Source organism: Amphiura filiformis, chromosome 12 (genome assembly GCF_039555335.1).
Source record: "Amphiura filiformis chromosome 12, Afil_fr2py, whole genome shotgun sequence".
In the NCBI taxonomy this organism is placed as follows: Eukaryota; Metazoa; Echinodermata; class Ophiuroidea; order Amphilepidida; family Amphiuridae; genus Amphiura; species Amphiura filiformis.
The window spans coordinates 5,231,906-5,295,054 of NC_092639.1; the positions used below are offsets into that span (position 1 = coordinate 5,231,906).

General features: G+C 37.1%; 3 protein-coding genes and 1 long non-coding RNA gene across 5 annotated transcripts; 2 read left to right on the forward strand and 2 right to left on the reverse strand.

Moving 5' to 3' along the window:
- Window positions 1–15,343: 15,343 nt before the first annotated feature.
- LOC140165695 (N-acetylglucosamine-6-phosphate deacetylase-like) lies at window positions 15,344–37,289 on the reverse strand. Its single transcript, XM_072189003.1, has 10 exons — window positions 37,005–37,289; window positions 26,742–26,843; window positions 25,468–25,506; window positions 23,270–23,436; window positions 22,803–22,969; window positions 21,110–21,238; window positions 19,417–19,524; window positions 18,515–18,633; window positions 17,461–17,617; window positions 15,344–15,653 (listed from the first exon to the last, which is right to left on the reverse strand). The coding sequence occupies exons 1-10, from the start codon at window positions 37,111–37,113 to the stop codon at window positions 15,524–15,526; spliced, it is 1,227 nt and encodes a 408-aa protein (XP_072045104.1). The 5' UTR covers window positions 37,114–37,289; the 3' UTR covers window positions 15,344–15,523.
- A 179-nt stretch (window positions 37,290–37,468) lies between these two features.
- LOC140165697 (NADH dehydrogenase [ubiquinone] iron-sulfur protein 5-like) lies at window positions 37,469–56,901 on the forward strand. The gene is made up of 4 exons (XM_072189006.1): window positions 37,469–37,584; window positions 53,263–53,449; window positions 54,722–54,795; window positions 56,525–56,901. The coding sequence occupies exons 2-4, from the start codon at window positions 53,275–53,277 to the stop codon at window positions 56,609–56,611; spliced, it is 336 nt and encodes a 111-aa protein (XP_072045107.1). The 5' UTR covers window positions 37,469–37,584; window positions 53,263–53,274; the 3' UTR covers window positions 56,612–56,901.
- Window positions 37,732–42,183, forward strand: LOC140165693 (uncharacterized). 2 transcript variants are annotated; one of them, XR_011860756.1, is made up of 3 exons: window positions 37,732–38,018; window positions 40,718–40,776; window positions 41,522–42,183. It is a non-coding gene; the product is annotated as an uncharacterized lncRNA (long non-coding RNA). The 2 variants fall into 2 exon arrangements; XR_011860757.1 differs by lacking the exon at window positions 37,732–38,018 and adding an exon at window positions 38,234–38,310.
- LOC140165578 (uncharacterized) lies at window positions 47,997–50,704 on the reverse strand. The gene is made up of 4 exons (XM_072188863.1): window positions 49,888–50,704; window positions 49,029–49,303; window positions 48,662–48,788; window positions 47,997–48,079 (listed from the first exon to the last, which is right to left on the reverse strand). The coding sequence occupies exons 1-4, from the start codon at window positions 50,702–50,704 to the stop codon at window positions 47,997–47,999; spliced, it is 1,302 nt and encodes a 433-aa protein (XP_072044964.1).
- Window positions 56,902–63,149: the final 6,248 nt, after the last annotated feature.

Below are 63,149 nucleotides of genomic sequence, written 5' to 3' on the forward strand. Positions count from 1 at the left end.
ATTTCTCTCAATTTCCCTTAATTCCCCCAAAATTGCCCTTAATTTCCCCCCAATTTCCCCACTTTTCCCAAATTTCCCTTAATTGCCCTGTAGGCCCTCTCCCTCACCAAGTAGTACCATAGCCATGCGACAAACGATGTTGACGTAACAGCATTTTTTAGAAATTGTTGAAAATCGTGTAATGCCCCTTTAATGACCTAATTAGCATATTTCGGGACGAAGCTCTTTTCCAGTATGGGGCCGGTATAGGCCCTCCCCCTCACCAAGTACCATAGCCATGCGACAAACGATGTTGACGTAACAGCATCTTATAGCGTTTGTTACTAACGGACTAACGGACGGACTAAAAAATATATTAATGTGCCACTGCGTGCACCATGAGAAAGTCACCAGAAAACAAAGTCGAAAACCATCTTGTAGGCTTATTCTTTTGCACAAATAGACCTAAATAGTTAACTAAATACCTTCAGAAGACAAAGCATGTGTAGCAGTTAGATAGTTAATAAAAAAATATCAATGTGCATGAAAAATCCGCAACTTGGAAGAAAATCATTTCGGAAACCATCTTGTAGGCCTATATAGTTTTTTTTAATGTGCATGCATCATGCGAAAGTCGGGAGAAAAACAGTCGGGAGAAAAACAAAGTCCGAAACCATCTTGTAGGCTTATTCTTTTGCATCGATAGAACTAAATAGTTAACTAAATACCTTCAGAAGACATAGCAGTAGATGGTTAAGAAAAATATTAATGTGCATGAAAAATCTGCAAGTCGGAAGAAAATTATTTCGGAAACCATTTTGTAGGCATATAATTTTTTTTTAATGTGCATGCATCATGCGAAAGTCGGGAGAATGACGCAGTCGGAAACCATCTTGTATAGGCTTATTCTTTTGCACAAATAGACCTAAATAGTTAACTAAATACCAGACTAAATATCTTCTGAAGACAATGCATGTGTAGCAGTTAGATATATAGTTAATAAAATATATTAATGTGCATGAAAAATCCGCAAGTTGGAAGAAAATCATTTCGGAAAGTCGGAAATCATCTTGTAGGCCTATATGGGTTTTTTTAATGTGCATTCATCATGCGAAAGTCGGGAGAAAAACAAAGTCCGAAACCATCTCGTAGGCTTATTCTTTTGCACCGATAGAACTAAATACCTTCAGAAGGCATAGCAGTAGATGGTTAACAAAAATATTAATGTGCATGAAAAATCTGCAAGTCGGAAGAAAATTATTTCGGAAACCATTTTGTAGGCATATATTTTTTTAATGTGCATGCATCATGCGAAAGTCGGGAGAATGACGCAGTCGGAAACCATCTTGTAGGCTTATTCTTTTGCACTAATAGAGCTAAATAGTTAACTGAATACCTTCAGAAGACATAGTATTAGGTTATTAAAAATATTAATGTGAATGAAAAATCCGCAAGCCAGGGGAAAATTATTTCTGAAATCATCTTGTTGTAGGCCTATTAAATAATATTTTAATGTGCATGCATCAACGAAAGTCGGGAGAAAAAACGATGTATATTTTTGCCAGTTTGGTATATGGGATATGAGTGCCTCAGCATCGAAAGAATTTAGTCCAGTTGGCAAAACTACCATAACTACCATAAGTACGTAAGAGCTCCAAAAACATACCCTTTTACACCAATTTTACATGAATTTGATACCCTATTCACGCTACGCAAGTAACGTGCCCTAGTCTGAAAAAATACCCGTTTTACGTGAATTTACGGGCACGCCTGATACCCATTAGAGTGGCACCCCTGGGGCATACAAGATCCTTATACAGGTGATTATTTCCAAAGAGTAATAAGTGGAATAGTGTGGAACGGGCTGCTTCTGCTTTTCACACACTTTCTTGTTCCACACTATTCCACTTACTCACCTATTTCTTGTGTTGGGTACCAATTATTGGGCTGTGAATGTGGTCCAGGAAGCTGTTCCAAGTCAGTGCATTTTGCTGTTGTGTCGGTTGGACAACTGTTTGGTTACTGACCAGTGTTTAGAGTAAAGTATTGAAGTAATCCTGTGTGCAATTTTGGTTCATTTTTATGGACAGTATTTTAAGATATGACCTTGTGAAAAATTATAAGTTTCTTTTTTAGGTCAGTTTACATTTTACAGAACTAAAATGCCACAATGATGATGTTCACATAAGTCTTTTTTATTCACTAGTTTACAGTACAATACTAAAATAAAATACATTTTCCAGGGCCATTTCTTATAATTTCTAACTATTACATTGCCCTTAAAACCAGACAATTACCAACATTTCCTACACAAAATGTTGTGTAAATGTTGAACAAAAATTATAAAATTCATGAAACTTTTCCAGCAACATTAATTTTCAGGGTTGGCGATTTTTTTGATTAAAAAAAAAAATCAAAAAAATCGATTTATTTGATTTAAATCGGATTTTTTTGATTTAAATCGATTTTTTGATTTTTTTTTTATCCCAATAACTGCTATACCCCATGATAAAGTCTAAAGAGACCAGTGGAATGCTAGACATATGCACAATCCTATCAGGTATTTACAAAAAAATCAAAATATGTTTTCAGATGTGAAAATTTCAAAGAAAAAATTTGGTAAAATCATGGGAAAAAACCTGTTGAATTCTGCACCTTGAAAATGATTTTTTAACAATAGATAAAATGACACCATAGAGGTATTTAATTGTATCCAAACAAATGAAGTAAAGCAGGCAATTCAAGATAGAAATTAACTTAAATTTATATAAAAAAACCGGTAAAACTGAAAAAGTTGATTTAAATCACTGATTTAAAAAAAAAAATCATTTGATTTAAATCAATTGATTTAAATCGCGCCAACCCTGTTAATTTTCATTGGTTCCAGTGGTAAAACCCTACTGGCGTGATCTATGAAAATACAGGTATAAAATCACTGGCCCCTGTAGTAAATACAAATGCCCAAGAGAAAAAAGTAAACTTTATTGCCGTGCACAGTAGCAAAAAACTAATCATTTTTGCCATTTATAAGTTGACCATCATTGAATTAATTGCAGGTATGTGAGCTACACACCACTCTTCTGAGGAAATTTACAAGAGTTATTAGAAGAGTGATCCTTCCTGCTTGCCTCTTGAACACTTAAAAGGAGGATTTCGTGATCCTAGCATCCTCTTTTTATGACATTTATCAATCATCATCATCAGTCGGCTGCGGAGCAGGCGACTACAAGCTTTCTCCAACTAATGCGATCTTGGGCAAGCGAAACAATTTTGTTTGGCTGCAGCATCCCTTCAGTATCTCCCAGGAGGTGCTGGACATACTGTAAGTACAGTGTGCGCGGCCGTCCCGGTTTCCTCTTCCCATGTGGTGGAATATAAAGCGCATATTCTTTCACAGGCTCGCCATCTTCAAGACGCAGTATATGGCCGAAAAATTTGAGTTGATGAATCTTGACTCTGGCAACCAGTGGAGTGGTGTTGGTCAGGTTGTAGATGGTTTCGTTTGGAATCCGATCCACACGCTTGATGTTTAACATGACTCTGTAGCAAGATGTTGCAAATGCATTGATCTTGTTTTCCATGTCCTTGGTAATTACCCATGACTCGCACCCGTACAGAAAGACAGTAACACACGTTGTCTGAAACAGCTTGATTTTTGTTTCGATTGGCAGGGACGGGCTTCTCCAAAGGCGTTCCAGTTTCCAGAAAGCTGCCCAGGCTAGTGCTTTTCTTCTTTTTAGGTCTCCAACACTAGAGCCCATCTTGGAACCCAAATACCTGAAGTCTGTGACATGGTTGATGGTACTACCATAGACTTCAAGTGCTGGTTGGGCGTTACAGTTTGCAGTCATATATTCTGTCTTAGGTGCGCTGATTACAAGGCCTAGATCTGCTGCTGCAGTTGCGGTCCTAGTAAGCTGTGACTGGGCCCGGTCTATGGAAGATTCCAGCAGGGCAATATCATCAGCAAAATCCAGGTCATTCAGCATCTTGGCAGGATACCTGCTTGACCGACGTGGGTAGGTAACAATTCCAGCGTCAATTCCAGAAGTTGATTTCATCAGAAGGTAGTCTACCAGGATAATAAACAGGAATGGTGCCAACACATCACCCTGAAGCACTCCAGTTGTTACTTGGAATGGCTCTGAGATACTGCCATCTACCATAACGGCACTATTGGAGTCTTTGTAGAGCACCTGGATGGCATTGACCACAACCTTTGGTATTCCATAATGCCGCAGCACTGAAAACATGACGGACCTGTTGATGGAGTCGAAGGCTTTTTTGAAGTCCACAAAAGTGACTGTTAAGGGAAGTTGGTACTCCTTGAAGCCTTCCATGATCCTCCTCAAAATGTGTATTTGCTGAGCACAGCTGCGACCAGATCTAAAGCCAGCCTGGTTGCTTCTCAGTAAAGGATCAATGTGGGGTCGGATCCTGTTCAGAAGGATCTTGTTGTACACTTTTGCGGCAATGGACATAAGCGAAATACCACGGTAGTTTGTCATGAGAGAGGTCACCTTTCTTTGGTAGAGGAATGATTACATTCGTAACCCATTGACGTGGTGGTGTCAGCGTTGAGAATACTTCCATACAGAATTCGAGAATCATATCAATCATGCTACCCCCTCCTCCCTGAAGTGCTTCTGCAGTTATAGCACAGTCCAATCCTGCTGCCTTGTTGGTCTTCATGGCTGCTATTGCTTTGACTACTTCTTCACGAGTTGGGGGCTCAGTGATAATAGGAAGATCTTCAACAGCTGGTGCAGGAAGTTCTGAAGCTGCTGTGCCACTGTCGTTGTTAAGGAGTGAGCTAAAATATTCCTTCCATTCCTCAAGCAGTTCATGGTCACTGGTTGGAGCTGATCCATCTCTCTTTTGACTTTCACCCCTTTCCTTGAGTTCTTCCCAGAAAGCGAGTGTATAATTTTCCAGGTGGTGGTATAATTCCCCATCTCGTCGGCCAGCTTCAGGTCTTCCATCTGCTTATTGAGGGTAGCAAGCTCATCAGATTTATAGGAGTTGTTAAGGCTGGTGTTCAAGTTCCTCCATCTTTCTCTAGATTGACGAGACTTTGAAATGGAGTACCGCTTTTTGGCCTCATCCCTTTCAAATTTAAGTCTGATGGTTGCATCTGATACCCAACTTGGTAGTCCGCATGGCTCTTGCTTTCCAATAACTTTCTCGGCAACTTCACGGACCGCTGTTTCGAAGGTCTCATACCTGTCAGAGATGGGTGTGGTGTCATCCATGCTCAAGACCTGGAATCTGTTTGATAGCTCCAGCTGAAATTCCTCCTTTGTATCAGGATCTTGCAACTTCTTCCAGTTGAATTTTGGTCTCTTGCAAGGTTTTCCTTTGCTAGTTCGCAGACTGGCAGCTAGACGGATGCTCACAATACGATGATCGGAGTCCACTTCTACTGAGTTGTATGCTCGACAGTTGCGGAGAGAATTTACCCACTTGCTGTTTATTAGTATGTGATCTAGCTGTGCATGGGTTGATCCAGCTGGATGGGTCCAAGTCCAGAGACGGTTCCTGGGTTGCGGGAATCTCATCTGGGCCGGTCTGAGATTGTACTCCTGGCAGGTGTTGACCAGACGCTCACCATTGTCATTTGTTGAATCATGGTAGCCATGTGGACCAATGACCCAAGGATGGGAAAGATGACTGTCTGTTCCTATTCTGGCATTAAAATCGCCGATGAGATGGATGTTGTGTCTTTTCATACCATCCAGGTGGTCAGATAGAGATGAATAGAATTCCTCCTTGTCAGAAGATGTTGCGCACTCAGTGGGTGCATATACAACAGTGATGCTGAGCTGAGGGTTGCCATGGAATGTTACAAATAGTATCCTCTCGGAAACAGCTTCAACACTCTTAAGACATCTGTGTATGTGCTTGGACATGACCAGACCAACTCCTCCGTGCCTTTGCTTGGTGGCAGAACTGAATGATATCGATAAAACCCAGTTCCTATCATCTGACCAAAGTTCATCGGTTGGGCTTGGTGTAATGAGACGATGTTCTTGAATTCCGGCAATGTCAATACCTGCATCAGCACAGCCCATGAAAAGCTGATGCATTTTCGCTTGTTGATTTACAGTACGGACATTATAAGTAGATATTACAAGAGGTTTGAAGGTAGACAGGCGACAATAATCAGGGCCAACAGTTCGTGATGGTGTGCCGAGTTCCCGCTGGTCCGTCATGAAGTCAACAGTAGACTGCCGCTCATCTACCCTCGGTATTTTCGAAGATTTGCTTGTAGTTTTCGTAATCATGAATTTTGCTGGGAATTATTTTGGTCCAGTCCCAGCAGCTTTACGGGTGATCAGCCCTGTTTCAGCTTATTTCTGGACACACAGCAGCCGAGATCTACCAATATGTAGTAGTTCGCCCCTGATCTGGAACATGTTGGCCAGTGTTGGAAGGTTGACCAATGATGACATGTTCAACACCAGCCTAATGACCGTTGAGAAGTAAATCTTCCTCTTCCGCTCTTTGGCCCATGATGAAGGTTTAGAGCCATTGGGATAGGCTACTCCAATATGGGCAAATTTATCAATAGATATCCACGAAAAAAGCTTATTCCCAAAATTTCAGTTGATTCGGATTTTGCGTTAGCGAGTTATGCATAATTACGTGTATTATACTCCTCCATAGGCCACTGTTGTAATTTCGGTCTGGTATACCAGAACGAAATTCAAATTTGACAATATTTTTGCTAAACGAATTAATCTGCAAGAAATTTTTGGTACATAAACATTATGTAGCCAGAGGTTTCGAGTGGTATAAAAATCTCAACTTTTTTGCAGAAAAGTGGGGGGATGAGGCTGTGGATCACGAAATGCCCTTTTAATAGTATGTTGCCATACATTACAATGAGCTAATTCTGTTTGAAATCCACACTCCCCCTGTGGAAGATTTAATTAAAGTCTTTCACAGAGGGAGTATGGGCTTCAAATAGAATAGACAATTGGATAACTTCCGTTTGAAATACTCACTCTAGTTGTGAAAGATATATATGTAAAGCCATATACAAGGGGAGTATGGGTTTCAAAATAATTAACCATAGCCAATTCCAATTGAAAAACATACTCCCTCTGTGAAAAACTGTCCTTCAATCTTCCACAAGGGAATGCAGATTTCAAATTGAATAGTCCAATACTTATTTATATAATGTTGTACTGTTAAGAATGAGAGTATAAATCAGTTTTAACTATGGGCAAAGAAAGTTCAATCAAATATTTTACAAATACTTATACGAATTACCCCAAGGACATGGAAAACTGCAACATCTTGCTACAGAGTCATGTTAAACATCAAGCGTGTGGATCGGATTCCAAATGAAACCATCTACAATCTGACCAACACCACTCCACTGGTTGCCAGAGTCAAGATTCATCAACTCAAATTTCTCGGCCATATACTGTGTCTTGTACTTACAGTATGTCCAGCACCTCCTGGAAGATACTGAAGGGATGCTGCAGCCAAACAAAATTGTTTCCCTTGCCCAAGATCGCAATAGTTGGAGAAAGCTTGTAATCGCCTGCTCCGCAGCCGACTGATGATGATGATGATGACAAAAAGCAGACAACTAGTCAGTATGCTTTCCTCGAGGCAGTAATTTAGATATTATTTTTTATTGTATCTCGAAACATAATGACCATAAGTATATAAAACAAAGGAAATGCAGCAAGGAATCCAACCAGCATTACCATGACCAATTCCTGCGAAAATGAGCAGTTTTGAGAAAACACAAAATTTGGTTTTACTTTAATTAATGCCTCAAGAAAGTCATAATGGACTATACAAACCATGCACATCATTTTGTATTCTATTAAATACAGAGGGTGACATCAAACATGTTAATTCACTCATTGCATTGTAAATTGCATTAGGCACTACAGGTTAGGCACTACACTTTTTAGAAGAGCCCTTAAACTTGAACAATATCAAGGACATTTCATTTTGATATTCAATCATTTGATTTATTTTACATATTTGAATAAAAACAAGAAGTATTTCCATTTAAATTCAGTCCAAAAAATCACAATTTTTGTGTCAGTTCCTGCAGAACTGACACCTTTAGTACAGGTTTGACGATCACGTGACAAATCGAATCTGTGACGTCAATATTAATATCGATATCAATTTAAGGCTGTTCTAGTTAAATTACATACCCATTGGCATTTTGGCTGTTCCATTTAATTTACATACTCAACATTTCCCTGTGCACTAGAATTGATCCCGATTTGCATTGTCGTATAGAGTTATATTTTTGTACACAACAGGGATGTTACTATTGTTTTAACTAAATGAAGCATACTTTTGCTTTTATCTTTCTTTGTCCTTTATTTAATTAATATAATTCTTTGTTTCAGCGACCCAGGGGTAAACAGACAAACAAAAACATAGGTCAAAATCCTTCAATTTCTGTGAAAATTGAACAAAAAGTACCCAAATTCCTACATTTTATATCTCCCTGTGTTATCATGGTTATAGACACATTGTATACGTCACATTTAAAATGACTTATAAATTGCCTTTTGGGATCTTATACATTTGCATTGTGCGAACTTTGTTTTTAAATGCCTTTGGCTTCCAGGTTAGTTTCTCGGATCGTGTGAGGTGTATCTGGGTGTAACTTGGTAGGGTGGTGATAAGTGGCTGCCCTAAAACTTGATGCATTTTTTGGCGCAAAATATGCAAATTAAGTAGCTAATTTGCATATTTAACTTAAAAATTGTTTTTGGGTTTATTTTTTTTGCCATTTCAAGAACTGGTGAGGCGTATAGGGATAAAACTTGATGAGGTTGTGGTAAGCGGCAGTTTCACGGAGCTGGTGAGGTGTATTGAGGTCCAACTTTGTAGGGTGATGGTAAATGGCTGCCCTAAGACTTGATGCAATTTTTGGCGCAAATTAGGTAGCTAATTTGCATATTTATAGGGATTTTGAAGAACTGGTGAGGCGTATAGGGATGTAACTTGATGAGGTTGTGGTAAGCGGCAGTCGTAAGATCCGATGCTATTTTTGTTGCAAGATATGCAAATTAGTCACCACATTTGCCTATTTTTTTATTTGTCGAATTGCTTTTGGCCATTTTTCGGAACTGGTGAGGCATATAGAAATGTAATTTGGTGGGGTGATGGTTAAGAGCAGTCTTAAGATCAGATGCTATTTTTGTCACATAATATGCAAATCAGCCACCTCATTTCCCTTTTTTTTTTCTATTTTTAAAAACACTTTTGCCATTTTTCGGAACTGGTCGGGGGTATATAGATGTAACTTGGTATGGTGGTGGTAAAGGGCAGTCTTAAGATCCCACGTGATTTTTATGTCGCAAAATATTCAAATTAGCCACCTCATTTGCATATTTGTTTATTTTCAAAAGGCTTTTTGCCATTTTTTTTATCTGTTGAGGCGTATAGAGATTTTACTTAGTGGGATGGTGTTAAGGGGCAGTCTTAAGATCCCATGTGATTTTTGTCATAAAATATGCAAATTAGCTACCTCATTTGCATATTTTTTTATTTTAAAAACGTTTTTAGCTAGAATAGAAGGCTGACGCTGCGCCAAAACACTTGCCGTATGTAAGTGTATAGTTATTTAATGATGCTGCAGTGCAAAACTTCTCATGCAATTCCATCTTTAACATTACATTCAAATAATAATTACATTGTAAATTGGAACTGACACCAATTTTTTATTCTTATAGTTTCTATTCATCAACACTTTATCCAAACCCAAATTGAATCAAATCAAACCAGTAATACTTGCACAATTAAAAAAAGCTGTTTTTCTCAAAAAGTCAAAAATGGATGTAAGGGGTTAAGGTTATGCAACAAAGCTCTTCATTTGCAAAGCTACATTTTGCAGAAAACCTCATTGAACTTGGACAACCAGTTCAAAAGATGTGAGCAGTTAAAGAATTTCCAAAACAATAGGAAACATTTCCTTTGTTTGATTATATCTCAAAATCAATATTTCCGATTGATTTTGCTTGATCACATCATATGGGTGTATTATAGGATACATTTGGGTGCATTTATATAGGGATAGGTTGCACTTATCAAAAACAAAAATTCCTACTAGAATATAGTCAAAAACTTCAACCCAGTGTTGGAGGTCTCTGATTGGTCAATTACACAATATTTTCAATTTAAGCACCAATCACAATGGAGCTTTGCAAATAATTCACCCCAAATGTTTTTGCATGGTGAAATTATTCTAACAATGTTGCTGATTGGGCCAATTGATAATGAAAATTTCCTTTTGGCCAATCAGCAGGTATAGCCAAGTTATATATGACAATACTTCAATACAACCTAACACCCACCCCCCCCCAAATATTTTTTGAGACTTTGTTTATTATCTTAGCATTTCTCCTATAAATGTACACAAAATATTATGGCATGTACAGATGACCTCTACAACAATGCAAAAACATTGGGGTGAATTATTTGCAAAGTTCTATTCTGATTGGTGATTAAAGTGAAAATTTCATGTAATTGACCAATCAGAGGCAATGTTAGATTGGCAGGTAGTGCTCATGGGGTTAAATCAATCCATCATTGCATGAAAGGCGTTCAAGTTTATAAAGTTGAATTTGATTAAAGGTTAATGAGTAGCTATGATTTTGTTGTAGTTCAAAAATATACAAAATTCAAATATTCATAAATGTCATAAAAGGATGTTTTCATTGCCTAAAAGCATAAAATACCCAAATCAACAGAAAAGAAAATATAATTTAATAGTGGCCAGAATATCTTCACCTGTATACAAATGCACATACAGTAAGCAAAAGAATTAAGGTACCAGTTATGTCACCCCCTGTATATCCTAAACAAAGACAGAAATGTCATAATTGGAACAGGCGGCCAATAGCTTTATCTTACGACCTTGTCTGTTGAAATTGTTCAAGAAATAAAGACACAGCGATCCCGAAACCCAAGGCAGATGCAAATGAAAAAGTTGCTGTTTGCTCCATTGCATGTCCTATTGATTTGTATACCTTCTCAAACAAGAGAGCTAGCACCATACTTCCATTGATTAGCATGTTAAGAGCACAAAATTAATGTGCAACTTTTGATTTTGTTTCTTCATTAGGTTTTAGATCACTGTTTCTTTAATTGTAAACTAATTTCAACAAATAAGGTCTTAAATAAGAGCTAAAGAGTACAGGTATTGGTTGCTTGTTTTAATTTTGACATATATGTCTTTGTTTAGGACATACAGGGGTGAAGATAACTGGTACCTTAATTCTTTGGCTTACTGTATCAATGCATGATACATGCCAAAGTTTGTTCTGCTTATAAATGGCGAAAATTATTCGGTGCGTATCAATTAAGTACTAACTTATGCTCCCATAAATACACATAAGTGCAAGCCAGTCATGCATTACGCAGCTACCGTTGGTGCTGCGCCCAAATGCCCGGGTGTTGTCACTGCCTATTCAAAGGTATAACACATGATCGTTCCCAAAGTCAAAAATACCCCCCTATTTTGCATGGTTTCAAGAACATTTTCAGCACCTATTTTACACAAATTAGCCTTAAAAATTACCCCTATTTTTTTGCATTTCAAGTACACTCTTACAAAAGCATGCCTTTTTTAACATTTCAACAAAATACACACCAAAGAACACAGCGGCTAAGCTGGGTAAGTCACTACTGTCTGTTCAATTAGCTTAGATTCTTGAATTTTTAAGATATTTGAAAAAATAAAAACTTTCGCCAAAGTCATCAAAGAAAAGTGTTAGCACAGCTTTAGACCTAACGTGATTTATAATTGTCAAATTCCAAGTTCAATTTAAAACCCCATTTCTTTTCAATTTTGCCTCATTTTGGGCAGTTACTTGGGTCCACCGAAAGGGTTCGCGACCTTTTACAAATCGAGTGGGACGGTCCATTCTCAACTTAGGGCATAGACCCTATCCAATTTAGCAAAACAATCTGTCCACCAATCTGTCCTGCCATTTCAATTGTTATACCGTTCGGTTATTGGATAGGTTCTATAGGTGATGATGGTCCACGGTTTTTGTTACACGAAATTATATATAAGTACGTTTTATGCATAATATTATTCTGAGCATTATTTTTTCCTAAACAAGGACATTAAAATTATGGATTTCGTTCTCATTTCAACTGGTTTACAATGTAAATTGAGTTTTGTTTAATACCACCATTCCTTCCCAAGCATATCAGCATTCGCTTGAAATTTTTGGATACATTAACTTTACAAGAAATGTTTTCTGTAACCTAATTGTTTTAAATAATATTTTCTTGTATAAAAGTTCTTTTGTTTCACAGTTTGTTTTTTTAGTTTGTAGGCCTATTCAACAAACAAAACGAAATAACAAATTGAAAATAAATGTTTAGTTTTATAATAATAGGCATAGCCCCACACCTTCTCAGACCCATCCGCACCGTAAAGAAATAAAGGGAAAAAAATAATTAAATAAATAAATAAATAAATAAATAAATAAATAAATAAATAAATAAATAAATAAATAAATAAATAAATAAATAAAAAAAAATACACAAGGAATGTATTTATATAAGCTGGGCCTATTTTAGAAAACCTTAGTTCCGTAAATAATAACGTAATGTTTTAGACAGTAGGGCGACAGCTGGACAATACTTCCTGATGCGGATGGTCGAATAAATACCATCTCTGCGCATTGTGACATTCGTCCCCATTGCTCTAAATGGATTGATTCCAAAAAGTTTATGGTACCCGGCGTTCTCGGCTTTTTATAAAAATATCGCGAGAAAAGACCAAAATTGAAAAGAAATGGGGTTTTAAATTGAACTTTAGAATTTGAAAAGTATAAATCACGTTAGGTCTAAGGCTGTGCTAACACTTTTCTTTGATGACTTTGACCACAATTTTTTATTTTTTCAAATATCTTAAAAATTCAAGAATCTAAGCTAATTGAACAGACAGTAGTGACGCAATGGTGTAAAATTTTCACTGAGTCAATAAGAAAACTATGTATTTTCTAATAATAAAAAAATTCCATTTTGAAGAAGGAAAATTGGAAATGGGCTATTCCAGTTGAAATCCATACACCCCCTATGGAACACATGACCTTTATCTCCCACATATGAAGAGCTTATTTCCAAACCGTGTTAAGTCCACAAGATTCACTTTGAAGAAAATCAGGAATTTTCTTTATGGCAATGAAAAAAAGTTCGATTTCTATAAAATTACAGTGAAGTGAAGGTGACATATATAGGACCATAAAAACATGTTAAGTTAAAATCTAGAGACTTTTGATTTTTTTTAATGAATTAATTTGTTTTAAAAATAGCATGGACGAACCCCCTCCTGCCCATTTTTTACCAAAAATTTGACGTTTAAAATAGTTCAAAATTCAAAACTTAGTTGAATTGCATTTCTCAGAATTGAATAAACATCATTTCACTGACAATAAGTGATGACCTGAAATATCCACTTGTTTTATCACATTATCACAAATATTTCCCCCTCCCCCATACTGCCACCCTAATCTCATATTTTGACAGTCGTAAGTTTTTAAGTCCTATGTTTTTTATACCTTTAACTTTAAAATTATACCTTGAATTTAGTTGCACATTTTGATAATCATACAAAATAATAATATCAAAAACTAACTCTACCACCATCCTCTAACATTAATTCTACCATCACAGCCTCTCCCTCTCCCCCTTCCCACCCTATTCATGTCTTTCTGGAGGTATCTATCAAATATTTCAGAAATCCCATACAAACTAAGCCTACTAATATAAAACAAACACAACAACAACAACTTTTTATGCAGACCAAATTCATGTATACTAGTCTCAGGACCAAACAAGAACTTTGGCGATTAACTATTGGAAGCCCTATGTCGTGCTACTTGCCTACAAGCTGCCCACAAGGGCAGTGTTCGTGGACTTAACACAGTTTGCTACAAAACTGGATTGGACTTAACACGTTTTGAAAAAAATCGATACTTTGTGTGTCAATATTTCGGAACTTGACTAATTTTGGGAAAAAACAAACACATTGCTGGATGGCCCTACTGTCTGTTCAATTAGCTTAGATTCTTGTATTTTATAGATATTTGAAAAAATGCAAAAATTTGGTCAAAGTCATCAAAGAAAAGTGTTAGCACAGCCTTAGACCCAATGTGATTTTAACTTTTCAAATTCCAAAGTTCAATTTAAAACCCCATTTCTTTTCAATTTTGCCTCATTTTCGGCAGTTACTTGGGTCCACCAAAAGGGTTCGCGACCTTTTCACAAATCGAGTGGGACGGTCCATTCTCAACTTAGGGCACAGACCCTATCCAATTTAGCAAAACAAGCTGTCCACCAATCTGTCCTGCCATTTCAATTGTAATTCCGTTCCGGTTATTGGTTAGGATCTATATAGTTGATGATGGTCCACGGTTTTTGTTGCACCTAACTTATATGCGCGATTACGTTTTATGCATAACATTATGCTGAGCATTTTTTTCCTAAACAATGACATTAAAATTATGGATTTCGTTCTTATTTCAACTGGTTTACAATGTGAATTGAGTTTTGTTTAACATGTTTAATACCATCATTCCTTTCCTAGAATATCAGCATTCGCTGGACATTTTCAGATACAGTGCCTTTACAAGAATTGTTTTCTGTAACCTCATTGTTTTAAATTAGATTTTCTTGTACAGAAATTCTTTTGTTTCCAAAATGTCCTTCACATAGTTTGTACTCAACAAACAAAACGGAATAACAAATTGAAAATAAATGTGTAGTTTTATAATAGGCCTACACTTTCACAGACCCATTCACAAAGTAAATAAATAAATAAATAAATAAACATATATGTAAATACGCAAGGAATGTATTTATATAAGCTGGGCCTATTCTGGAAATCCTTAGTTCATCTTCACATTTTTATAATAACGTAATGTTTCAACAGTAGGGTTTCAACACAAATTAGGCCTTCTGGCAAATATAGCTATTTTGCGGACAATATTTCCTGATGCGGATGGTCGAATAAATACTATCTCAAGCGCATGTAATTATTATGACATTCGTCCCCATTGCACTAAATGGATTGATTCAAAAAAGTTTATGGTACCCGAAGTTATTCGGCTTTTTATAAAAATATCGGGAAAAGACAAAAATTGAAAAGAAATGGGGTTTCAAATTGAACTTTGGAATTTGAAAAGTATAAATCACGTTGGGTCTAAGGCTGTGCTAACACTTTTCTTTGATGACTTTGACCACAATGTTTTATTTTTTCAAATATCTTAAAAATACAAGAATCTAAGCTAATTGAACAGACAGTAGTTACTCACTACCCATTTTCATCAAAATCTCAATTTTGAAGGTGGGTGGACTTAACACGGTTTGGAAATAAGCTCTTCATATAGGGGTGTAGATTTCAAATGGAATCACCAAAATTCTTCCAAAGGTGTACGGATTTCAATTAGAATAGCCAACAAGGTAATTGAGGTTGTTGATTGGTCCATCCTCAAATTAACATACACTCAATTATTAATCACAGTGTTGCCTTCTTGTTCTACTCAGCAGTGTAGACTGGGTTGCCAAATACAAAAGTTTGCTGTAGATTTAGAGAATCATCAAACAACAGCAAGTCAGCTCTCCTTCCAACTTGTAGTTTACCTATGCTATCATCTAGCTTTGCAATCCTGTAAAAGATGAGAGGAAAATGACTTCATAATTTGCCTGGGTAGCTTCATTAGGGGTGGAACAATAATTATGTGTACCCCTGGGCTGGTGAATTATAGGGGGGCAAAGATTTGTTGGCATAGGCAAAGGGGGGAAGCATTTTTTGGCAGGTCAAAAGGAGGGGTCAAGCAATTTTGGCAGGTCGAAAGGGGGAGCAATTTTGGGCACAGATATTTTGGGCACCATTTCTATTAAATAACGCCCTAAAAAGATGTAGGAAAACGTTAGAACACATTCAAATATGCGAAATTTCCTGCTCGCTGCGCTCACATTATATGATAAAACAATTTAAGGTTTTAAATTTGGGTTTCAAAAATCTTGCATTATTTATGTGTAAAGGGGGGGCCTAAGATTTTTGGCACGTCAAATGGGGGGCAAAGGTTTTGGCACATCAAAGGGGGGCAAAGATGTTTTGACATTGGCAAAGGGAAGGCAAGCGATTTTTGTAAGACCATTTTAAGAATTCACCACCCGGGGGTACACATAATTATTGCACAGCCCCTTAGTAGGGCTTCCTAATTCTTTTGGTTTATGTATTTGCATTACTTTAGTAATATTATTACTTAGCACTCTTGGTCTGTTTAGGACACATATTACACAGTCCTTTGTTTCTTAACCATTTGAGGTTTAGCCTTGCAGGACGTTAGCTAGCCACCCGTCCAGCTGTCATTTTGGACGGGCAGTTTGCTCCTGGGACAGGCAAAATTATTGCTTGGGACATAAATGCTTGAGTAAGTTCTGTGGACTCAGAACAAGATCAGGCTAATAAATCAAGATCACAGCAATAGCTATGTGACTGGCTGAACCTCCAGAAGGTGTAGAGGTTTATGTTTTCAGAGTCAAAATTAGAGACAGGCAGTTTGGTCAAAATGATGGGTAGTTGTCAAATCCTAGCTTTACAAAAATATGCAATTATCGTCTTTACCACCTGTAACATCTTACACAGGGATTCAAATCGGTTCGAACCGGTTCTTCTGAAGGTTCTCCCTGGATTACAACTAGGAGAACCAAAATTGGTTCTCGTAAGCTTCCAAGTCTGAGATCGCATGTTGTTTTACTTTACTTGCAACGGAAATATGATTTAATAATCTTACTAATCCAAAAAAATAATTCCAATATGTTGAGGGAAAAAGGCAAAATTTTCTTAATTTTAGCTGTCAATTTATTGTACGGTCACAAATGCAAATTTGAACCCCTGTTACAAGTCATGGAGTAAGGCTGTACACTATCGTAACAATAGACACATAACCTGTATGATTGCAAACTGATCATTGGGATTTATTAAGAGAAACTTACGCTCATTAAGAAACTTAAGATCTGGCATACCGCTCGCTAGTTCCACCATTATAGGAATATTGTGAAAAATATAAAATGATTTTTGTATGTACTATCTAGAAGCCTAGAATTTATCGAAAACTGAGGTTACAGTGCCCTCAATGGTCACTATCTCATAAACTTACAGATGACACAAATGTTTTTTTAAAAGGTCACAACTGAAAATCGCACATACATTATTTCATGGTCAGAAAGGATTAACCCCATGAAAACTACCTGCCGATTGGCCAAAAAGAAGTTGTCATTATCAATTGGAACAATCAGCAACATTGTTAGAATAATTTACCACACAAAAACATTGGAATGAATTATTTGCAAAGCTATATTCTGATTGGTGATCAAAGTGAAGATATCATGTAATTGAACAATCAGAGGCAATGTTAGATCGGCAAGTAGTGCTCAGGGGGTTAATATGTGATCATAACATCTTACCTTGCTGGGTTTTCTGCAACCATGGCAACAGCTTTGCCTATTCCAACATGGAACACTTTGACGAGTGATCGGAATGCATCTAAACTGGAACAACAACTGCCTGCAATAGTTGTAGTACCGCTCATTACAAGGCATTTACCATCAGCTGATACTTGCACTGTAAAAACAAAAGAAAATAACAACAAAGGGATAAGTTATAGATTAAGCATTCCAATATAAAATTCTTTGATGAGTGCAAAATACACCTAATTATATATTAATATATGCATATTACTTGTTGAGGGAGCAATTGGAATCAATAATGCATGCATGCCAAGTTGTTAATTCATCCCATGCAGGAACTTTGATCAAGTTATTGCACTTACCCATTTCTGGCACACTGAGCAGGCGATGTTGCTTCATATCAAATTTCACATTTTGTCTACATTACATGTTTGCCAATTACACATTTTTATAAGCATGTCCATTCCAATGCACTAATTTGGAAAATTTGCCAAATATATTCAGTATTTGCACAAAATAGTGGAATTTCAATGATTTTTTTTTTCACAGGGGGAAAGTGCAGTGAGGATAAAGACCAAGTTGGGGGAAGAGGCAAATGCTCCTCCCCAACACAGCCATAGGTTCAGCAGTACTAGGCGCCGATGGTGGTCCTGTGTATGGAGGAGTCAACCCTGAACCCTGTGCATGTTCAAGTGTCAGAGCTATTCGAAAATAGAATGGTGACCATCCCGGTTTTGATATCTGTACAATCACTTCCTCTAAGTTCCAGAGAACCTTGCCCTCAACATCCTAACTGATGGATTCATGTAGAAGAAGACAAAGTAGGGTGAAAAACCCCCCTGGACACTGCTGGTCATCTAACAGCATTTCTGATTGGTTGATAACTTGACATGCTCATTTCAATTGCCAATTATGACTAGGCTTTAAACTATTTATGGTCAAACATGCATTTGCAGATGATCTTATTAATACCCTCCTTGATTGGTTCAAAATTGGGCACAATATTCATTTTGGCCAATCGGCAGGTAGTTCTCATGGGGTTAAAACTTACTGTCTCTATCACAGTATCTCATCTTATGATTAGGTATGGGTTCAGCAGTAGCGTCCGATACAAAGGCAATTTGGCTGTAGTGACGGGCACTCAGTAAGTTGGATATGGCAAGAGGATGACTGTAAACAAACAAACAAACAAACAAACATAATCACACCAAAAATAGTTTTATATCAAAATGCTTAACTGTTACTCATATAACAAAGTAATCGGTGGTATTCTCTCGGGAAATTTACTGTTCATCATGTTAAAGCATTGGTCATAGGTCAGGTTTTATATAAAATTGGATTGAAATGGGATACTCTTGTTAATTTTTTATAGCTAGCACTTTAGTTAAACACTGCTTGCTTTTAGAAAAAGAGATTTAGTTTTTTACACAACTAAATACAGATTTCATAATACTGAAATATGTCGGCAATTAGGCCCAACAAAATTGTTTGCTTGTGGTCGGTCAGTCAGGATTTTTTTTTAAAATATTTTTTTGAAGGTCATAGCTAAAACATGACTGTATGCCTTTATTAAGCTTAATAAATAGCCCAAATAGTTGTGAATTGGGATATTTCTCTACTGTATACCACTTCATTCATGTTTTTAAAACAGTTTAGAAGTGTGTAGAAACTATAAAAAAAAACTTTTCAGAATGTCAAAAATGTTGAGACAAAAAAACAATTCTGGAATTTTCAAAATTAGGGTCGGTATTCATTTGCACAGCAAAACAAAAAGAGAACTTTTTTCCAGATTTTCCAGATTAGGGTCGGTTGGTGGAGGACAAGCAAACAATCTTTTTTGGGGGGCCTTATGGGCACGTTATGTTGCAAAGCAGTCATTTTTACATTATTCATTCTGGTAATTTGCAAAACCATGAATTAGTTTTAAGAAATTAGAACCAAGTTGATACTTACACATGACATAGGTCTCCAATAACCTCTACAGTTGGAGGTGCTAATTTCTCATACCCCGGTAATGATGGGAACCGATCTGTAAGGCCAAAATTGACTAGACTGGGATTTCTGAAATAAAAGAAATTAAAGAATATTCATAACCTCATAAATAGATGTGATGCATGTCATCCAATCATATTTAATTATCTGTAAAACCGTGAACGCAAATTAAGGTCATTAATATCTCACTATTGACCTCAAAATGCGTAATTATTTCAGTGTAAATATTAGTAGCCTCGATGCCACCTGTGCATGCTAGTCGCCGTATATGGATTGGGCGCTACCATATTTGCACAGATCGTGATACACACTTAATATTGGTTGTCCTGTTTTAGTCTGTTCAATTTTTGGTAAGGGAAAATGTAAAAATTGTTTATTTTTACAAAGTTTTGAGGAAAATGTTGCATTATTTTATAAAGTGAAGAGATCAAAGTGACAATGAGATTAATAACTTTGCATCGGTATTCGGTAATATGTCGGGCAATGTGAAAAATCTAAACATTTTGCTTTGCACCTAGGGATATTCCTTGGTTCCAAAGGCAAATTGTTTAGATTTTTCAAAATGCCCTCGAAATAACCGATGTACAGTTGTTAACCTCTAAACATATTGCTATTATACTTCCAGAATTTATAACAATGATTGAAGAGAGCAGCAGTTTTGAAGATACATGAAATCACTATGCGGTCAATTTTGTTTTGTAATTTAATGTGGTCAATGTAAAGTAATTTTGCTTTGTAATTAAAGCTGTTTTACTTAGGTTCAGCTAGCCTAGCCTGTCACTTCTTAAATCATGGTGGGCAGATTCCATTTACTTGTCAAGGACTAGTGGAGGTTTTAGATATGAATATAATGAAGCCAATCAATACAGCTTAAAATTGCCAAGAATTGAACAGGTCACCTGCCCTATCAAACTACTTAAAAACCTCATCAAAATATGATAGGTCTTTAGCAAGTTGTCAATCAGACTAACAGTCATTCATTAGAGCAGTACATTGAATAGTCTTACTCCTCCTTTTCTTATTTTTTAATTATAATATCATTTAGGTCACATGTGCATATACAAATAAACACACATAGAGACATAAACAGTTCACATGTGTGCACCAGGGTTGCCAAAAAATTTCAGCCCAAATCGCGGGTCAAATAATCGAAAAGTTGCCCTATTTTTTTCCTTTTAACCATTGGTTTTCGGGCAGGAAGCTATCAGAAGTTGCGGGAGCCAATGTTGAAAAGTCACCCAATTAGTTTCTTAACCATTGGTTTCTATGGAACAGGAAATTGTCGTAAGTCGCAGGGAATATCTTCAAAAGTCGCCCAATTGGGCTACCAAATCACGGGTTTGGCAACGCTGGTGTGCACACACACCCACATGCAAGTCATTGAGATGTTTTCATTGACCAATCAAACACCTTCATGTACCATTTCTTAGCATTTCTATCATTGCATAAATCACTGGCTATGTTGTTTCCTATATGCTTGATCTTGTATGAGTTACAATGAAGCGACCTTTATTCAAAATAAACAACATAGGATCTCATTGTATCATCTTACCTATGATGAAAGTTGGATACATTGTATATATGTGTGATGTGAAACTGTTGTGATGGGTCATTTGCATATTGGGACTTGTAGGCAGCAACCATATCATCTTACCTATGGTGAAAGTTGGATACATTGTATATATGTGTGATGTGAAACTGCTGTGATGGTGCTTGTTGTAGAGCTCCTAAGATCTCTGACTCTGTTGCCACTCTGTCATGACCTAATGCTGGTAGTATGCCTCTGTATCACATAGAGAATATAATGAAACAACATGATTAGTATTACCTGATGCACTCAAGCAATATTACTTTGATATCAAAATTATTTTTTGAAATATTGTGTCATTTTCAGTGACATGAAAGTCCGTTGATTCATTCCATTAACCAACCAGGGCGCTCAAAGTCATTTTGAGGGGGTGCTTAATTTTTAAATTGTATATAACATAATTATATTTGATTTGATTTTCAACAATTTTCAACTCAAATTTAACAGCTGGATTGAACATAGGGTGCCACTGGGGGGGGTGGTGTATGGATTTTAATGTAATAGCCTAATAAGACCATCATCTTACAATGTGACTGAATTCTTCAGTGACTATCTTAATTTTCTACAAGCATTCTCATTCCTGGGCATCAATCATCATCAACTTGCAACCAGGCAGAGCATCTTCAAGCTGACTGAATTCATCCATTGACATTCCTTTTTACCAGCCATCTTGTTTTATAAATTGGACTATTTCAGTTGAAATTCACACACCCTCTATGATCGGTAAAATTCAAATGGGATTACCTGAATATGTGATTCCACTTAAAATTCAAGCTCCTTATGTGAGAGATTGAAGTCATATACTGCGCCAATAAAGTATCCTTACACTTGGAAAAATAATCACAATTTCAACACTGGACAATATTGGGTTAAATTTGTTTTTTTAACAGATGCATTTTCTAATCCTGCACATTATGACACCACATTGAATCCAATGTGACCCCAGGAAGTAAAGTTACAAGCAATTGAATAGACGAAGGTCCAGTTTTAAAAGTGACAAACTGGCCTATACAAAGGCATAAAAAAGATTCCAACAAGCAAAACAAAGAGACAACACAGTTTCTTCAATGAAGCGGTATTTAAAGCAGTTTTTTTTTCAGTTTTTACTTCTCTATACTTTTCATAACTTTCATGTTATTTGTCAGTTCTTTTGTTTCAGTTTTCTTTTGTTCCTTTTGTTTAAAATTAAAGCCAAACGCATAAATTAGCCATTCACCACTCTCAAACAACATGTCTAGTCTGTGGAGTTTTGAATAGGCCAGTTTGTCACTTTCAAAACTGGACATTCGTCTAATCAAATGCTTGTAACTTTGCTTCTTGAAGTCACATTGGATTCAATGTGGTGTCATAATGTGCAGGATTAGCTAGTGCATCTATTAAAAACAAATTTACCCCAATATTGTTCAGTTTGGGAATTGTGATTATTTTTCCAACTGTAAGGATACTTTATTGGCGCAGTATATTTTCCATACTAGGAGGTGTACGGATTTCTACTGGAATAGCCTGTTATCTACGTGAGGACCAATGTTAACTCTTAAGCCATATGCTGTGATCTCCACCAATAAAAAAGAGACTTGGCTCAATTGACATTTTCAACAACAATTTTGTCAGAATTGGTTCATTTTATCAGAAAAAAAATATTTGATACTCCACAAGGAGGGAGTTACTATATAGCTTCCACATGAGGGCTTATAGTCATCATCTTACAACTAGGCATAGCATCTAGTAGATGACTGAATTCATCAGTGACATATCTCACCTTTCTGTAAGCATCTTGATTCTTTTATAGTTACTCTTAGCTTCTACATGAGGGCTAATAGTCATCATTTTACAACTAGGCATAGTATCTAGTAGACGACTGAATTCATCCAATGGCATTTCACTGTTGCCTTGTGGTAATCCCCCACAATCATTCACTATTGGACCCTGTGGAGGAAAGAAACAGAAACCCATTAATGAGAAAATTTCTTATTCATTCATAACCCAATTCTTCATATAAACTCTGGGAACTAGACATGGTAAGTCCGACTTAGAGAATAAACAATAGGAATTTTTGTTTTTAATATCCTCTACCATGTGATAGACAACATGCAGGTCCAATATTTTGAGTAATTGACAGCCGGCATCCACTACGATAAAAATATTGCAAGCCAGCCAAACAGACTTACCATTTGGATGATACATAAGACACACAATTATATGTGTGGGGTCCAAAATTATCCTCACCTCACAGTGAATCCCTTGACAAGTTGCTCCCTGATTAGACTTTCCCACAATACTCTCCAATTTATGCAAGGTTTTCAATGTACCACTGGCTTCTAGGTCTTTTGGAAAGACTACTGTTGCTAGGAATGAAGTGACTCCATATTTAGGTAATCTCTGTTGTGTATATTCTGGCAATAAAACAAGATTGTGTAATTATTATTACTTGATTTACGTATAGACACAAAATTGTACAAGTGACCTGGTGAACAAAGGGGGTTGCCGTAGATAGCTGGTCAGGGAATTTTAACAGGACAGTCAAGTGTAGCCAACAATCAGGCTTATTACCCTGATTGGAACCGACTGTAACAAGGTCTTTTATCTGCCCTGCCTTTTACAGATGAGCCACAGGGAGAGTGGATAAGATTTTTTTTGGGTCTTGCTGGGAATTGAACCTGGGACCTAGCTCTCGCACCAAAGGCAAAGACCTTAATCAGTGTGCCATGCTGCTCCCATTGCTGGACCTTGCTAGACCTACTAGGTTTTCTTGCTAAAGAAAATTGACAAAATTGCATACTTCAGCCTGGCTGGATCAGACTGTGTCATTATCAGATTTGACCATAATTTATCAAAACCAAAATTGGGGAAAGGGGAAGGAGGGCACTCAAACCCAATGTGTGGAAGGAGAATACTCAAACCTTTATGTGTTTTTGTGTGGAGAGTAAGAGCACTCAAACCTCATGTGATTCCATCCTCAAGCAGGAATTCGCGGGAAAAAGTAGGCATTTCACCCAACATCGCTGACGGCATTTAGTGTCCCAATTCCAGACTTCTTTGTTAAAAAGGGTAGGCTAATGACACAATAGACCTACAAGTCATCATTTAGAATGTATATCAAAGATATGACTATAATAATTGAATTCTTTTTTCTTTGTCATTTCGCCCCAAATTTCACACACAGATCGACATGTTTTATCCAAACAAAATAGTGGTCAGTGAAAAGGGGACTTCAAGCAAATTTCAAGGAAGGGCAGTGATTGGGGTTGGTATTTACACATGAAGTAGGTCAGTGTTTTAGGTTGGAAATTTGCGGGCCAGCTTGAGGTTGGTTAGCACATGATAGTATATGAATGCCCCCACACCCAAGAACCAAAAATTAACGACTAACTCTTTCAATGTAGGCTCATAAAAATATTTTTCAGCAATTACTCAACATGGAATGTTTACATTATATTTCAAACACACTAGGGTACACACCAACACACGCATTGAGCTATTCTTGTTGATATCCATACACCCCCTATGGAAAACAAAACCTGAATCATTCACTCAGGCAGGCACACCAACACACGCATTGAGCTATTCTTGTTGATATCCATACACCCCCTATGGAAAACAAAACCTGAATCATTCACTCAGGCAGGCATGAGAATACATTTCCAAGACAATTCTGAAAAAGTAGGAAAAAGTACGTAAAATATTCCAAAACTGGCCAAAATAAAATTCGGGCAACAAAAAAGCAGGAATTCCTGCTTATGCAGGAAAACTCTTATTCCTGCACAGGGAGTGTGAATTTCAAATGAAGTCACCTATTCAGGTGCATTAACTAAGAAATAAAGGGTAATGCATTATCCTTTACACCCAAATAATGTGTCCGAGGCAGTAAAAATGTAAATAATGGGCGAGGTGCAGCAGCCGAACCCATTATTTAAACGTTTTTACTGCCGAGGACACATTATTTGCGTGTAAAGGTTAATGCTGCACCCTTTATTTCTATTCTATTACCAGAAAATTGTGCGATTTAAAGTTGTTTACTTTAAGGTAGAGCGCGTACGCGTAAGTGACAGTGCGTATCGCGGAAATATTGCACGCGTAACCTAGCGTAATGCTGTGCATAGAATGTGTTACAGCGCTTGACCCATTATTGCAGAATAATGGGCTCTCACGTGACGTGTTTTAACAAATCACAGTGCGCTCGATTTTGAATAATGGGTCGTATTAAGAGTAATAGAATTTGAAATACATACTCCCTGTGTGGGAGATTAAGGTCATGTCTTCCATATGGGGTATATGGATTTCAAATGGAATAGCCCATTTTGGAGCAGACAAATGACTCCATTTGAAATTCACACTCCCTGTGTAAAAGATTAAGGTAATGTCTTGAATTGTCTTCCATATGGGGTGTATGGATTTCAAATGGAATAGCTCAATTTATGACTTACCTGGATTTTGCCAAAACAGAGACAAATCGTCAGCACCACCTATAAAAGATGAGATATTGAAAGCAAAAATAATTGAAACAAACCAAATCATGTATTCCACAACATTAGGTGGGTAGGGTATAACAGCAGGAGTCAGAGTGTTCCACCAAACAGCTGCTACCAATGAAGGCCAGCACAGCAGAAATTGCAATGTGCATCATCTCTTTGGCTCGTTTAACACCAAATTTCACGTTGATTGTAGCCAAATTATTTTAATATTTTCAATTGTACACCATGGGAGGGGGGTAGTGGTTAGGGGTTGAAATTATCTTTTTTGGGTTGATTTAGGGGGTTGACATATTCTTTTTGGGGGGAGGGGATTGAATGAGCAATTATTCAATCCTCTTGCAAAGACCACACTGATATAAGCATTCATAAATAATTAACCCTGTCAAGCATACCCCCCACCCCCGGGCAGGCAAACATACCTAATACCCATGAGTGCATTAAGAATACTACACCTGCCCAATTTTGTGCCTATTTTGCATTTTTCTCAAAAATTATAGCGCATTGGGGACAAGTAAGATATGTATATTATAGGGGCAAAGACTACAACTACTCCACTGGAAATAATATTTCAGCACAGACAATAGTTGTGGAGTTACAGTCAAAAATGAGGGAAAACCAATATTTGATCAATAAATCAATAACTACTTGCTTTGAGTTGCTGAATTTTCAGTACAGTAGTTGTAGTCTTTGCCCCTATAAGGGCTCATATTGAAATTCCCTTACACAGGAAGGTGTGCGCCATCCTGCAGCTTTCCTGTGCTAGCCTTCTTTGTTAAAATCCTGGGCAGGGTGTATCACTGATGCATATAATCCATCCGTTTTATGACCGAACTTTCCTGAGGCGCAGAATACTGCCTTCTTTCTGTGTGAAAACATGGTAGGGTATTTCAATATGAGCCCTAATATACATAATATCTTACTTTTCACCAATGTGCTATAATTTTTGATAAAAATGCAAAAATAGGCACAAAATTGGCCAGGGGTGTAGTACCCCTTAAGCCATGTGTCACTATGTCTGCAAAGCAGTGGTTGGTTTATAACCCCTCCCACAGGGGCAAACCAGTGGCATGTCCAGGGGGTGCTTTTGGGGCTGAAGCCCCCCGCACTTTGTTAAAAATCATGTAAAATCAGCTGTTTTTTTTGGTGATTAAAGCCCCCGCATAAATCTGAAAGCCCCTCTGAGCCCCCGGCAGGAACAGATCCTGGGCACGCCGGTGCAAACATACCTAAACCATGATGGTGTATATCTATGAAGCCGGGTGTCACAATGTCAGCATAGTAGTGGTTCATACAACTCTTCACAAAATCGGCTTCTTGATCCAATATTGCTGTTGAGATGACAAAAATAAAATTGGTTAAATATGTTATAGAAATAAAGTATAAAATTATTCATTTGAATTTCAATTATTTAACAAATGCAACTTAGCTAAACATGTGAATGTACAGGATTTCTTTTTTTTTTGTCCATTGAATATTGGGCTTATAAATAACATGTTACTTAATAACATGCTGAAGTCATAATTTAACAAAAAATTCCTTTAAAAAAGGAACGGCCACCCAATGGGAGATTTGATGTGATGTACTGAAATAGCTTGAAATATGTTTAGATAACATTTCCTTCTTTAAAACAATTTGAACGTTAGCATAGTAAACAAAGAAAGATTATGAAATGCAAAGTATTGGTCTAATTGATAATGAAAACTTCTTTTTGGCCAATCGGCAAGTAGTTCTCATGGGGTTAAATTGCAGGTGCTATACTTTATTTTGTTCAGCTTACTGGCGAAGACTGGACTCATAACATCATGGATTAACAATCTGTAATCATTATTGGCATACATATAGTTGGGTGCAGCACCTAATAATGCTAATGCTAATTGCTCTTTTGGCATAATTATTATCATTATGTGTGACAGGCATACACAGTTCTACATGTAATGTAAGTGAATTTATGCAAGCGTACATGTAATTGTAAAATGTAAGTTGGGACTTTGAGTTGACTTATGTCTTTTTTATGACATGCGCACGTGTGACAAAAATCAAATAATATTTGTGAATTATAAGTCGCACATAGCGCTAGATTTCTAAGCACCATTGTAAAGACTAGCGTGATATGTAGTATTAAATTTAAGAAATAAAGGGTAATGCAGGAGGCAGAAAAACGTAAATAATGGGTGAGGCGCAGCCGAACCCATTATTTAAACGTTTTTACTGCCGAGGACACATTATTTGCGTGTAAAGGATAATGCTGCAACCTTTAGTTTAATATTCTATTACCAGAAAATAGTGCGATTTAAAGGAGTATTTCGTGATCCTAGCATCCTCTATTTACCGTATGTCCTTTTTCATTAGATATCAATGAAAAAAACCTATTCCCAAAATTTCAGTTGATTCCGATTTTGCGTTCGCGAGTTATGCATGATTAGGCTAATGGAACTCGATTGTTAATTTCCTATATATTGACCGCCCGCATCACTATTTCAATTTGACCAAAACTTTCATTATTTTCATAAAAAAGTCAATGATCTGAAAATTGAAATGGAAATACCGTATTGTTTGTAATAAACGCCCCGGGGCGTTGCATTTTTCCAAAAGGCGTTTATTGGAAGTGAAAAAAGAAAAAAGCTTAAAAATCGTGTTCAATTTCCCGATGGTGCTCCTATTAAAAGGAGGAATTCACACTATACATGATGGCGGCGCCCACGGAAAATGATATTTTCGTGGGGAATACAACAAAATTACACCTGTAAGTGCATGGAATTAGTGAAATTCTACCATAATTAGGCAATGAAATGGATGGGAGTTGAGTCATAATAGGTTTTGTCCATTCAATTTAGCGATCGTGACTGACATGACTGACCTACTAATTATTAGCTTACCTACACGATATGTCATGGAAATGTTCGCATTTTTGTCAATTTTTCACAGAAAAATTGGAGGGGGGCGTTTATTAGAGGGGGAGCGTTTATTACAAACAATACGGTAATCAAAATTAAAACTCTCAAAATGTCTGACATCCCCTGCTGATCATAATCAGCAGTTTTTCTTAGTAGGGATGCCCACTCTCAATACAGTTTCCACTAGAACGATTTTTCATTTACTGTGTGCGTGCACTCACACACGTATTGTCTATGGAGAAACTGATCGATACAAGAAATCCCAGGCATGTTAAATGGTGTACATACTTGTTTTGATCCAAATGTAGGCCTATATCAAGGTGTTTCAAGAAATTCCTGATTCCACCAGAAAACATTCACCAAACTTTTTCCTGTTTGGTCAGTAAATAGAGAGGACCTTCCTGCATGAAGAGATCAACTTTTTTAATGAAAAATTTAATGAGATGAGAACTACAACAGGTTGAAGTGACACCATTCCGTGCATCAGGTGTTCAAACGCAATTATCTCCGAATTTGGAGTGAATCAGACAAGCAAACTTACATACTCATAAAATTTAACTATTTATGAAGACAAAATGTGTAGGATGTTAAGAAATTTAAGAATGTTTAAGCCTACCATGCCCATCTCAAATCATGCACTTCCCGTGCACTTCTCACTACCATGTCCATTTCATAGGGAGTATAAAAACCGGGGACCATCATGGCTTCCATGCACACATGCACAGTGTATTGCTCAATGTAGCCGGGCAATGTAGTAAAGATAACCTTTGAGTTGGAGCAAATTTCTCAAAATTGGTAGTGATTAATGTTACCAAACTTATGCCATGATGAAATATAATAATTTTTGAAGATAAAATGTGCTGACCGTAAAAGATTGAACAATGTTTAAGACTACCGCCATTCATTTGAAATAATGCACTTATTGTTCATCTCCTCTATGGAGATATTTTCCATGGCGGCCATCTATGATCATGCTTGCGGTTTCACCAAACAAACCATGGGTTTTGAGGTCTTATATTTGTTGTTGTATGTCAACAAAATCGATTAAATTTTCAGGATGATCTTATTTTCATGTTGTTATAAGCAAATATAATGTTCCAGATAACGCTAGTTAATAAATACATTAAGAAAAAGTACCTTAAGGAGGCACACAGGGTCACTAATTATCAATTATTATTCACCTCATAACTCGAAAACTATTTATGTAAAGTATATAAAAGTATACATTTTTTGAATGGAAATGAGCTCATAAATCCATTTAAAATGTAAGTTTTGGGTCAGAAACTACAATTTTCGAAAAAAACCCAAAAAACGGATTTTTTGACCAAAAATTTTTGGTCCGCCATAAAAAAATTATTTGAAAATCAAAAACTGTAAAACATGAATTTTATTAATTTAGACAAATAAATCTAGAAAGTGTTTTTTCATTTTTTCGAAATTTTGCTTAGTTTTTAAAATATAGGCAAAAAATCAGTAAAAAACGTGTGACCCGTGTTCAAATTTTTGAATCATGGGTGATAAAAAAAGTTCTAGGCCCTAATTTAAAAATTTTTTAAAACACTATCTAGATTTTGGCCATATCTAAACGTTTGACTTAAAAACTTACCTCAGTGATGCTTCATTTAGACGCTATGGCGGACCAAAAATGGTTAAAAGTGGTCAAAAGTGAACTTGCCGAAAATCGCGATTTAGAAAAATACAGCGGATTTTAGGTCCATTTTTGAAGATTATTCCATAAAGATATAATCCGGTGACTTGTGATGTTTGGTCAAGTTAGAAAATGAGAAGGGGCGTCCAACTGCATCAGATTGGCATTTTTTGGTGATTTAGAAGGTAAAAAATACAATATGACAAAATTATCCGTGCACATTCGGCAGATGTGTATCCACATGGTGCAGCCATTTTATTTACTGCAGTCTTGTTTCCATGGTGCAGCAGAGCTTCCGGCAAGGTCGCGGTGTCGCGTCGACGTTTGAGGAGCGACAGGGCGCGCGGACAGACAGACAGGTTACGCGAATAAGTTGCACAGTGCATGGTCGTGTTGCCGCGAACGAAACCATGATTATTTAAGCACAATTTTGTCCTGTTCCGTATAAAAAAAAAGATCATGCTCTGTATCAAAATTAGCGGACACCAGAACATTAAAATTAGCATAGAATAACTGACAAGCAATTATTTTAGCAGATAATCAGGAAGTTTTATGAATAAATTGAGACATAATCATGATAATTATGCGATTTCTGTTTTGTACTAATTTTCATAATATTGCTTTAAAAATGCAATGTTTTTAATTTATCGCTTTTGGTGATTTTCTTTCTTTTTTTTTTGGTGTTGACAAATTGCATTTTATGTTCATTGTCCTTTTCTGAACCGCAAACATGATGTTGTTACTACTCGTTGCTTTTTCTTTTTAGTTGGTGCTTGAGAGGCACCACAGCGGCCCGTCCGCGCCAAAGATAGGCATTTTAACACCCGTTTGAATATAGCTAGGCCTACACCACAGGAATCCCAAGTAAAATTTTAAAGGATTCTGATGTGTCACATTTATACTCAATATTCGGTTTTTGTTATTGTAATTGTTTGTTGTTATCATATTTTATTTTTAACTTTTTACGGAATATCAAACACGTACAAAAGTCATAGGCCTATTATAGGCCTAGGTTGTAAAATATTTTGTACCGCATAAAAAGTGAATAAAACTACAACAACAAAAATTAAAAAACCTGTTGTTGTCTTCAATCAAATAAACGTGTAAACAGTGGGGTAAAAGTTGTAATATGTCTTGAATAAACTTCTTGTAAAACGGACAAAAAGTAGGCCTTTATATATGTTAAACGGGCAAAACACGGAGAGGTCACAAGAAAACTGAAAAAAAAAACCACGGACATTTACATAGCCTAACAAAACCGAATTTCAAAAGTAGAAAACGGAACACTTATTATGGCTTTAAATTATAGATTGTGGTTTATGCAGTAGGCCTATATACCGTATATAGGCATCATGCTATAAAGAGCGTTTTAAAACAGTGCATGAAAACATTCACGAAAAAAATGCTTTAAAGCAGTTTACCTTTTAAAGTATGCAGAAAACATTATAAACGTGAAAGTTGAAAGCCAGACAAACATTGCAAATAAAAAGGCATTCGGCCAAAACATTCGCAAAAAGTGTTGTAAAACCAAAGGCTTTTATCGCAATCATGGTATATGGTAGACCTAATAGGCCTACTAATGGAAATGTAGTTAAAATGGGTTATGAAAAAAGCACGAATTTGCGTTTTTCGATTATATTTCTCGTTTGAAATTATTATTTAGCATTAAAACATTCATGAAAATGCTTTCATAAGCGCGTGCTTTCGCTATGCCGATTTCAAATATCGACATTTTTGACTTAGAGTTGTAGGCCTATGCCTAGATGGTCGATATGATGTATTGAATTGTCAACGGTCAATCGGGAGTAGAAAACGTTTGAAAACGAATCTTAAATCTGTGTTTTAATAAAACTTTGAAACATTATTCAGGGCCTTAGGTATCTATATAATATTTTTTTTTTTTAATTATAGGCCTACCGGTATTATAGTAACTGTTTTTTATGGACTTCAAAATGAAGACGAGACTGAACGACCGCAGAGGCTCCCGAACCAAGGCTGGGACTGCATTAAATATAAGCTAATATAATAGGCCTATATTCTTGTCCAACTACACCAACTAATTGGTAAATCAAATAATAACAATGAAATGAATGAATGAATGAATGAATGAATGAATGAATGAAATAACAAAACAAATTTTTAAACATAAAATAATAAGCCTAATGATGTACTATACGGGCTAAGTCTAGCCTACTAGCAAAATATTTAGGGCTTACGTTTTCTATCGTATCTATCAGATTGCGTAATCATTACAGGGCTTCTTACGGGTAACTACTTCTTACAGATACATTTCATCTTTTCACTTTTCAAAACAAAAACAAACAAAAAATTCACTATTATGTTCATATATAAAAAAACCTAAAATTTATACCACTAGGCCTATATCAGCACTTTTTTGGCGAAATTTATCGAGTAGGCCTACTGATTCTGGGACGGGGACGGTGGTGGTCTGTCGGCCCGCAGTTTCACAATGCAATGGTGCAAGCTTTACCTACCTTGGAAGAGATCAATACGATAAAATACGGTAGTGATCGCGATTGGCGACTCCTTCCAGCGCCTCAATCAGTAATCACCTCGCCCATCCAGTTGACCATGTGTGCGTGTCTTTGCTAGCTGTACGCCGCAGTGCACGCAAGCATTCGAGAACGCGATCTATTGCGGAAAACAATGATTTATTTGCTTTTGCATTTTGACTGAATTTTTAATGAAAAATGGTCTTTAAAATAGCTTTTCTTATGGTTCAAATTTTAAGATTTCTTTAAAATCTATTAATGACAAGATAAAATACGGTTTGAAGATGACATTAGTGATGAAAACTCAATTTTGGCCATGTAACACTTCAGTGATCCTGTGTGCATCCTTAAAATTACACTTTCTGTTAGTAATCCTTTTTGGACTTTAACTTTTTAACATGTTCTAGCAGCCCTATATAAAACCGTAACACTCAAAAGGCCATATCTCTGGAATGAAACGTCCGATTAAGATTATTTAAACGCCAAAATGTTTCTTTCATCAATTCCCAGCCAATAAGTTAGGTCTGAATCAATTTAAAAGTACTTCAATTTTTAGTGGACATGCCTATTCTTAGTTGTAGGGGTAGAGGATGTAGTAAATAATGGAAATTTAAGGATTGCCTCATCATGTTTCTAGTGATTAATTTACAAAAATTGCAAATTTCTTTTCATTTTAATGAAAACAAATTCAAATCTTTTCTCAATCTGTTGCAAAATGTCTGTAAAGATGATCTAAGCATTAATATCGGTTTTGAGATGGTCTTTCATCAACAATATATACTTTGGTACTGGTGGGGAACCTAAATTTGGAGAAAGCTGTTCATAAAATCATTGATTTGTTGACATAATGGATAATGAAAAGAGACCGAATAATGAATAATGAAATAGCATCCTCGTCCTTTTTTTCAAACATCCAATCGGAAACTAATAATCGAGTTCCATTGGCCTTATGACAGCGTTCAAGCTTTGACTTACGTTTGGCGGACAGAATGGTGGAAACTTAAAGTGAAAGATATCCTACTTAAAGGAACATTTTCTAGGGTGAAATTTTGTGTAGAAACTGAATCTGACATAAAAATGCACAATTATCAACTTGAAAATTTTTCCCATAGCACTGTACAGGCATATTTCTGCCTGAAGTCTTCAAATTTGAGCGAAAATTGGTGCAAAAAAAATAAGTCCTTCAAAATGGGGATACTAAGGGCTAAACAAAAAACATGTTGCTCTAGAGGGAGGCATTGGTAAGGGCAACATGTCTTTTGTTTAGCCTCAAACCTCCCAGTTTTGAAGGACTTATTTTTTTTTTGCGCAAAATCCTTGACTTTTTCACGACCTCAAAATCCTTAGGGGTGGGGGTAGCATTTTTAAGTTATTTTCATTTCTGTATATCTAGATTACTTCTTTGTTATATCACCATTTAGCTATTGAAATACTGAGCAAATAAACACTTAAAGCATCCCTATAGCTCATACCATTGTGGAGATATGGCCTTTTCAAATCGAAAATTATGCGAATATTGTATTTTTTTCTAAATCAATTGTCACCCGAACCCTGAAGTTTCTACCCCTGCTACAAAAATAAAGAAATGTATAGATCCCATTCAATGCTTTTAATATCACAATTGTACCCTTGTTACACAATTAGCATAGAAAAGTAGGCACAATTTGATAGTTTTCTTGTTCATACACTCACAGGAAATCTGCAAGTCAAAATTTTTGTCACCCCAAAACGGCTATTTTTGGCCAAAATCGGACATAAAATTTAATTTTTCTTAAAATCTATAAAAGATAGGGAGTTTTAAGTGCCAAAATCTAAAACTAGATGATATTTTACCCTTGGAAACATATAAACAATCAAGAATTTTTATTGTTTTCACCCCTAAATACTTTTTTCACACGCGTGTCCGCCAAACGTAAGTCAAAGCTTGAACGCTGTCTTATGTGTATTACACTGCTCCATAGAAATGCATTGTAATTTCGTTCTGGTGCACCAGAACGAAATTCAAATTTCACGATATCTTTGCTAAACGAATTAATCTGCCTGAAATATTTTGTACATAAACATTATGTAGCCAGAGGTTTCCAGTGATATAAAAATCTCAACTTTTTTAAAGAAAAGTGGGGGGATGAGGCTGTGGATCACGAAATGCCCTTTTAAAGAAAAAATATCATTTTTTGGCACAAATATTTGAAGTTGTTTACTTCAAGGCACAGTGTCAACACCCTGTATTATAAATATTTTTCCATATTGGTATTTCACCGAACGACGGGCGATTGGTATTTCACCGAACGCAAGAAAAGGAGTCCTATCTGATTGCCTAGAAATCGATTGCTAGATACGGTACTCAAAATGTATTCAATTCTATTGAAATCAATATTCTATTATTGACACAGATAAAGAAAGTTTACATATGCATTGTGTTATAGACTCATATTCTATACAAGCACCTGGATCTTAGCTGAATGGGCTAAACGTGTTCCTTATGTATAATTGTAATTCTCAAACAGTTAAATATATCACAATTTTGATGAACGATTTAAAAATCGTTATGGATAAAATGCAGTAAAATATATCCCCAGCAAACAGCAATCGCCGCTAATTAGTGTATTGCATTACACGTTAGTGTATTGGAAACAAAACCTGGGTTTTACCTGACAACAAATTGAATTTTCTTGTAATAGCAACATCATATGGAGTACTGAGTATGCGCAAATTGTAATAATGTGTAGAATAGAAACTCATATGATAGTCATATTGTGTACATGTAAATGGTATGCTTAGCTCGAGCAAAATCGCCATGCGTAGCTGTTGAAAAACGAGAGGATTCGCTGTACTATCACGGCAATTTTTGACACAAAGATATAGGGATGATGACGCTGTGCAAGGTGAAGCACGTACACGTAAGTGACAGCGCGTAGGGATCCCCGGTGGGGTCACTCCCTGGTAGGGGGGACGCGAGGACCGTTACCACAAGTACAAATTACCCCCTTTCGCAGTCGATTTCAAGGACAAATCATGAAATTTTACCCCCTTTTTTACTCCAAAACAAGGACAAAATGGTACTCTGAAACACCCCTATTTTTTAGATTCCGAGGACACATTTGCAATTTTGACCATATTTCAACATTTCAAGGAAGGATATTTTAGGCCTATGAATGTTTTTTTCAGTAATTAACAAGGGCATCACAGAATTCAAGTAGTACCCCTTGCATATAAATCAGAACCGAGAACAATATTGATCACGGGATAAGTACAAAGTAGGAAACCAAATTATTCCTGTGATTTATTTATCTGGCCACAGGATCGGTAGAAAATAATAAGAACCCCTTTTTTCAATTTCGCAGACATTTGTGCAATAAAGCACCCCTATTTTCTAATTTCACTGACAATTTTGTCCGCGGACAAGCCCTAAAAATTACCCCTTTTTCCTTTATTTTGGTAACGATCGTGCGGTCAGTATTGCAAGTTGAGTGACCCCACCGGGTAGGGATCGCCGAAATATTGCACGCGTAACCAAGCGTACATGTAATGCTGTGCATAGAATGTGTTATGGCGCTTGACCCATTATTGCAGAATAATGGCTCTCATGTGACGTGTTTTAACAAATCACAGTGCGCGATTTTGAATAATGTAGGTATCCTAGGTGAATTCAAATTTGCCATCAAACTGCATCATTTTATATATCAAATTAAAGCCCTTGAGTAAACAAAGCCAAAACTGAAAACCTTTTTTTCATAGCACTTTCCGTAGCAAAGTTACATCTTGTCAAAGCCTGACTTTCATCAAAAAGATTCATCTAGTAAAATTCCCCAAAACGGCATTTCGGGGGGTGTTTCTAGATCTTAGTCTCATGGCGATAGCAGCTTTTTTTAATGGAACTGCTATCAAAATCCCTCTGAAATTCCATGTGCGGGTGACTTATCACCATAAAAAATTATATATTTGGGTCAAGTGATTGAAGTATAGAAAACATATTTATGTAGGTTTCTTTCTTCGGGCACAAGTTTTAAATTTCTATGTAAAAATGCATTGACATTGTCGGCGAATTTGGCTGACCAGCAAATGTGTTAACTAAGGTTTGCCTGGGTTACCTAAATAATGGGTCATAATATTCTCTTGGTCGGGCTGACGTCACAAAGGGGAAATAGCCTTGTAAAACCAGTGTACGCATGTGCAGCGCATGTGCAGTTCCCCTTTCTCGAGCTGGTTGCTATGCGAGCGCTTGTGCAAAGGGGACGAAGGGGACAATGTTCCCGGATGTCCGACCGAGTGAATGTAGAGTAAAATGTAAATCATCATTGCATTTCATGATTTGGTCAAAATATAAAAACAAAACCAACCAGTATGCAGTCGATCATGAAGTGTCAGTGATGGAGCGTAAATTTAGAGTTATAGATAACGCAATCCTTAGATCATTTTACAAACTTCATTTACCAGTAATAATTCCATCTTCAATAACAATGTGAATGTTGCCTTCTTTCGTCTGTCCATCAGGAAGAACCACTTGTTTACAAGTAATGCAGGTGAAATTCTCCTCCATCATTGATCACCTTCATGAATTGGCCGGGGAGCACCTTGTGCAAAATTGCTAAGAATCTTTTCAAGTGAATTCAGATACAAAAGTGTTAAATAATGTTTAGAAAAATGTGTGTTTTTGTGTTTTCTCCCCACTGTACTGATCAATAACAATTTTTGGTCACAGCTGACGACGTGACCTCCATGAACTCAGTCAAGTCACCTTTGACCTATGTTTAAAGTGTTTTTATTTTTTTCCTACTTTTGGATGCGATTTGCATTAACAAATGCGACAGTGTTAAGATTGAAAATCGTTTAAGTAATTATCACAACTTTAGCCTTATAAATTATTGAAATACTTTTGAAATATTGATTAAATTTACCAATAAACTTGTTATTTAGGTATTACAGCATTTCTAGAAACTTTAGCTGGAAATGCCAAGGGTGACGATTTCTGCAACTTTGTCGTTCCTGACTTTTTTTATCAAGAGAATAACATGTAAGTGTTTACAAGTTTAATTATTCCTGTAGTGTAAAAAGGAAAATCTTATGCATCTCTGTTAATCCATCTTCACAATAAGACTGATACTATGTTTAAAGGAATCTAGGATCAAATTGTAATAAATATGTTAACTTTAACTTTATAGTACGACGTCCAACTCGCGATTTGACCGTTAAAGGTCAAGTTTTTACGATGCGAACTTCGCATTGACGAACTGAGCCCTCGTGGGTATCAAGATCGATATATTTTCGCGCGTCATAAGCGGGTTTACTTCTCTAATCGATTCTAAAAGGTCAGATTGATTGTTTTAAACCGGGTTTGTTTTAAAATAAACCTAGTTATAGGAACTTTCTTAATATATATCTGGGATTAACCTTGCTAATCCGGTTAGGAAAATATCATCCCCAGCAGCGGCGTCCTTGACTGTACTGGTAAGTGGTATTTTACGATTGTTTACGCTAAGTTGATTAGAATATTTCTTGTCTTATCCCTGTGAGCCTAAATTACATGCATGCATTTGTTTCATTAGTATTTTAGGCAACTTTTGATTGTAAAACCGTTAATGAGCAAGATACGGATTGTAGAGAAAAAGTGTCTCAAAATTGGAGCAAAATTCGGCACACGTGCATGACATGTATGCGCTTGCGATATGCTCTTTCACATGTGTTGTCAGTGCACGAATATGGCGATTCGCCGAACAACGATTGTACTGTAACATGATTGGTAAGCTTATATGTATTAAATAGCCATAAACTCACTGCTGCATTACATCAGGTATTGTCATGATTGTTTATTCGTAATTTACAATGCTGATCCTGATGGCCATTATGTCAATTTTTCGATAATTCTGTCGGGTCAATGACAAGTTCTGAATGTCGAATGTCAATCAAACTCAAACAAATTCAACATATTTATACCAATTCATGAATTACCATGTCCATGTATTATGATTATTATGATACGAGACAAGATCCCAGCATAGCATTCAGCTGCTATGACCTAAATCCTAATTTTACTGACTTTTCATTTGGTTTGCTCTTGCCGTCTTGGACTTCATGACTTGGTACAATATTCGAGAAATCTACAATGTATCTACATGTACTGTCAAGTGACGTGTGTACAACTCCTGTTACTTTCAGATTCGGTGACCGTTTGTAATACAAGTAGACAATTCAATTCATTCAATCGTCACCAATTTTCAAATATATTAAATTTAAAACAATTATTTGTGAAGTTATCGAAATAACGTTTTTGACTGTTTTAATTATGTTTTCATTATAAATGTCACAAAGTATTAAAGGCCTATTCAGTGATCCCAGCGAAAGTGTAAAAAAATTAAAAGTGTTTATAAATTGCTTTAAAAGTGAAGGATAAGGCATTCAAATTGTCATTTGGTATTTTTGAAATGAAAAATTTTGCAAAAAACAAAAAGCAAACAGCAATATTGAAGAAGTTGAAGCCCCATTCAAATACATGTAGCTAATTTCTGTACTGAGAGTACAGAAATTACAGATTCATGTAAATGCCTTTATTTTGTCGTAAATACACAGCTTTCGGCTGAACCACTAGCAGGCTATGTCACTATGTCAGCACATCTATGACAATGACAAAGGTACCAAAATCTGAATTTTGATGATTTTTACTATCGTCCGGATGAGCAAATCACTGAATAGGCCTTTAATATTGATAATTTACAACCTGTTTAACCTCTCCATATATTCATACATTGCTCACCTGTGTTTTCATATCATATTTTGTTATGAAAAATGATTATAATTTATGGAGCAACAATTTCTTTTATTCGGTTGAACTTCAGTAATAATGTAGTTTAACAACTTCTCGGTTGGACTAATTGAAGAGGGCGTGTTGGTTACTTTGCCGTCAGCATTCAAGTGTGCTTCATTTTTATTCTAAAATGCTATTGTGGTCGCGTGTATCAGATGAAATTGATACACAACTTGCTGGCGCAAGTTATCAACGACACTGTATGTATGGCTACTGACGCAAGTTATGGTTACCGATGCATACCAACGCAAAACATTTTTTATTTTTTATTTCGCTTCCTAATTTTTGTTTCTTGCGCCAACAATTTTTTTCTTGACAACTTTTAGTTAAAGGGAGTCTCGGCAATCATAACATTCAGGGCTCCCACGGTCCTTGAAAGTCCTTGAATTTGAAAACGCCTATTTCAAGGCCTTTGACATTTCTGGAATTTGCACACAGTCCTTGAAAGTCCTTGCAAATTGGAATTTAAAATATAATTTTGACAAAATTTGGGGAGGAGCTGTCACTTTGTTAATATGTGCCGCATGGAGAGCGATCATGATTTTTGTGTTGTGGTAAGTCCTTGAAAATCGTGCTTTTGGACCTTGAAAGTCCTTGAATTTTAAAAAGGTGCTGGAACCCTGAACATTATTCCTATGTTACAAAAACAATTATCAAGCACGAATCACATGGTTTTATTTAAAACAAACTCAAATTGACCATAAAAACGAATAAAAACAGTCGGCTCTCATCAACACACGATATTCAAAATTCCCGCGCCAAAATTGTGTAAGTGCAATGACGTAATGGTTATTTGTGTCGTCAGCCTTCATTGTATTTAACTGGGACGTCATTGCACTCGACAATTTCGGCGCCTCGCAGCTCAACTTCTTTATTAGGCAAAACATTTTTTTTTTGTTGTGTTGCCCTCAAGTGGGAAAAATTGAAATTTGGGTCGGTCGGTCGATTATCCTTTTTTTTTTTTTTTTACAGTCTTCAGTTTTTAAAAATCCCCACATATTAAATAATTCTTTTTCCATTAGGGAGATTTGTCAATTTTGACTAATCTGGATACTTGTTAGATTATCAATTTAAGACTAGTCTTTCAATAAAATATTAATTCTGTAACTTTATTAAATTTAGGCCTGTTTTTGGTACTTTTTGCCCAATTTCACACGCATTGTCAGTTTGTTTTAGGAAAGTGCAGTCTCATGCCTGATGTATGTAGCCAAATGTTATGAATTTAACAAGTCATCAAGAGGAGCTATAAATCACTCTTGCAAATGCAACTGAAGAGGAGCTGTACTGTAGAAAATGCTGTTCCTGATTGTGCCTGATTAATTTATTTGTTGCATTATGCTTTCAGACTTCAGAGGAACTGTTGTTGAATAACGGGGGGTGCCCAACTGAGAAGTGCCGGAGAAGGTATGTATACTTTACAATGCAATATATTTTTCTAATGTTTGCTGCATGTATACATTGACTGTCAAAATTCTGTCCTGATAATTGATTCACACCAACATTGCAACAGCAACTTGCTTTCTTCAGCTGTTGAAATTTAAAATATAAAACTGCATTAAATTGTGTTTTGTTATATTGCATGCAAGTCCATATAATACTGAAAACTTTTCATGCAAGTATGATATTGTAATGTAATTTGTGTAAGGTAAGTATGTAAAGTAAGGTAATGTAAATATTGTAAGGTAAATTGTAGGTCAAGACTTCTACTAATGCACAGCTGTTTCAATTTAAATTCCTTTAAATCATGGCACCAAAATCTTCCTGTGACAAAAGCCACCCCGACCGCCCTGGTCGTGGACCATGTGCAGTGTGCCATAAACAAAACCTCCCATCAAAGTACTGGCACATTATTCAAAGTGATGGCCTGCCACATCATACCAGACTTGTGAATAACTTGACCAAAAGGGGAATTGGGCCAACTGATTGTGTTTGTACTAGGTGCAAAATTCACTTGTCTAATCAAGAATTTGAATCAAGTGGTGAGCCCAAACCTAAGCAAAAGAAGCCAAATAAGCATTGATTTGTGGAAGCCCCACAAGAAACAAACTGGGAAGTTGGTATGCATGGAGAAAAATGTATCACTGTTAAAAAATAAAAGGTGCAAGGTACTATATTAACCATCTATCTCTGTTTTGTTTTTGTCTTGCAGATGGAAAGGTTTGTACATATGGAGTTCATTTGACTCAACACAATTTAAGGCATAGTGCCATGCTTACAACCTACACATTCGTGGAAACTCATGTTGTGAAGCTGGAGGAATACTGCCTTCCTTTTTATTGATTTGATTTACGGTGGCATGATGACCAATGCTTGCAACCAATGATGTGTGGTGTGAAGCTGGATCAAATGTGCCACCTTTTTTATTTGATTCACAATGGTATAAACTATGCCCAATGCTTGCAACCAATAAAGTGATGTGAAGCTTGAGATACAACTATGCCACCTTATTATACTAACCAGTGATTGGAAAATAGCTGCCACACTAGTGAGATGTTTGCAACCAATCACCAATGGTGTGAAGCTGGATACAAATATATCATGATCAAGGAATATGAGTCTAAAGTTAATTTTTTTTTTTTTTTTCAGTCCAGGAAATGCAGATACGCACTGGTGAATTGCGATCGCGTAGAAGGGACAACTTGACAAGGTCGTCTACTATGCGCCGCGCCAACAACCAATGGGTAAACCGACTTGTCAAATAAAAAGTAATTGTTAAATTTATTGTTTGTCTTTCAAAATTTATTTAGTGATAATTACAAATATTTATTATTATTTTTGTGTATAATGTACTTTATGAGATTATATACCGTACTGACTGGTATAGTCCCACCCCGCTTTGGGGTGAACATTTTTCAAAATTGGGGGTGGGACTATACTCAATTTCGATTTTTTTTTTTTTTGGTTTTGGAGTGTCCCTGGACCTAAACCTAAATGGTAAGATCATTAATGGTTGATTAAAAAAAAAAATTTAAAATTTAAAATTTTTAATTGTAGGCCTATGTGTTTTGAATAAATTTGTATACAAATTCAATGCATTTTGAATTCATAATAGAGTATGACATGAGTACAAATTTATTCAAAACATATAGGCCTAAATTTTTTTTAAATCAACCATGAATGATCCTAACATTTAGCTCCAGGTCCAGGTACACTCCAAAACCGAAAATATTTCTCAAATTTTTGAAACTTTGGGGTGGGACTTTACTCGAAGGTGGGACTATACTCGCGTCAGTACGGTAATTTATGTTGCAAAATACAGGAAACTTGTTAACACGAAATTGCTGGGGCTAATGAATTAAGTTTGTGGCATCATGAGTTTATTTATAAACTTGAGACTCTAAAATCACTGTTATCAGACATTTTGGTTAAGAGTGTGTTAACAAGTTTCCACTGTATAAAAACTTTTCAGATCTATTGTTTTATATATTATTAGAATTAATTTCACTTGCACATTAGTCTTGTTATTACTAATATATAATTTACACTAACAAATCATAAAGAATCATACGTGCCAAATTAAGTTATATGATTTGAAAGCTCTCAATTTTTGGTTTGATTTATTTCAGAAATTCATTAAACAAAATTAATTTAATACCTTATTATACATGTATATAGCTAATTTCTTTAGGCAAATGCATTTTTTAAATTTCAGAATCCAAAATCCATTCCATATAAGAATTTTTTTAATCAATTTGAAGTGCTGGAATACAATACAATGTTTACACCAAATTGTGGTTTCATCAAATTACAAATCCCTAAATATCTAAATGAGAGCAAGGAGTAATTTAGAAATGGAGAGGGGTGGGATGGTAAAACAGGAATGGGAAGGAATGGTAAGACTAGAGGGGGATCAATGGGTAGGGATGGTAAGACAGGAAAATAGTGAGGAATGGTACGACGAATGGGGAGGGATGCTGCAACAGGAATGGGGAGGGATGGTGTGACAGGAATGGGTAGGGATGGTACAGGGATGGTACGACAGGAATGGGGAGGGATGGTGTGACAGGAATGGGTAGGGATGGTACGACAGGGATGGTACGACAGGAATGGGGAGGGATGGTGGGGTAGGGATGGTACGACAGGGATGGGTAGGGATGGTACGACAGGGATGGTACGACAGGAATGGGGAGGATGGTAAGACAGTAATCAATGGAAATGGATTGTAAGATAGAAATGGAGAAGGGTAATATAGAAATGGAGAGGGGGTATGACACAATTCACCTTTCGGGAAATACCATAAGCCTTTGTGGGTAGACCTCTGATGTTGTCATGCCGATGTACACATTGTTACTGGGCGCACTTCATGGCTTTCAAATGCACAGTAACGATGTTAAGCTAAATGATGTACACATTGGCGTGGTGTCAAAGGACCACATCTCAGGTCTACATGCAAAGGCTTATGGGATTTACCAAAAATGTGAATTGGATAGGTGTACATGGAGGGTATGACAATGAAGACTCATTTCAGAAAAAGTGTTTGTTTTATATGTGGTGCATAATTGTGGTATTAAATGGCATGTGTATGCAATCTAAAGAATTGAAATGTATTGTTACATAAATAATGATGACTTGTGTAACCCTTATCTTCAGATATGGTACTTGAATTTGTGCTTTTTTTGTAGTACAAACTTTTGTTGATACAATGTGGTGCATAATGGTGCATGGTGGTATGAAAAATGGTGAATGGCTTGTAGATGATATGACGATTTATGATACCGTCATCTTCAGTAATGGTACTTGAATTTGTGCTGTTATGTTGTACAGACTGTTTGTTTACAATGTGGTGCATGGTGGTATTAAAATGGTGAATGGCTTGTGTATTATGCAAATGCAAAGAATTGTAATGTATTGTTAATACAAAGTGAAATGTAAATGTATAAGAACATGTCCCTGGCATAGCGGGTGGTCAAGAGCATGAACCATTGATATGAATGATACAATTACCTCAAAGAATTGGAATGGTATTAGTCATCAAATGGAGACATGCTAAAACCCAAAATACATTTGTATTTTTGAAAATGTGCTACTTGAATTCAAATGACATAAACTGTCATGATAGAGTGAATTTTAAGTGATAAGTGTAATGTTTAATGTAGGTGACTGACCCATGTTGTGGTAAATAAAATGGCTGTGAAGAACTCATATAGTTGTTAAGAAATTTGTGACAAATTTCTGTTTGATACAAAATAAAATGTGATTAGAAAATATTTGAACCAATGTGTGTTTTGTTAGCTGTAGTTGTGATTGACCAAGAGCAGGAGATGTAATTCCGATCCAGCAAATGTCCTGATGAGGCTAAACTATAAAAAAAAAAGCTATGTCTCAAAGCAATTGGCAGTTCCAAACACGAATGCGGTTGTTTTTTAAGATTTTTTTAAAGATTTAAAAAAAATTTGAATTAATTAATATGTCATTTGCTAGTGTTCTTTTTACTTAAAGTACACAGCATAAAATTTAGGTTCTTTTACACAAAGAAAAACGGCAAAAAGCTATAAAAAAGGAAACAAAAATTATTTTGTCATTTCAACCGAAATGGACGTGCTAAGAAAAAACAAAATTTGCATGGGCGCTTTGAGACGGGACTTTTTTAACCTATGTATGAACCAAAAGTGAGTCATCAAATTTTTTTTGGTGAGGGCTCATTCCAGGCCTTGGGACTCGCTGGATATGATTGAGGGGGGGCACTATTTTTAAATAGAATTTGTCAAATTTTGATTCCAATGAGGAGGGGCATGCCACGCCCCTATAAGACTGCCACAGAGTCCATCTCAATCTCATCCGAGCAAGCACAGGCCATTTGTGTATTCTTGTATCTGCAATCCAGTCCAAGTCGGTGCAGAGTCCCAAAACTATAGTACAACCGAGTCCAGCGAGTCTGTATCCAGCAAAAGTATAATGACATGTTGATCATCCAAATTCAAAATCACTGTAAAAAAAGGCCACCAAATTTTAGGATCCGATCGGACTCATTATGTTTTGATGAATCCAAGTGTGTGAAAATATCGGACCCAAAACATAATAATGATAAAATTAGATGCTTTACGCCCAATATTTATTGGTCTTGCTATGATTTTTAAAATATTGTACTCGACCATAGCTCTACCAATAGATATGGGCTCAATCGATCCAATTTTATATCATTACTTGCCCGGGTTCATCAAGTACCATCCCCGAGTCCAATATGCTTCCTCCCAGCTATTCCCCAAGTGGGTTCATATCTGTCCTTCATAGAAATAGTGGGTACTCGTTATGAAGGGGCTTTTGGCATGATAGGCCTATTATCACTTCTACTAAATGCTGCTACTCATCAAAGCCTGTTCAGCATCCGTACCTGTGAATGTCATCTGATAGGCATATTTGAGTTAATAGTGAAAACGAGGAATTTTAATTTGCGCGGATATTGAAAACAGCATTCGCGGAAATTCACTAAACTGTAATTTAGAAGTCTCTTCATAATAAATAAATACTTCAAATCTAACATTTCTGCTCGGGATACGTTTTGTTTATTTACATAGTTTGGGAATCCCGAATCGGGATTCCCCGTGACGTAGCCGACCTCGCTGATTTGACTGTTTTAAGTTATTTACGAAAATGTGAAATAAACAATGATTTTGATAGGTAAAAAAAAAAAAAAAAAATATTTTTCATGTAAAAATATTTAATTCTATAATTTCTTTATGAACGTAAGTGAGAATTTGAATTTATTGGAACATTTAAGATGGGGATGCGTGACCAAGGTCATAGAGGCTTGGCCGCAACTCAAACTTCCGCGAATCTCCGTCTGGCGCACGGGTTTCCGAATTTTGCACTGCTTAATCTTCGCACGTTGATATGATTTATGGCTGTCTTATCCCTGGAGAGTACTTGGAAACTTCATTATAGTGTTTATTATGACAGTGGCTACCTCTGGATTTACTTCAAATTTTTGAGCAAATACGGGAAATATTTAAAAAAAAATTATTAACGCCACGAACATCCAGATTTTAGTGATTTCATGACATGACTTGCAGCCAAAACACGGCGATTTTTTCCGATATAATCATCTCGAAATTCCTCCTGAATACATTTAAGACAAGCATTGGAATGATATTTCACAATATAGGTAAGCAGTTTTGTAACAGGTCTTCCGATTTTGAAAGGAATTCACTGTGTTTGTGCCTTGGTGCATTATAAAATTTGCGACAGTAAAATTTAAAAAATTTAAAAATGTGAAGGGCGCCATCATAGCTAATAAATCGCCGAGGTCACTCAATGGACGTCGTACTATTTAAGCTAATTTACACTATTACAGTTACAATTAGACGTTCGCCTTTCGTATCTATTTCCTTGTTGGAAAGGTATAACGTTGAGGAGATAGGAACATGTACCGTCATCCGGGACCTACTCTGCCATGTTTGGCTGAGTAACGGTACATGAACACGGTCTTTTGTGCCTATGTAAATTAGTCATTGTGTAAAGCTGTGTTTATACCCATGGGTTGCTCATCATCAGACTGAATCCTTGACAGTGTCGCTTTTGAAAAACAGCGATTCATGCGCATGCTCAGCAGGCAAATACGACGGCGATTTAGTACACTGATCATGCGTGCGATTCAGATTTCTGCAAAAGCGATTGAGTATAAATGAGTCTTTAGAAATGACTGGCGATTGTGTGTTCTCAAGTGGGTTTTATCATGTTAATTAGTGACCTGACACACATTTGTATTGGTTCGATCAAGCATTGATTTTTTGTACTGGATCGTTCAAGCATCTCCAACAAATTTTTCAATGTAAGTGCCTCTGGCCCTAGTGGAAGTAAAAACGGATACTATGGCCAGAGTTCTAGGGCTAGTTACAATCGAGGTGCATAACAAACACCAAATTGGTGTCATATTGTATTGTATTGTATTGTGGGAAATCCACAATCATAACAAACACCAAATTGGTGTCGATGACCTGACATGCATGCATTCTTTTGTCGAGAGTTCACATGGTCTTTCAATTTGTGCCGAGTGTCCTTGGCAGACTTGACTATGCTTCAGCAGTGGTCATGAAAGGGTTCAATAGATAACCTCTGCCCCACTAATCCCCAGCTATTGTCTGAAATTGCACCTCGGAAGATATATTATAACAACTCAGTCCCTCAAATGATAGTCATATAACGACCAAAAGTGTGACAGGTGAATACAGGTGAAAAGATAAATGACTGACTATCATTGAGGACTGAGTTCCGCAGTCTATCCTAATAATAATAATAATAATAAACCAGACTTATATAGCGCCAGAGCAAAGGCATCAAGGCGCTTTACAGAACAAGAATAAAATACACCTTAAAAGTATGCTACTATATCTACATAACTTACACTACATTGTACCTTAAAAGTACAACATTAAAAAGCATGTAAAAAGAACATGATAAAAGTTATCAAAAACATATAAAAACATAGTGAAAAGGCAATCAAACAACAATGTATTACATAAGCAACTGAGTAAAATTCCGTCAGCAAATATACAAAACGGAAAAACAAGTAATTGCACACAAGGAAAGCACAAAGTTTATGAGTCGTAGGCATGGCTGAACAGGTGTGTCTTGAGGCGCGATTTGAATTGAGAAACAGTCTGAGGAGATCAAGAGCAAGAGGGAGGTTATTCCACAGAACTGGCGCTACGCTGCGTGAGAAGCTTCTGCCGTCGCTTTTTGTTTTCCACGCGGATTCCTGGAGGAGGTACTGAGAAGAAGAACGCAAAGTCCTTGGAGGGTGATATGAATGGACAAGTTCAGAGATGTAAGATGGCGACTGCTCATTCAAAGCTTTGTACGTCAGAAGTAACAGTTTGAATATGATCCTTTGACGGATGGGCAGCCAGTGCAGCTGGAACATGACAGGTGTGATGTGGTCCCGCTTTTTGCTGAGTGTAATGAGTCTTGCCGCGGCATTCTGTATTCTTTGAAGCTTGTTAAGATCTTTGTCCGTAGACCATACAGGATGCTGTTACAATTGTCTAATCTAGAAGTTATGAAAGCGTGAACAAGCTTTTCGGTATTTGCAGCGCCGAGGTAACGGCGTAACTTCCCAATTCTATGAATGGCATAAGAAGCGTTCCTACAGATGTTGTTGACATGACTACTCATGGTGAGACTGCTGTCCAGAATGACACCGAGGTTGCGAACTTCCTCAGATGGAGTAATTGAAGAAGTTCCAATTGTAATGTCAACGCGTTGGATACTCTCTTGGAAAACCGAGAGGTGACGTGCAACAGCTCGGTTTTAGTGTCATTTAACATTAGCTTGTTGGCAGCCATCCACTTACGTATGTCCTCAATGCACTTCTCGAGCTTAGCCAAGGCACTTGCCCGATTAGATGGTTTAATTACAACATAGAGTTGTGTGTCGTCGGCATAGGAAATACTTGCAAGTCCATGATTATCGATGATGTCCTGGATAGGTGAAGAATAGATGACAAATAGTTCAGGTCCTCGACGGAGCCTTGCGGTACTCCCCAATCAAGGCGCTGCTGGGTCAGAAACTTCAGTGTCGATGATTACAGACTGCTGACGGTTCATCAAATACGCTGCAAACCACCGTGAGCCGCTCCAGTGACACCATATCTAGCACTGAGTCTTGTGAGCAGGATGTTGTGATCCACGGTGTCAAACGCCGGATAGATCTAATAATACCAGAACAGCCTCACCATGATCATCAACAGCGCCAAGTAAGTCATTTGTCACACGCAGTAATGCAGTCTCAACACTGTGAAACTGCCGGTATGCAGATTGGTTCTTGGTGTGAAGATCATTATCCTTGATGTAACTTTGGAGCTGATTAATTGCTGCACGTTCAATGACTTTCCCGAGAAGCGGGAGATTCGACACTGGGCGAAAGTTTTTAAAGTCATCCACGCCAAGACTAGGCTTTTTCAGTAAAGGAGTCACAAGTGCTTCCTTTAAGCAATCTGGAAATACACCAGATTGTAGTGATGTGTTCACAATATCAGTTATCGATGGTAACAAGTCAGGTAAATAGTCTTTAATCAGCTGAGCTGGCAATGGATCCAGTGGGCAGGTTTTTACACGCCGACCTCTTTATGATACCAAGAACTTCATCACAACTGAGGGGCTCAAAGTGCTCAAAGTTACTCCTACATGTAGTCTCTCTCAATATTAACAGCAGAAGTAGACACATCCAGTGCAACTCGAATATTCCGGATTTTCTGATCAAAGTATTCACTGAAACGATTGGCCAGGTTCTTTTTTTTTTTTGTGAGAAGGAAGGGCTTTCGAAGGTTTGTGAACAGAAAGTTGATTGACAAGTTTGAACATTTGCCGGGTATCGCATGCCGAGATCTGAGCACAATGGTATTCTGTCTTTGCATTGTCCAGATCTTTCTTATACTGACGACATTGATTGGCGTAAACGCGCCTTCATCGACAGTAAGTTTGGATTTCTGCCACTTGCGCTCAAGTTGTCGCTAGCTCTTTTAGATGCGCCGAACAGACTCGGTGTACCAAGGAGCTTGTGGACGTAACGATACCTCACGGGTTGTGAGCGGCGCATGCTTGTCCAAGAGGTTACTGAGGTTGCTATTAAATGACTGGACCTTCTCGCTGACGCCATCCAAATTGTTATTACTCAGAGAGCCAACAACGCCTTCTCGAAAAACGCCAGAGTCAATAGCACGAAGCTGGCGCGATTTGATGACACGCTTAGTAGCAGGTGGGCGAGACAATAGGATATCACACATTACAGCATAGTGATCTGATGGAAGGTCACGCTTAACAGAAACGCTGGATACCGAATCCTGGGGGTCACGAGTGATCAGAAGATCCAACGTATGTCCACGAATGTGAGTCGGTTCCGTGACATGCTGTTTCAGACCAGCAGAATACAAGATATCGCTCATTAATTTCATTGATTGACAATCGAGATCATCCATATGTATGTTGAAATCACCAGTTATTACCAATTCACCAGAAGCGAGAGTGGCAGATTCAAGAAGACCTGAAAACTCTTCAAAGAAAAGTTTGCTGGGTGAAGTTGAACCAGGTCGATATAATACAAACAGTTGGAGAGCATCCCTTTGGCTGCTCGATATGGAGAGTTCCAAACATTCGAACGTGTCAAATGTGTGCGTAACAGACGTGAAATCATAACCTTTATGCAGTATAACGCAGATGCCGCCACCTCTCTGGCCAATTCTTGGCAATTGATGTATATCATAATCAGAAAGCGCTTTTGGTGATGTCGGCAAGGACTGTGTGGTCTCGCCATCTCCCTTTAACCACGCCTCTGTTATTGCTAAAATGTCTAACTTGCGATTGATAATAAGATCGCACACATCAGCAGATTTGTTCATCATGGATTGAGCATTCCATGTTGCAATACGGCTTTTGAGAATAACATTTCCAGTGGAAGCACCCTTACATAATTTAATTTGTATCAAGTTTTTTGACCGTGTAGGCTTAGAAAAGTTATTTGCTTGATCGAAGTCATTGATACGGTTGGTGACGCAAACTTGTATAGATCCTCAATGATTGATAACGGGAATTCCTTTACCAACCGGACTTTGCTGTCCTGCAATATCGGGTAATCCTGTCATAACGAGACATTATGTTTTTAACATGCTCTTCGGGCTAAACGATTGAGTATCGCATGTCGTGAATAGCGCCATCGTGTTCAGCGTGAAAAGAACCGGCTAAGTCGACCATGCCGGGGGGGGGGGGGGTTACTGTTACGGCAAAATGGGATGTTACTGATATTTTGCTATTTCTTGTTTCCCATTGAAATATCTATAGACAATTCAACAATGCAATACGTGAAGCAATGTATAAATACATTGGACAAACAATTTTTTATTTGACTTATTTCAAACAAAATATATTTTATTTGTTCCAAGAAAGAATTTCCAACAACTGAGGAGTCAAATTTTACTACAGTTAATTTCCCGACTCCCAAACAAAATGTATTTAAGTCATTTTTTTAACCACATTCCACTGCATACATTTTCAAAATATCGTGCTCACATTCGTGGAATTATTTATCGATAAGCTGCTCAAAAAAGTAGCATAATTTGCTGAAAACTGAATCAATTCCCATCGGGTTTTCTTTCAGTGGGCGCCATGATGCTAAAAGGGATCTAAAATGAGCGTTTATTGCGCTTTTGACAGTATTTTTTGTGGGACATGAGAGCACCTCAGACCTATCGAATTGCATTCTGAATACTGAAGCATGTCTTTGTGATATCAAATAATTTTCATTTTTTGAAAATCACAATATAATACAAATTTTATGATAAATTATAAAAATTTGATATTTTTCAAATTTTTGATATATAACAGTCCTCAAGTAAATTGTATTTATAAATCTAATGACATATTCTTAAAGTGTATGTAGTAGGGAGGAAAAGTCGACGGTCAATTGAAAATTTTGACCTTTCATATTGAAGATATGGATTTTTTCCCCAAAAGACCTAATTTTTTTTGGTGTTTTGGAAAAAAAATCCATATCTTCAATACTGAAAGGTCAAAATTGTCAATTGATCGTCGGCTTTTCTGTCTTTCACTTGACCCAAATATATGATTTTGTTTGGTGATGAGACACTCGCACATGTATGGAAGTTTAGAGGATTTTGATAGCAGTTCCATTAAAAAAGCTGCTATCGTCATGAGACTAAGATCTAGAAACTCCCCCGAAATGCTGTTTTGGGGAATTTTGCTAGCAGAATCTTTTTGATGAAAGTCAATCTTTGACAAGATGTAACTTTGCTACGGAAAGTGCTATGACAAAAGGTTTTCAGTTTTGGCTTTCTTTACTCAAGGGCTTTAATTTGATATATAAAATGATGCAGTTTGATGGCAAATTTGAATTCACCTGGCATACCTACATCATGTACATCCATGACCATATGACATCAGACATGTTAGTCCGAATAATCAGACCCAGAACAAAATATTCCATGACCATATGACATCAGACATGTTAGTCCGAATAATCAGACCCAGAACAAAATATTAATTTCTGACATGATCGTATTCTGGGTCTGAACTGTTTCCATTCGAAATCTTGATGCCAAATTCGACAAAAGAAGCACATGGGGTCCTACTTCACAGTTTTTTAATCCCCTATTCATGTTTAGTGAATCACTCTATTGTGGACCATCCTTTTGATACTTTTGAGTAACAGTTTTGACAGGCCTTTTGTCTACCTCTCTGTTTGTAAACAAACGAGGAGGTCGAAATTGTCCTCCTCGGCGAATACGAAAGGCAGCGTAATAGTACAGCACTACCACCCGCGCTATATAGGGCTCAAATGTTACTATTTCATCAAAGTTTAATATTCTAACAAGCTTAAACTAAAAGTTTCATCTAAGGAGTCAAGCTTTAAACTATTAAGCAAAAATATCCAACAAGCTAAAAACGATTTTTTACCCGTTTTTTAACAAGCTAAAACCACTTTTTGAAAAGAAGCTTAAAACATCAATTTTTTCATCGGAAAAATCATCTAAAAAATCTTTAAAAATACAGTGACCTACCTAATACGTTTGTGAAGATTATCATTCATCCAGATAATCTTCACAAACGCATTCTCTCTTTACATTCTATTGTAATTGCTCTAAACAGAGCCTCATTGAAGGCTCTAGAAGAGCTATTTAATGCTCTCCTGCAAATTCCAAAAGACTGGGTGCCTTGATTGAAGGAACTTGGCCTGATCTAGCGCATGGCTTGCATTGGTTTAAGTAGATCCAGGTTATATTAATTGACAATATAATATCCATTTCTTCTCATTACAGTGACTAGCCAAGATGAATGATGATCAGATTGACCAGTTATTTGCCCCAAGAAGGGATCACCCTTGGTATCAGTAGATCCAGGTCATATTGATTGACAATGTAATGTCCATTTCTTTTCATTACAGTGACTAGCCAAGATGAGTGATGATCAGATTGACCAGTTATTTGCCCCAAGAAGGGATCACCCTCTGATTACTGTGAAATGGGTTCAAGAAATGGAAAAGAAATGGATGAAACATGACACTCCGTCTGGGATGACATCCAGATGTGATCCATTCAGAGCGGATTGGCTAAGATGTGCAGATGGTCTTAGTGAGTATTACTGAATAAAATTCAGGGGCGTCTATTCTTCCATTATTCTCCCCCAAAGGGGAGGGAATAATTGTACCCCTTTGGGTAAGAATTTTGTGATTCATAAGAAAAGAAAGGAAATAAAAAGGGTGTTGAAAATAGAAGAAGTTTCAACAGGATTCCAGCATGATGCAATGGCTCAATGTGCAGCCTGTACCATATAGGGCAGAATTTGAGGTTTGTAGGGAAATCAGTAGAATAATTCACAATTAGCTAACAGTTGAATAAGAAAAGTTTCTGGGTCTGACAAATACTCACCTACTTTCAGTGGGAAGAAACAATAATGAAAAGTATGGTACATGTACATACCGTATTTCGTCAAATAGTCGCCCCCCCCCTCAAATAAACGCCCACACCACTTTTTTCCACCAAGATGTTTCAAAAATGCCGATATTTCCATGCTATCTTGTGTAGTAAGCTTACCAAGTTAAGCACATGGTCAATAATAGCGTCAATAATTGGCGAAAATCTGGATCAGAAACCTGGAAGTGAACCAAAAGTCAGTGTCAAAAGTTCATAGTTCGTCATTTTAGCGTGACTTTTAAGCTTACCTAATGATTTTAACGGGAATTGTCGTGCTAAAAATGACCTCTAATAAACGCCCCCCCCCCCCTTGGGAAAATGTAACGCCCCCGGGGGGCGTTTATTTGACGAAATACGGTATGTAGATAGCAACCAGCATACTTGTTCTTTCCCTTTTGCATCCATTTCTGTGGAATTCTTAAACACTTGAGAATGTTCTTGCAATCTTATTGGTTCTTACTTGTGTGATATGACACGATATCACACACTTTAGTGGGTGTGTGTCGACGAGATACTCGTATGCGCTGTATGAACCAGTCGGAACTGCATAGCAACAACGGGACTGATCGATTCTAAGCTCTAGGTAATTCCTATAGTTTCACAATACTTAAGGGGTCATATTTTTTTCAAACAAGTCTAAACACCCCTAATTTTAGCGAGCAATTAAAAGTTGAATAGGGTTTTGTTTACATTTTCTATGGCACGTCAGTACTACTAATACAGAAAATGTTGTTTCTGTTAGGTGTTTTTAAAGAAATTAGTCGTCACATGAGATGAAAGTTTGCATTTTTAAAACTATGCAGAATTCAGCACTTAAAATCCACAGTCATATTGGATTGGACACAGGAAGTGATAAAAACCATGAAATCAGAATATTTCATAGATATTTTAACATTGATGCAATAATAAAATTCCTTTTTTTGATCACAGACTTTGGAAGAGCTAAAGCTGAATGCAGATTGGAGTTGGAGGATTTCTTGGAGTGCTTACAGTGTAACAAACAGGTGAGTATATTGGGCTTTGCCAGTTGAAATCCATACACCCTCTGGAAGACAGGACTTTAATCTCCAACACAGGGAGTGTGAATTTCAAATGGAGTTTCCTGAATGGGTGACTCCATTTGAAATGTACACCCCTTGTGGGAGATTAAGATCATGTCTTCCATATGGATTTCAGCTGGAACAGCACATTAGGGTATGTCACTTGTTTAATCCCTTGAGAACTACCTGCCGATTGGCCAAAAAGAAGTTTTCATTATCAATTGGACCAATCGGCCCTGATGTGGTAAAACGATCTAACTTCAAATTTTGATATTTTGAGATAAATCCATATCATGGGTATTGTGAGGACGCTCTTTCCATTGGTGACATCCTAAAATCACCACCATGCCACCAAATAATGAGATTTTTATATTTTCTAAGACATAAGATCTGTTTAATAAATTATTTTATTCAAAAAAAAAACTTTAAAGCTCTTTTTCTCGAAACAGCGATTTTAATTTCAAGTTAGATCATTTTACCAAATCAGGGCCGCAATCAGCAACATTGTTAGAATAATTTCACCACACAAAAACTTGGGGTGAATTATTTCCAAAGCTCCATTCTGATTGGTGACTAAAGTGAAGATATCATGTAATTGACCAATCAGAGGCAATGTTAGATCGGCAGGTAGTGCCCAGGGGTTAAATGCAATCAGATTGTGAATGGAATGGCTGGTTTGTTTGGTACTGCAGTGTCAAGGTGAATTATTTTGTGTGCTACACTCTGCAGTGTGCTATTCAGATGGTTCTTAAAGTAAGCGAGATGTGTGCTAGACAAAACGTTTCAGCACCGGTACTGGGTCCCAGTTTAGTCTATACCATTTTTCACCCTGATGTGACAGTGACATCAGTGGGCATTTCATTGGGCAGAGCTTCAAATTGTTAGTGTTCGCATAAAGCATTGGCATACACAACTTTCCTTTTTCTGAAACTATGAACAAAACTTGTTTACGTTTTAGTTGCGCGTGCTGAGATCTCATTCACGTATTAGCTCAGATTACAGAATGCGGTACATACTTGCATTTCGACGAACGTCTTCCGCGACACTACCTTGTGATAGACAGCATGATAAGCCACAGCCACTGACAAAGATAATTCTTTTGCTGAACTCTTCCCAAATTCCTGTCCCATCATATCCAGTACATCTCACTGTGTTATATATAGTTGTATGATGCACTTTACAACAGCGCCTTAAGGGGGTACAACCCCCCTGGCCAATTTTGTGCCTATTTTTGCATTTTTCTCAAAAATAATAGAGTATTGGTGACAAGTAAGATATGTATATTATAGGGGCAAGGACTACAACTACTGCACTGGAAATTTTATTTCAGCACAAACAACAGTTGTGGAGTTACAGTCAAAAATGAGGGAAAACCATTATTTGGTCAATAAATCAATAATTACTTGCCTTGAGTTGCTGAATTTTCAGTAGTAGTTGTAGTCCTTGCCCCTATAATATAATGTAGTGCCCCCTTAAGGCGCTGTTGTAAAGTGCATCACACAACTATATATAACACAGTGAGATGTACTGGATATGATGGGACAGGAATTTGGGAAGAGTTCAGCAAAAGAATTATCTTTGTCAGTGGCTGTGTAGTGCCCCTTAAGATAAGATGCATGCTATAAATTCCTATATTCATTTCTTTGACTGAAATATTTTATCTATTTTATCTCTTGTATTTTCTTCTTCACAGCAAGCAAGACAGAAGGCAATCTTGCAACAGAGGGACAGACTAATGAAAGAAGGCAAATACACCGCACCACCCTTCCCAGAATCATAACCTCTAGACTCATAGGGAAATATAATTATATTATTTAGTTAGGTTTTAATCAATTTATTGGTTATTGATGATGTGTGTCAAGTTGAAATCATCTCTTAGCCGGAAGAAAACAAGATTGTTCTATAAAAATGTCACAATGTATGGCAAAGATAACTCTAGGTGTTCAGTGTTCACCTCAAAGCCTAAATGGGATATTCCAGTTGAAATCAATACACCCCCCTATGGAAGACATGGAATATTCCATGGACAGAGTGAATTTAAAATGGGGCTACCTGAATGGGTGACTCCACTTGATAGCGAGTGGATGGATTTCAACTTGAATAGACAATATAAAATGTTAGGTATGACAAAGAAAATGTGTTCACCCAAGCCTAAATATTATAGACTACTTGGAGTTGGAGCTTATCCTGACAAAAGCTTGGTAGCTTTATGCAAAGAAAATACACTTTAAAGAGTCCAGTCTCTCCCATAATGCCTGCAGGGCAGGATGTACCACAGAGCCAGATGGGCTCCAAGATTGGGAGGATAACAAAATTAAATGAAAAGAAACAGAGAAAAGGAAAGGAACAATTGTGACACGATCAAGGGAAATAATTAGGGATGTCGCTAATATTGATTTTGAGATATTGACAAAGAAAGTGTTCAAATTCTTTGTTTTATATTGTTTTCAGCGATTGATAAATTGACGTAACTTAGCAAAGAAAAGTCATTATCAACACAGGGTTTTCAGTTTCAGAAAGCTCTAAATGTCGTCTTTAGAAACATATGTAAAACTCATTTTCGACCAGGGTCGACATGTGACTCATTCTCCTTGATCATGTCACAATTTAGTGAAGTATGTTGTTTTGGAAGGAGAAAATAGGTTACAGGGGTTGGGTGCATGGGGTGTAAATCGTGGATCCAGATGGCCAGGAGACCCTAAATGTTAGCATGGACCAGGCTCCTGAAAAAGTTCAATCAGGCTCTCTTTGCAGCATGGTATTTGAGTTTCAGTAATTATTTTATCAATTGCTATAAAAATGTCCTGGATTTGGACTTATGTTCAGGGTTGCTAATTGGATCAACCATCTTATCTACATGTGCATCAAGAGGTGGCCACTTTCATTTATGCTGAGTGTGTTTTATATCATTAAATAATTGATGACTGCTGAATAACTCAAGACATCACTGTATAATGACATATACCTAGATACATGCCTAAATAACTTCCATGTTTGCAGTGTTGCAGTTTAATTCCCTGCAGTGAAATTACTAGAAGTTGACTTCCTTCAAATAAAATGATTGAGACATTTTATCAACATGACATAAAGACATACGCTGTATTCTGCCCATTCAAAGTCAAAAGTGGCTTTCAACCCATGTTTAGTCAGTCTATTCTCAAAATGAATACAAAAGGAACCTGTACAAATGGTAATTAGAGTGTATTTTGATGTAATGAGGTGATGCACCATGTTGCAAAGGATTCTGGGAAGGGTAAGATATCTATTCTGATGCCCCAAAGAAGAACACAGTATCTGCTACTACCATGTTGTGTTAATTTGTGTAGAGGCTTTGCAATAATTATCTCCCCCCCCCCTCCCCACATGGGCAAAAAGAGGGACAAGCAATTGTTGGGTATGGGCCAAGAGATTTTTGGCATTCATAGTAAAACTTCCTATTTGCTAATCGATACACTCATATTATACATCTGGAGTTTTTTGATTCTCAAAAAATTGGGCACATGTAAAGGTGAGGCAAGGATTTTTAGCATGCTGGGGGGCAGTAATGTTTTACAGGCAAACATTTTTCGGCTGACCGAAATTGTTCACCATATGGGGGGAAAATAATTACTGCACAGCTACTTGTAGATAACTGATTTTGACCTCAGGAGCACACTGATTCAATACAACTGTTTCTCAAGTAAGAAGGCAGTATTATAAGTTATTAGGTGAAGCGGAGGTATAGTGCGGAAATTATCGTGCATGGCTGGTGTCATACTGGGTGAAGCCGAAGGCTGAACCCAGTATGACACTGAGCGCACGCTAATTTCCCGTACCATACCGACGCTGAACCTAATAACGAATTTTTCATACCACTAAGTCATTCTAAATATTGAAATAATTACGTTTTTAAACATTTTAATTGCTGCTAACATGGCTAAATAGGAAAAAACATTACAAAAAATAGATGACTGTTTCGCGTATTACAGATTGCGTGTATTTTACGCTACCAGTTTACGCTGAATCGCCTTTATACGCCGTACCTCGCCGCATACGCCAGTCGGGCTTGCGAAATACGCTCTCACTGACTAGATATAAAGCGTAAAATACGCACTCACTGACTAGATACGAAAATATATCAGGTTAGCGGTGTTCTTTGATGTTTCCCTTAGTGGTATGATAATTGTTTTGTACTGTAAAAGTGGTAATTTTTGTGTCCGTAATTTTGCGCGCTTTGTCGACTTTGAACTACATTGCTTGTTTTTAATTTGCAATTTTGAGTTTTCTTACATAGACCTGTACATTAAAAGAACATTTTCACATGTTTCACATGTGCAAAAATTAATGTGTCGCAAAAATGTGCACTTTTACAGTAGTTTATTTACTGATACTGGATTTGTACTTGGAGGGCCATTGGGCTATTCTATTTAAAGTCCACACTCCCCAGTGGAAGGTTTTGAAAATATCTTCCATAGGAGGAGTATGATTTCAAATGGAATTAACTCTGAACAGCTCCATTTTAATTTCATACACCTTCTAAGAAAGATTCAACCCAAATCATCCAGAGAGGGATTGATAGTTTCAAATAGAGTTGGTTAATGTGCTGATTCCACTTGAAATTCATAGTGAATACTCCCCCTGTGGAAGATGTTTCTAAAATATTCCACGGGCGAGTGTGGGCTTGAGATGGAATATAGCCCATTGTATTTTAGTGGCATACAGGGGAATGTACAAGGGGCAACATTGCAATGTTGTCCTAACCCAGGAAACACAGAAATGTTTTTTAAAAATTTAGTTTTGGTCAAACAGTTTAAACACTACAAAAGAGTTTGTAAAATGTTGTCAAAATATTGTTTGCAAACGTTTCACAAAAATATTTAGTGAACACTTAAAAACATTATTCAGTGTTTTGCAGCCATAGGCGGCAATCCCGGGGGGACAATCCACTCCACCTTTCGGCAAATGACACATGTTTTGTTCTTTTCACTTTCAGCCACTTTGTGACAATTCAGGTCGATTGTCCCCCCCCCCCCCTCCACGTTTTAAGCCGAATTGGTGCAAATCTTTGCAGCCACTTGAAATGTTTTATACCTTAAATTAGTAGATAATTAAATCTGGTCAACCAGAAAAACTCACTTTTGGTCAGATGGAATCACCGACGTTTCAGCCAAAACCTTTGGCCTTCAGCTGGGTGGATGATTTAGGGTCATCTGAGGTCAATCGATGAGGAAGTTGCTTGATGACCCGATCCCAACCATGTGACAGATTCACTCTAACGCCCCCGCTCCTGTTGAGTCGGTGATTCCATCTGACCAAAAGTGAGTTTTTCTGGTTGACCAGATTTAATTATCTACTAATTGATCAAATCCCAGATGACTGAAAGTATACACAGTGTTTTATACCTTATTAACCCAACATTGCCACATTTTCTGGCAACCTTTTCTGACCTTTTACAAAAACGTTTTTGTGTTTCTTGGGAACACTCCCATAATGGCTTTATTTGAAGAAATAAACACAAATTTGCAATTTGTACCATAATCAAAGTGAGCTTTGGTTAATTTTGTACTGATTTTGAGTTAAGGATATGGGCAATACAGGCAGCGTTGATCCCTTAGTCATACACCCCTGACTCTATTCAATTTAGGTTATGGATTATGTACAACTGGCATCATCTATCTTGCATGTAATTGACCATGATAATAAAATATGTGTTGTACAATATTGAATATTTAGATGTGGAATTGTTTAGTTTTTAATTTTATTACTCACAGTCCAACCTGTTTTATCTTGTCATCATGTTGTCACACAACTATTGGCCACAAAAATGAAAAATGGTTAGGGTACTTGCTTTTAGTGCATGAGATCCCGGGTTCAATTCCCGGTGGTGAAGATTTGCTGGAATATTGACTTGGGGGGGGGGGGAATATCTGAAATTAATTGGCAACATCTGTAGATTAAATTCACATTTCCGCTCTCCCCAAGGTTCATTTAGAATTGGGTAAATGAATCATGAAAGTACTCGGTCCTTCGGAGGGGATGTTAAGCTGTCGGTCCTATGTACAGAGAGCCATACCTGTACATGCATCTCACAGCCAGTTTCGAAAAGAGTAGGGTGTTAACCCGTGACTGTTCCCAACCCGTCCTGGTGCTCAAATGGACCCCAATGGAAATAAGCTTCAATAGAGCCTTTCTTGGGTTATCCAGGGTTGTCAGAACCCAAACAAATCAATCATAAGATACGGCGACGAAAAAAAAAAAAAAAAGCCATGTTGTATGAGCCCATGAGCCAGACTGAACCAGATTGTGTGAAATTTGTTTCCTGTATAAATGAATGTTGACACAGATTTTGAAAAATTTCAGGATTTTTTTTGTGTTTCAAAATATTGCAAACTATTTTGATTTTCACAATAGAGTTTGCCTTCTTATCCTTCATAATCCCTCTACAGGTTTCTTTTTCATGTTCTTTTCTTATTGTCTTTTTCTTCTGTGCAGTGGCGGCGCCAGGAATATTTTTCGGGGGGAAAGTGAAATTTAGGGGGGGCAAAATCAACCAATTTTGCACAAAATTACCGCAAACAGTTGAAATTTTTGTAATTTTGGGTTTTACTTGTTTGGGCAACAGGGGTAAGAGTTCTGACTGGGGAATTTATATCCCCATGCGCCCCCCCCATGGCATCGCCACTGCTTCTTTGCTTCCTCTCCCTTCCATTCCATTTCTCTGTATATATCTCCTATATAGATTTCTCTTTTCTTTCTTTGTTTTTCTATTGATCTCTTTCCTTGTTCACATTTCTTCCCCTTTCTTTCACTCCTCCCTTTCCATTGCATGATTTGTTTCCCCCTGTGCATCAGTTTTCTTATCACTTTGGTTGGGGGGGCACTTCAATATGAAATTGATATAGTTGCAGGGCTGGCACTTTCACAGTAAGGGGCATTCGGCAGGGGCGTAGCCAGCTTTCTTGGTCAGGGGGGGCAAAATAAAACTTTGGGGACACAGACGAAAAAAATTGCAGTTGCATCATACAATACATAGAGACTGTATGTCTTCGAGCTTCCCGAAAAGGGCCATATCGGGATGATGTGCGCGCGTAGCGCGAAAAAAATGGTATTTTACACTATTTTCGCCCATTATCCGGCTAAAAAAGGGCTTTATAATTGTTACATTGTGCGCGGAAAAATTTTGTATTTTACACTATTTTGGCCCTGAATTTTGCTAGAAAAGGGCTCCTTGCCCTTTTCTTTTCCTTTGCCCTCCTGATTTTCTCTTTCATTTTTTTTTGTCAGAGGGCACTTTTTCTTTCATTTTTTTTTGTCAGGGGGCACTCTGCCCCCCCGTGAGAGCAAAATGTAAAAATATGGGGTCATTGGGTGAGAACATGACCTTTTTTTTTAAATGGAACTTTTGGGTGGAAGCCGAAACAGTGCCACAGAAACCTCAAACATTGAATTTCTAGTTGAAATGGCTTCAGATTTCAGTGATCAATGAAAGATTCTGTTCAGATTGAAAAATAAGGGTCTTTGGGTGATAGATCAAACTGGACTGTGCCATAATTATGAGCCCTGGGGAGGGTAAAATTGGGGGGAAGAAATTTTTCAGTATGCTTTAATATGCAAATTTTCCTGCTCACTGCGCTCGCAACATACATCTAGACCATTTAAGGTTTGCAAATTGGGATCCAAAAAATTTGGCATGTTCAAAGGGGGGGCAAAGATTTTTGGCGGGCCGAGAGGGGGGATCAAGCAATTTTGGCAGGCCGAGAGGGGGGGCAAGCGATTTTGGCGAGCCGTTTGGAAATTGTATTATAATTAGGCCTAATTATTGCACAGCCCCCCCCCAAGGGGTCTTCGGGTCGGGTGACAAAGCATGTGTTCGTAAACAAATGGGGTCTTTGGGTTACAGTGATGCTGAAAAAGGGCCCTATATACGCATCACCTCCAAAGTGGTAGTGCCCCCGGGGCCGGCCTGGGGGCTAAGCATTGAAGTGTGTATTCATTTCTGTATTGAAAAGTTTATGCTTTCAGTGGGAAAAAAATGGCTTCAATATCTATAGAAAATGTAAAGGTTAACCATATAAACTTCAATATTTGATGATGATGTTAATAAATTAAACTTTAATAATTAAAGTTTAAAAAAGGCCTTTTTCCGATAAAAGTTTTTTTGGTAGGCCTAAGGGAGGGATCATAGTGACGCCGGGGGAGAACAGAGGATTTTAGTGGGGGGGGGGATACAAAATATTTTGATTGACTTGAGCGGAGGCATGGAATTTTGACATTAATATTGGAGGGGACATGAAATTATATACAAGGAATGGAGGATTCAGGGGGGACGTCTCTTACAT

What these genes read in the sequence shown, in the direction of transcription:
- LOC140165695 (XM_072189003.1), bottom strand. Translation starts at nt 37,113, where the DNA reads ATGATGGAGGAGAATTTCACCTGCATTACTTGTAAACAAGTGGTTCTT. An exon ending in GAGATACTGTGATAGAGACA is followed by an intron (nt 17,618 to 18,514) that starts GTAAGTTTTAAC and finishes TTGTTTTTACAG; the next exon opens with TGCAAGTATCAGCTGATGGT. An exon ending in GTTGCAGAAAACCCAGCAAG is followed by an intron (nt 15,654 to 17,460) that starts GTAAGATGTTAT and finishes CATCTTTTACAG; the next exon opens with GATTGCAAAGCTAGATGATA.
- LOC140165578 (XM_072188863.1), bottom strand. Translation starts at nt 50,704, where the DNA reads ATGAACAAATCTGCTGATGTGTGCGATCTTATTATCAATCGCAAGTTA. An exon ending in GCATGCGCCGCTCACAACCC is followed by an intron (nt 49,304 to 49,887) that starts GTGAGGTATCGT and finishes GTGTATTTCCAG; the next exon opens with ATTGCTTAAAGGAAGCACTT. An exon ending in ATCATGGTGAGGCTGTTCTG is followed by an intron (nt 48,789 to 49,028) that starts GTATTATTAGAT and finishes TCACCTATCCAG; the next exon opens with GACATCATCGATAATCATGG.
- LOC140165697 (XM_072189006.1), top strand. Translation starts at nt 53,275, where the DNA reads ATGAGTGATGATCAGATTGACCAGTTATTTGCCCCAAGAAGGGATCAC. An exon ending in AAGATGTGCAGATGGTCTTA is followed by an intron (nt 53,450 to 54,721) that starts GTGAGTATTACT and finishes TTTTGATCACAG; the next exon opens with ACTTTGGAAGAGCTAAAGCT. An exon ending in GCTTACAGTGTAACAAACAG is followed by an intron (nt 54,796 to 56,524) that starts GTGAGTATATTG and finishes TCTTCTTCACAG; the next exon opens with CAAGCAAGACAGAAGGCAAT.